At 42.8% G+C, this 72,089-nt stretch overlaps 2 protein-coding genes across 3 annotated transcripts; both read right to left on the bottom strand.

Moving 5' to 3' along the window:
- Positions 1-1,540: 1,540 nt before the first annotated feature.
- ythdf1 (YTH N6-methyladenosine RNA binding protein F1) lies at positions 1,541-17,403 on the bottom strand. Of its 2 annotated transcripts, none has more exons than XM_080445329.1 (7): positions 16,885-17,403; positions 15,051-15,078; positions 12,897-12,991; positions 9,932-11,140; positions 6,505-7,008; positions 5,456-5,500; positions 1,541-4,531 (listed from the first exon to the last, which is right to left on the bottom strand). In XM_080445329.1, the coding sequence occupies exons 1-7, from the start codon at positions 16,912-16,914 to the stop codon at positions 4,505-4,507; spliced, it is 1,938 nt and encodes a 645-aa protein (XP_080301455.1). In that variant the 5' UTR covers positions 16,915-17,403; the 3' UTR covers positions 1,541-4,504. The 2 variants fall into 2 exon arrangements, with proteins under 2 accessions (XP_080301455.1, XP_080301454.1); XM_080445328.1 differs by having other exon boundaries at positions 6,496-7,008.
- On the bottom strand, positions 17,151-57,495 carry LOC308097434 (sodium/potassium-transporting ATPase subunit beta-1-interacting protein 3-like; the record flags this gene model as incomplete). The annotated part of the gene is made up of 6 exons (XM_080445193.1): positions 57,405-57,495; positions 25,208-25,345; positions 23,730-23,810; positions 22,405-22,608; positions 21,893-21,953; positions 17,151-17,245 (listed from the first exon to the last, which is right to left on the bottom strand). The coding sequence occupies exons 1-6, from the start codon at positions 57,456-57,458 to the stop codon at positions 17,151-17,153; spliced, it is 633 nt and encodes a 210-aa protein (XP_080301319.1). The 5' UTR covers positions 57,459-57,495.
- Positions 57,496-72,089: the final 14,594 nt, after the last annotated feature.

The following is a 72,089-nucleotide window of genomic DNA, read 5'->3' on the forward strand; positions in this document are numbered from 1 at the left end:
TTTTTGTTTTGATTGTTTTGGTTATGTTTAAACTTGCATGTTAGTGCAGGTACTGGCGGTATGCGCCGAACATCAAGGATATATATATTTTTAAATGGATAGGGGGCAGGTATTAATAAGAATTTATTCTTCTTCCTGCTCCTTTTCGCTCATGGGTGTATGTGATTTAAATGAATTTTTGAAATTATGAATTGTGTGAATTGTTATACACTACCATATGCGAAACAAAATAAAATGAAATGAAATGAAACATGCACAGAATGACTACAAATGATTATGAAACTCCAATTTATTAATTGGTCATTGTAACGTACCTGGCGTATCGTATGTAATTCTACGAGCAACACAAAACACACTGCAGAGAGGATATCTCTGGGTTGGAGACCTAGATTTATGGTTCCGTTTAGAGCAGTGGTTCTCAAACCTTTTTTTCATGTCAAAGACCCCCCAAATTACAATGTATTTCTTCAATATTCTTTGAGAATAGCACATCTACAAGCTCACAAGCAAATCTGCAAGATGTGAGCTTGTAGATCTGCTATTTTCAAATTGCAGATGTACTGTATATAGGGTTAAAGTGGCTAAACTGATTTTGATTTTATATAGACCCCTTGGAATTTAGAGATTTCCTGACAGCGACTACTGTATATTGAGCCACATAGAGCCATGTTTGTGTCTGGAGAACATTCTCCCAAATGGTTTTATACATTTATGTTGAAAACACACTAAGTTGACCCTGGTAAACTTTCAAGGTCACTGACAAGAGGTCAAGAAGAACCTGAGGCCACCCTGTTTTTTTCTACTACTACTGCTACCGTTACTGCGCTACACTCTACATAATCGTCTGTCGTGTGGAAACATGTCCAAAACTGTTACTTTTCAGGATTCACATAAAAAAAAATCTGCAAAAATGGCCGATCCACAACCTGAAAACGCATCTCAACACGTTTCGAGCTTGTAGATCGACAATTTCTGCTACATTTGTGTGACATACAGTAGTATGGCGAACTAGGGCGTTAATTTATGAAAACACATGGAGGTCTCAGTGTTTAACTCTGAAGGTAAATGAACTACCATCAGTGTTAAATTAACATTCAGCACTGCCTAAGCTGAAAGTTAATTTAACTCTGAACACACTATGCAATACGGATACCAAGTCATTATGTTGAGATATAAAGTCAAATAGCAGATCTACAAGAGCATGTAGATCGGCTATTTTCAGCATGCAACCAAGTTCATCAGCCATTACGACACCATCAAATACATTTTAGTCGACTAAATCAACTGTAGATTTAGTCGACTATAATCTGATGACATTTAGTCGACTAAAACTAGACAAAAACTAAAACATTTCAGGTGACTAAAATATGACTGAATGGAACTTTATTCAAAAGACTATGACTAAAACTAAATCAAAATTTGCTGTCAAAATCAACACTGGTTGCAGCTTGTTCGGTTCTCTCAGTGGTTCTCAAACTTTTCAGGCCGCGATAAAACATGCTGGTCTAGCCCAGGTAAACAAACAAATAATAGCCACAACCAACAGATAAGTATACCTTTAATAATGACCATGATCAAATCTAAGAATGTTGATAGTGACCTTTGATACAATGCATATTTAATTCAGGGGTGGCATAAAGTTATTTCTTTCTTTTTTTTCCCTCATAAATTTTCTATACTCCGATACCATTATATAAATCTGATCTCCTCCATAATCGAACTCTAAATCCTCTCTCTTTGTCTTACACTCTTGCGCACACACGCACGCACGCACACACACGCACAGAGTACAGCAAGCAGCTCTGAAAAGAAGTCACACACACACACAGATACCATATAGACAATTCTCTGGGGCTTCATACACTTATAACAATAAATCATCAGTAACATTAATTTGAAGGTTAAACATTTGAGGCGGTCTCTGTTAGCATTGCCAGTACATTAAAGCTTAAATCTGAAGAGGGTGAAGTGAAAAGGGTTATAGCCATGAAAATATCAACATTTAAATTATGTTAAACAGGGGAAAAAAGCAACAAAAACAGAGCGTGGCTTGGTTTTTAAAAAAGCGGTACATGCTACATTAGCTCCAGAATTACATAAACAACGACCCCTGCTGGAATGGCAGGGAACTGAGAGACAAAAAAAACAGCTACTGTAAGATTTGAAAAAGAAACAAAGGAAAACAAAAGGTTTTTTTTGTTAGTTAATTAAGAAAGAACCTGAACTCAAAACAGTATTTTTGCATTTCCATCCCATAAATAAGACGCCTTGGTCTCTAGATAACATCTTTTCCCTGAAAGCTTCTTGCTGACACACGTTGAGGTAACAGTAACAGCAAATTATTTTTAAATTTCATTTTTAATGCCGTCTGTTGGAAAGAAACTGTTAAGGCTCCGCTCTGGAAAACAACAAAAATATTTAAAAAAAAACACAACCAAAAGGAAATGTCGTGTGCCTTCACCCGACCATCATCATCATCATTATCATCCTACATTTAAAAACAGCGGGCCAAGTGACACATCAGGCTGTTCAAAATAACCTTTCATATATTCATGTCTTTTTACGGTCACAACCCTCCACGCCCATCATTTCCATGCGTTACTGGAACTTTCAGCGTCCGCCGAGTTTATAAGACCCCGCCCTCGAATGGACGAAAACGGGCGTTTTTCTGTTTCTTTTCTTCTGATCATGGAAAATACGACTGGCCACGTTTTACAGATAGCAGACATTTTGTCAATGAAGTGTTGTTCACTCTTATGGATGAGTAACCAATACAAGAAGTTTTAACATGTTTTGTCCAACACAGACCACAAGGTGAACACTCACTCACTGAGGATCAGCAGCATGTTGTCAAGAGAGGGTTGAAAAAAAGAGACTTTGTGCACATTATTCTCCTTTACCTATAGTAATTAGTAAAGAATGACAAATTTGGGAGGGGTTGCAACTAGGGCTGGGCCATACGGACTCAATTAAATATCACAATATTTTTTACCAAATACTAACTTATATGTTAACCCATTAAGACCGGGAGCGCATCAGTGTCATTTTAGATTTCTTTGGCTATTCAAAAACAGCAGATCTACAAGCTCATAGTGCGGCACCGAGTGCCGCACTACGAGCTTTTACATCTGCTATTTTTGATAAATCGTGAAAATGTGTGCAAATCTTTGAATATATATATTTTTAAAGCTAGCATTTGTAAATCAAATCTTTTGGTCCCTGGAACAAAATATTTTACAAATGTTCGCTTTTAAAAAATATTCAAAAGGTTTGCAAACATTTTTAAGATTTTTCAAAAATAGCAGATCTACAACTCGTAGCGCGGCACGCTATGAGCTTGTAGATCTGCTATTTTTGAATAGCCAAAGTATAAAATGATGGCTATAGCTAAAATCGAAAATGACACAGATGCGTTCCCGGATTGGGTTAATCTGCATCAAAGTTGCAACACCCCAAGTTGACAGCCTATTCAGGAAATGGAAAAAGCCCTATCTGATTGCAATAAACGATAGACGATAAACTCACCAATATTGCATCTGTACGGATAGCTTGGGCTATCCTCTTTGTGTCTGTCAAGTATTATTCATAAAAATTAAGCAACTTTCTGTCAATAAACTCCATGCAGTGATTATTTTAGAGTTCGGAAGCACCAGTTTTCAATAACTCAACGTCCTGTTGCCTCCTGCATACTATGTGCAATTTCGAAACAGGTGGCGTATGCAGGACATGATTTACAAGGAACGCTTCCAAACTCGAAACATATAGAAAAAAGAATCGCTGCGCGGAGTTTAACGACAGCCGGTACAACTGTCAGTATTCAGGTGCAATATTGATGAGTTTATCGTCATTTCATGTGATCAGATATAATAGGACTTTTCGGTTTCATGAATGGGATGTCAATGGAAGGTGTTGCAACTTAAAGACGCTTGCGGCTAACCAAATACCTCAATATCGATACTGTAACGCCAATATAAATTTGCAAACACATTCGAAAATAGCAAAAATAGGCTTTTCTACAACCTCACTGATCACCTATTTTTGCTATAAAAACAAAAGAATGTATAAAATAAGGCCTAAGTGATTAAAACCAGGGAAAAGACGACACTTAAGTATGTCATATCACGACGACATCTAGTCTCATATCACAATATCGATATAATATCGATATATTGCCCAGTCCTAGTTTCAAATAAAGATAAATGTAAGGCAAAAAAAAAACCTAAAATAAAAACATAGGGAAAAAAATTAAACGATGAAGCAGATTTGGACCGGTGGTACTGGCTTCATCCCTGCATGATTTCCGGTCGTAGAACTGGCAACCACACGCACGGTGGCCAAAAAGTTTGAAATGGGTCAAAGTCACCAAAATTAAATAGAAAAAAAAAGAAGATTCGTTTTCAATTTCTTTATGTCCTCTTGACTTTTTGTTTTGTTTGTTAATCTAACTTTCATTATGTCCGTCCGAGCACAACTGTCGATCAGGCTTTAAGGAGCCCACAGTCTTCTACTGTTTACTTCGATTCTGGCGATCCTTCAGTGGAAAGGGGAACAAAATGAAGGCAAATTATGAAGACGTTTCAGGCTGAAGCCTCATTTATACTCCGTATCACCACAAATAGCAGACCTACAGTACAAGCAAGTCTGCTTATTATAACGTTGCTGTTAGGCAGAAACCTCTTATTTCTATATTCTAGAATAGATATTCTAACATTATAATTTTTCTTTCCGTAAATTAACGTCCTACTTGATCATACTCAATGTCACACAAAAGCATCAAAAGTAGCAGATCTGTAAGCTTCGAGCTTGTAGATTGAATCCTCAAAAGTAACAGTTTTGGACATGTGAGGTTTCCACCCGACAGAGGAGATAAGCGATGTTTTTCTGTATAGTCGCTTGTAAATGTTACAGTTTTTTGGGCTTGTTGTCTAATGTTGTTTTAAACCAGTGGTTCTCAAACATTTTCATGTCAAGGACCCCCAAATTAATATGTCCACGCTCCCCCCCCCCCCACACACACACACGTATATTGTGCCAGGGACCCCCATTCAAGAATTGTGTTGTTAAACATGTCTCAAAAACATTCCAAATATTTAAAAAGATTTTCAAGACTTTTGAAAATAGCAGAGCTGATATTTTCAAATAGCTGATGTCTATATATAGGGGTTAAAGTCAGTGGTAAAACCAAGTTTTATGCTACATTAACTTAGTTTGCTGGGGACCCCCCTAAGTGTGTGAGCATTTAGTCGCTTCTTTTGTGCTCGTTTTCGTAGACCTATCCGCTTCTTCCTCTTGCAAAATCTGGCAACACTGAGGTCTGCTATTTTCGCCGCGTGACGCCGTTGTGCGATGAAGTATGAATGGGGCTTGATTCAATGTCACCGAAATCACCAACATCACAGGAAGCAGCTTTAAACACAGCTGTTACAGAAGATCAGTCAAAAGAACCATTGATTACCTGATCAAGTCGAGATCGGCTTTGTATTGGAGCAGGTTCATAGGTCTGTTGAATAAAACACATATCATCTCATCACAAAACACATCCATTTAGGGATGAAACTATCCACCGATTTCTTGGCAATCATCTCCATTACTTGTTTTCATTGCATTTTTTATATACGTATGTATAAACTATTCAACGTGGAAAAATGGGAACAGATTTTTTGTTTTTTATAATCGATTAAATTAACCACTTAAGCCCAATTTTATACCCGTTATAAATCGGTGTTGTGCAAAATTACATATAGTTGATCTACAAGTTCACAACAAACACGCATCTCGACACGCTTGTAGATTGTAATCTGCTATTTTCAGTAGTTAACAAAATTACATTTTTGTTAACTACTGGAAAAGAAAGACAAAGATTTTATTCAAATATATTTTTTAATATAATTGATTAAATCATTTATTTCGATTAAGTGATGCACCACTAGAACAATATAATCAACTTTGATAACACAACACTATAAAACGAGTAGTAATTATCTTTGGCTCTCCAAATTCCATCTCTGGCCTAACAAATGCACTTAGTCTCCTGTCTGCATTTTGTACAGTACTGACGAAGAATCTGTCTGTTTTCTTGATACCGCTTTGAATTTTAATAAACAGATTTGTAGTGTAGTGAAGGGCGGTGTTTTTCAGCTTAGAACCACCACCAAATTGAAGCCGGTTTTACTTCATTTGAATCTTGACCATCAGGTCAATATTTGTGTCAGATCCTGTGTCTAGGTGAGACTTGACCTTTAAACCAAGGTTAAAACCTAACACATTCTAGGGTGACCATATTTTAAAAAACCCAAACTGGGACACTTAATCACTTAAAAATCACTACTTTTGACAATCTCTTTGCCAACCAAGTGGTATCATCATTTTAACTGTGGTGAAAACCGGGGACATTTGAGTGTTTTAGAGATATTTGTCGGGGACTCAGGGACACCCGGCTTGAACCCGGGACAATCCCGGTACTCCTGTTCACCACAACACATCTGTGACGATTACCTTCCTCACCACTTCCTCCTCCTCCTGCTTCTTCTCGTAGTGGGAGAAGTCGTCGAAAATGGAGGTGGTGTGTTTGTAGGTGGCGATGATCTTCAGCACCTGCTTGGCCTTCTCCATGGGAACCTCCTGGGTGTCGCGGGAGTTGGTCACCGGCTTGTTGTCGTTGTTCTCCAGGCGGATGTGACGCAACTGGCTGTTAGGCACATCCTTAACGAACAGCCAGGCCACGTCGAACTTGCCCTTCCACTTGTCCTGCGCCCAGACACCGGCGCTGGTGCCGTAGTCCACGGGCGAGCGCATCTCCGCCACGCCGCAGAAGTGGCCGCTGCCGTTGACGCTGAACAGCAGGTAGACGGGGCCCTTGGCGTTCAGGGAGCGGAAGGCCGAGTCCAGCCGCTTGTTGCCGTGCTCCGTGCTGCACCAGATGGAGTACTTGATGGAGCGGTGGATGTCGTCCTCCGAGTAGCTCTTGATGATGAACACGCGGCCGTTCTTCAGGTTCCACTCGAACTCCTTTCGGGGGGGGGGGATAGGGTGGGATGGGACCACATGGATTAAAGGTAGTGTAAGTGATATTTTTTGATCAAAACAAAACGTTGTTGTTGAAAGGTTAAAGCTCTATATTTTCTTGCTATATACATATATATATTGCTATATACAGAAAATACATATTCAGGTGGGTTGCCAATTTCAGCCAATCAGAGGAGAGTACCCTTTTATAGCTTAAATCTTTATAGTGTTTCAGTTCCAATTTTGTCTGCTCACTTCTTTGTGTTATCACCTCCAAATGTGTAAATTGGTATTCCCACCTGAAAATGTTAAAATGTTCTGTTTACTAAAGAGCTGGAGAGACAAGGAGACTCCTGTTACTGAACAAACACTCTATTGCAATGAGTACTATCAGCATACAGAGCTATTTAATCACTTAACCTACCCCTACCAAAATAAAATCTCACGACTGAAATTTTTTGTTAGGCCAAGTCCTAATCTGTGATTTGTGAAACAGTGTGAAAGCATCCAAGTTTGTTAGTTTCTAAGAGTTTGCCTCTTAGAACATGCACACATTTATCACACATTATTACACGGCTTGGTTGAGTGCTTGATTCGCTGAATTCAGCGGGTGTGTTATTTCTGAATAATGACCGATGAGCTCAATAACAGACCTCTGTCTAATCAAAGACTCAGATCACCTGGCTCATATCAACCTGCGCTGCTTGATTTGATGCTTTATCCAACATGACAGCAATGTAAACAAACACACCATGTCATTTACAGCTAAACGTTGCTCTCAAGAATGTTTTTGAAAACATTTGAAGTGAGAAATAGATGATGCAGTAACCGTCTGAAAATGTATTCTATTTGATCAGCACTTCCTTGTTATCCGAGGGGACCGTGTTGCTGCGCTGGGCGGACGGCCAGCAACACTTATGGAAGAATACCAAAACGCCTCGCCCCAAAACACAGTCGCCCGGGGCAAATCCGGTGGTATTCACCTGGCATTCACCGCTGGTCCGCGAAAATAATGGGGGCGAGCGTGTTTTTGGGGCGAGTCTTCCGGTTACCTAATGGAATACTTTCATTGCTGTAAGCAAGTAAATACTTCGTTTTGTTGTTACTTTTGGGTCAATCTATTAATTTATTTATTAAGTAGCCGTGTAATAAGCGGGATAATTGCCGGGTAGTCATTTTCACATACACATACAGTACATGGACACACACAGACCGCTTCCGTATGCACCGTTTCTCTCTAGACCGGGTATGGCACGTGGGAAAAGCTAATTATCCCAGTGCATGCCAGAGATGTTGTAATTTTTCTGGTAATTTGAATTCTCTGCGCTACAATTATTGTGATTGTATATTGTATACAAGTATGTTGTATACAATAAAAAGGCTGTCCATTGGTGCTCAAATGACAGCACACCTAGGCGTTCTCAAATGAGGGATTTGAGAACGTCCTAATCACAATATAAATATTACTAATCACAATATAAATATTACTAATCACAATATAAATATTACTAATCATAATATAATCAATCAATAATATTACTCCACTATTCAACCGTGTTGAAAAAAACAGTCAAATCCTCTGTGGATTTGACGGTGTACTAGAAGCTCCTCCCACTCTGACATCATAAGCTGTGATGTCAGGCGGTGTGTCGGTGTCACAGCGCAGCTGCGCTAGGCGGCTAGGCTAGCAGTTTGCATGGAATGTTCGCAGACGCAGTAGCTGCATTGTTTCCCAGGGAATATCTAACTTACAATGAGATTGAGCAAACCAGTAAGCTTGTGTTTCTCTATGTGAGGGTATTGACTCAGTTTTGGGAAAAGTTGTCTGGCACACAGCCATCTGAACGGGTCTGGACCATAGACTGTAAAAAGAATGGACGATGGGAACGTGACGTCACCCATTGGTTTCTACAGACCGTAAATGAAGCCGATTGTTCAGGAACGTGCATCCTCCATCTTTAATATATACAGTTGGGCACGCCGGAACTCAAACGCTATTGGTTGAGACCAGACATGTGACCAGGGAACCGTAAAACAACCCCCAAAGAATGATATTGGTTGGGTAGCTTGTCAATCAAGAGCGGGGCGGGGAATGAATGCTATTGGTTGTGTAGGTTGTCAATCAAATCATCCCACCCCTCCTGTAGCATAGCCTACTTTATCTTCAATTTTAGAATAAATGGGACCATAATTTAGCAAAACGCATATCATGATGATTGAAAGGAGACTTTAAACTAGCGACTGGAAGCATATAGTATTTATGACAATTTTTATTAAGGTAAGAAAATCTAGTCTAAAGTTCATCCAAAAACCCATCCGCTTTAATGAGAGAATATTCTTTCTGACACCTGCAGCCACCTACTGGCCATTTATATGAACTGTCTCTCTTCCGTATTGGCCTCATTGTAAATATCCAAGCCTTGCCCCTTGGTCTGGACTGACTGAGTAAACAGGGACTAGTTATCGTCTCCGTCAGACCGCATGTACTTCCAGGATAACAGAGACAACAGTCGCAAAAGGTTTGTTATTTTGAGAGAGAGTTGCCCCACAATATGAATAGCTTTTGATTTGGAACCAATGGACCCTTACGGGTTCCATTTGTACACTCTCAGAGTTACACACCCGTAAGAGGTCCATTTGGAACCCCCTCAAGGAATGATGAGGGGTCCCTGGATCACACTTTGAGACCCACTGGTGTAGCAGAGTGTTTCCAGTGAGCCAACATGCACAACATCAGCACCCTGACTCTGTTTGACCAGAATGGAACAGAGCCTTCATTAGTATCATTGGTAACACCTGTGAAGGAAGTAAGGAAGAGGCCCAATTTCTTTCCAATATGGCTGCTGTGCATAGAGAGCCTATTGTGCCAATAACCACGGTAAAGCACATCCTGGAGTGTAACAATGCTTCATTGTCCCATCCTTACCTTGGGGTTGTAGCTGTGGTTGGCTCGCAGCTTCTCCAACACGGGGTGGGAGGGGTCCATCCCTGGCCCCGCCCCCGGCGGACCGCCTCCTCCGTTCCCAACGCCCCCGCCCGCCAAGGCGGAGCCGGCGCCCTCCAGGCCGCCTCCTCCTCCTCCGTAGCCCGGGTTGCGGTTCCGCGGGGCGACCCAGCGGGTCTGGGGCGGCGGGGGGTGGGCCGAGCTGTGGTTCTGGTAGGACTGCTGCGAGTGGTGGACGGGGGGAGGGGGCGGGGCCTGCATGGCCATCTGCTGCACCAGGGACTGGGCCGACTGGTGCATGGACTGCTGGGGGGGCGGGGGCAGGCCGTGGTGGGGGGGAAGGTGGCCGTGGTGGCCGTGCATCTGCGGGGGAGGCTGGTGGGCGTGGTGGTGGTGGTGGTGGTGGTGGGGGGGCAGAGGGGGAGGGGCCACCTTGGCCACGGAGCCCTTGTTGTCCCAGGTGCCGATCTCCATGTTGTGTTTGATGGGGGGCGGCGGCAGCGCTCCGCCTGGGAGCGGCGGCATGCCGCCCCCGCCGGGCTTGCTCTTGGTCTTGATCTGCGTCGGCTTGGCGGGTTTGCTGGCGATGGCGGCCCACGACGTGGGCTTGGGCGGCGGCATCCCGATGGGCGTGCCGCCGTTGCCCGCGGCCACGGCGGCCGCCACGTTGCCGCCGCCGCCCCCGATCACCGAGCCCACGCTCTTGACCCCGGAGCCGCCGCCGCCCCCAGTCACGTCCCCGCCCAGTTTCAGTCCCAGCATGCCCTGCTCCAGGTTGTTCATGCCCGGCGCTTTGCTCAGAGTGTCGCTGTGGAAGCCCGTCTGGCCGTCGGGGACCAGGGTGCCCCCTAGGGAGCTGGGCGGGTAACTGTAGCTCCCGCCGTACGCCGAGCTCTGAGTCTGCTGGCCCTGCGAGTTGCTGGTGCCCCAGGCCGAGAACGCCGGGTTCTCGGGGAAAAAGTTAAACCTGTGGGGGTAGATGCTGCTGCCCAGGCCCCCCGGCTGGCCGAACACCGTGTCGTGCATGAAGTGGTGGTCTCCATTGCTGAGGGGGGCGTAGGGGGTCAGGTACGGCATGGGGGGGTCTCCTCCTGTAGACCAGGGAGCCTCGCTCAGAGGGTACGGGAACCCAATGGAGGGAGCGTAGTAGCTGGACAGGTACGGGTCTGTCATGGACTGATAGTTGTTATTCTGGACAGAAAAATATTAAAAAAAAGGTTGTCATCATTATAGCCAGAATGATGACACATTTTGTCATCACAGGAAGGCTGTGGACACTTCAGAAACCTGTCTACCAGCAGGGTTGCCATTTGATTGCATTTGATTGCATTTGAAAATAGCCGATCTACAAGCTCACAACGCGTCGCATCGCGACGTGTTGTGAGCTTGTAGATCTGCTATTTTCAAATAGCTGATATGTATATGTTAAAGTACTCATGTGGCCCATAGTCGCTTCTTTTGGGCTGGTTTTCCTAGACCTGGTTGCTTGTTTGTCTCACAGAATCTGGCAACACTGTCTACCAGTGACATCATCGTTAGGAGGTTTTTTTCTTCTTCAATATTATTATTATTTTATTGAAATTTTTATAAACGCGAGAACAATGGCTTCCATTATAGCATGCCAACTTTCCAGGAATAGAAAGCCTGTAGTTTCTATTAGCATGGATTCCACATCAATGATGTCACTAGTAGATGGGGTTTCTGAACTGTCCACAGTCCTCCTCTGAGACACTGAGTGAGTAGACAAAAATGGTGCCATCTTATCATGAGCATTAGTGAGGACCAGTTATATGAAGACAGGTTGAAAATGGGTGAAGTCGTCCTTTAAGATTCATTTATTTGAAATGTGTATTGGAGGAACGGCCCTTTGAGATGCAGCATCTCCTTTTCAAGGGGGTCCTTGAAAAGGGATGACATTTGGGTAGATTTGACTTTTATATAAGAACAAGCAAACGATTAATGTAAATATAAAAACACACTAACTGAATGTTTATTTCATTTAGCGACTTTTTTTTCCACATTTCTTTCTAGAAATAGCAGATATGCAAGCTCTTAACTTGGAAGTCTGGAGCCATTTTCGTATATTTTGGTCTTGGTCGGGTTTAGTCGACTAAATATCATAAGATTATAGTCGACTAAAACTACAGTTGATTTAGTCGACTAAAATGTATTTTGGCGGTGCCTTGATGGCATCGTAATGGCTGACTGTAAACTTGGTTGCATGCTGAAAATAGCCGATCTACAAGCTCACAACGCGTCGCAGCGCGACGCATTGTGAGCTTGTAGATCTGCTATTTTCAGAGCGCAACACCCGAGCGCAACCAAACATAAAATGACTTGTCTTGTAGTTCTACTGGATCTCTTCTCCACTAGTCCTTGTCTAACATTTTAGTCTAGTTTTTATTTGTTGACAAAATTGTCAATATATTTAGTCTTAGTTTTCGTCAGTGAAAAAAGGTAGTTGACCAACATTTTTCATCATAGTTTTAGTCGACGAAATCAACACTGGCTGTCGGGCATTGGACATAACATCATTATGTCCAATGCCCGACAGCCAGTGTTGATTTCGTGTTGCGCTCTGAAAATAGCAGATCTACAAGCTCACAATGCGTCGCGCTGCGACGCGTTGTGAGCTTGTAGATCGGCTATTTTCAGCATGCAACCAAGTTTACAGTCAGCCATTACGATGCCATCAAGGCACCGCCAAAATACATTTTAGTCGACTAAATCAACTGTAGTTTTAGTCGACTATAATCTTATGATATTTAGTCGACTAAAACTAGACAAAAACTAAAACATTTCAGATGACTAAAATATGACTAAAACTAAATGGAATTTTATTCAAAAGACTATGACTAAAACTAAATCAAAATTTGCTGACAAAATCAACACTGCCGACAGCAACGATTATTCTAAAACAGACCAACAGAACCCCACTGTTTCCTACCTGATTGGACTGTCCAGTGAGATAGGGCTCAAAGTCGCTGTCATGTACTGTATCCTTCTGGTGGAGGGAGCCATTCTGGACCGAAACGGGAAAGGCTGTAAGAATAAGAATAATATGAAATCATTATCAGACACGCAGGTGTGACGTAGCATAACCCATTAAGACCTGGAACGCATCTGTGTCACTTTTTGATTTGAGCTAAAAAGCATTATTTTACACTTTGGCTATTCAAAAATAGCAGATCTACAAGCTCGAGCTTGTAGATCTGCTATTTTTGAAAAATCTTAAATTTGTGCAAATCTTTGAATAGATATTTTTTTAAAGCGAAAATTTGTAACTCAAATCTTTGCTTCTGGGGGTCCCTGGAACAAAATATTTTGAGATGGGGGTCCGCAGCCAAATACATATCATTTTGGGGGTCCTTGACATGAAAACGTTTGAGAACCACTGACACAGTAGCATACGTTTTTTTCAAAAAACAGTTAGGATTTAGAAGACATTTTGTAGATCGGCCTCAGGTCTTAACCCATTAAGACCTGAGGCGATTCTTTAAAAAAAACAGTTTTTGGAAAAAAATCAAAAAAAAAAATCTTTCAGGATTTTTCAAAAATAGCAGATCTACAAGCTCATAGCGCGGCACTCGGTGCCGCGCTATGAGCTTGTATATCTGCTATTTTTGAATAGCCAAAGACATCTAAAGTGACACAGATGCGTTCCAGGTATTAATGGGTTAATGGGATAAATGACTCATGGGTGCAACATGGCTGATCTTCAAAGCATTATGTGCACTATGTGAGTTTCATCAACATGGAGTTTACATGGAACCCTGGTCTGATCAAGTATCCGTCAGAAAGAACCAAGATCTCCCGCTACAGCTGGGAGAACACTGAACATCAATATCTTTAAAAAGGTACAATCCAGGACTTATTCTAATGAATAAAAGGTTATTTTAACCCATTAAGACCGGGAACGCATCCGTGTAACCACTTTATCCATATTTTGGATATGAGCTTGTATATCTGCTATTTTTGAATAGCCCAAAGTATAAAATAATGCTTTGCTTTCCCGGTCTTAATGGCTTAACCAATCAGTACGGTAGTGTCCGTGTTGTAGCTCAGTTGGTAGAGCTACCGAAAAACGTGTTCGCGCCTTTGTCTCCTCCAGGTTGGACTACTGTCTGCAACGCACTTCTCATCGGGATCCCTAGCCTTCCAAAAGCTCCAGTATATCCAGAACAGCGCTGCTAGGGTCCTGATGAGAGTGCGTAAACACGAACACATCACACCCCCATCCTCCTCCGCTCACTCCACTGGCTTCCCGTCTCCTCCACCCGGACCGAATACAAGATATCCCTGTCAACTCATCAGTGCATCCTGTGGAAGTCACTGCCTGGGGACCTCAGGCAGGCAAACTCAGTGTCCTCTTTCAAATCTCTTCTAAAATTTGTATTGTATATTTTAACTGTTGTTATTGTGAAGCACTTTGTAACTTGTTTTTGAAAGGCGCTATATATAAATAAAGTTATTATTATTATCCACGGCAACGCTCCTTCCTACCTCAAGGAATTAAGTCTCGTCAGAACCCCTCGGCTTGCAACCTCCGCTCCGCCAACACCAAAATCCTCAAAACCGCCACGACCAAAGCTACATACCATGGGCGACCGGGCATGCCTTCTGCTCGGTTGTAGGCCTGTCACAATTGTTACGTAATCGTCTAATCACAATTATTTGCGATAATAGCAACACTTTTTGCATAATTGTTTCCATGTTGAAAAATGTTCACCCATTTTCAAATATAAAAAATAGCAGAAATAGCTGATCTACAAGCTTACAACACGTCACAAAGTGACGCGTTGTAAGCTTGTAGATCTGCTATTTCTGCTATTTTTACACATAACATTATTAAATGACAATAATTTCTATTTTCTAATTTATATTATAATTTCTTCCCTTTTTTTTGTTTTGTTTTTGGTATGACCGGCCGGGTCATAAAAAAAAAAAAAAAAGGGACCCAAGGTGGATTGAACCCCGACCTCCCACTCTCAGGCTGGACACTCTGACCACAAAGCCACTGAGCTGGTTTCTCTCTGGATTAACGTGTCTGCTGAATGCCTACATTGTTAAATGTAAATTGTGAGAAGTGTGTTTTCTTTACCTTTACTGGCATCTTGTCCTTTCGATGTCTTGGTGGTGACCCCGTTGAAGAACACGTGCGAGAAGAAGATGGAAATAATTAGTTAGTCGTGAGGCTGCTAAAGCACAAAATGTTAATAATGACAGCATCATGCATCACTGTGATGCGTTGACATTTACAGGTGATTCCATTACACAAGCGCACACGCACACGCACACACACACACACACACAAATAACCACAAAATCCCCAGTGAATGCTGCGATCCCAACTGAACAACATCGACAGAACCTAATTGTGATTATTTTATAGAATATATCAATTTATATACTATATAAATAAATTGTGATATAAAATGTGATCGTCAGTATCAATATTTCAGAACTTGGAAGTTGTTTTAAGAAAAAAAAACTGTTCTGTCACAGACAGACAGACAGACAGACAGTCATTATCTATCTGGTCTACTGAAAATGGTAAAAGATTTTGATTGAAATGCAATCAAATCTCTAAATGCAATTAATTGCAGCCTCTTTGTATTTGTTAATTAATAATTAATGCCAGTAGTAATTATTACAACATCGACTTGCTGTTTTAATACATCATGTGAGTTATTAGTCTATAAATGCCAGCTAGCCTGCCTGGCATCCTCCTCCTGGCATCTAGGGTGGCATCTATAGGGTGGCATCTATAGGGTGGCATCTATCTATGTATGCCCTGCATTTACAACTCTGCGGTACGACGGTGGTGTCGCTTGGCCAAAAGAAAGGTGTAAAAGAACAGATCTACAAGCTAACGACGTGTTGTTAGCTTGTAGATCTGTTCTTTTACACATTATCATCATCAGGGGGTGGTTTGTTGTCGTGCTCTGATTGCTCTCTTGTAGATCCGTGCCCACCTATCCGGATACAGGATAGGTGGGCACTAGGGACATCTGGGCACCTCGATGTAAAATTGGCTATTTTGTCCGAAATGTAAAAAAATTAGTAATGTAAAGTATACATGATGTGAACATGCACGGTAGATCATTATAATAATATAATAATAATAAGTAATGTAAATTATACATGATGTGAACATGCACGGTAGATCACTAAAATAATATAATAATATGTAATGTAAATTATACATGATGTGAACATGCACAGTACATCATTATAATAACAATACTAATAAGGATAATATTAATAATAATAATAGTAATGTAAAGTATACATGATGTGATCATGCACAGTACATCATTATAATAACAATAATATTAATAATAAGAATGACAATATTAGTTAATAATAATAATAGTAATGTAAAGTATACATGATGTGAACATGCAGGTACATTATAATAATAACACTAATAATAATAATAATACATAATATAAAGTATAAATAATGTGAACATGCACGGTACATCATTATCAGAATAAATGTCATCCTTCAACTTCTTGTTGATGCCCTAAAATGACTGGTTATACAGGTTTTGTAGCAATTGTAGAAATATTAGACCATAATTGTCGAATGTGTAAGCAAGTTCTAATCATGCATACCTTACTATCAGGGGGTCCCCAGCAACATGTGTTAATATAGCATCACAATAATTTGAACCACTTTAACCTTTGGCTATTTTTTTGAAAAATCTTGAAAATGTGTGCAAACCTTTGAATATATATATATATATTTCAAGCGAACATTTATAACTCAAATCTTTGCTTCTGGGGGGTCCCTGGAACAAAACATTTGAGATGAGGGGTCCGCGCGGGCCAGATACATATCATTTAGGGGGCGGGTGGTCCTTGACATGAAAAAGCAGGTAGAACCACTGATCTAAAAACATGTAAAACATGAAAAACAAACCATCTCACCTGGGGGTCAATACTAGTGGCAGACATCATTCACATCAACACAAGGCGTCGGTTGAGATCCTTCACGAGGGAGAGAAATCAGATCCACCAGACCAAACACACTGTGTGTGTGTGGTTAAAGAACGTTGTGTCTGATCGCTGCTGTTTGTTGTTTATAAGGTAATCCTGCAGCTCAGGATGATGTTTATAGTGAACGGTTCTGCTAACACCAACACTTAGCATCCAGAGGCTAGCAGAACCTGCCTTTAATAATATAAAACCTCCTCCTACAGTAGATCAACAGCCTGCCTGCTGGTTGGTTGGTTGGTTGGTTGGTGGATCTCGCCCAGGATGATCCAGTGGATCTGGTGGTGATCTAGTGCTGCAGACAGAGCAGATCCAGAGGGGTGTAGTATTATTATTGTTGTTGTTGTGTTGTTGTTGTTGTTTAGAGCCCCAGGTTGCTGGTTGAATTCTCTTCTTTCTTCATTTGGCCCAACAGTTCAGTGGCTGCTCTGCTCATCACTTCCCCCTTCGATGGCACCGACTAGCCCGTTGCCAGGTTTTGCGAGAGAAACCAGCAAAACCGCCGCAGGGTCTAGGGAAACGAGCCCCAAGAGAAGCGACTATACAAGGCCCACACCAGCACCTTTAAACCTGATATGGCTATTTTATTTTCAAATAAAAAGCTTTTTTTTAAAGTGGAAATTGTGGAATATTTTTCAAATCCATACAAATCTTGTATGGGGGTCTCTGGGGAAGGGGGGGGGGGCATGGAAATGTGTGAGAACCACTGGTTTAAACAACATTAGGAAACAAGCCAAAATAAGCAACTACACTTTAGAAGCAAGCCTAAAAAAACATAAAGCAACTCTACAGAATAATAAGCCCGAAATCACTTATAATAAGCGGACATGGCAACACTGGTGGCACCAGCATCCGGGAGACACGCACCGGACGTGACGTCGGTGACGCGAGAAGACTCCGCCTCTCGACTCTCACGCAGAAAAAGAAGTCGTTCATTTGTTCATTTCCAAAGAGATGGACAGCTGAGATGGACAGTGGTGGAAAAAGTACTCATTACTCAATTTGTTTTACTTAGGTAAAGTCCGGAATAAAATTACTTGAGTAAAAGTACACAAGTATTGGTATCAAAATGTACTTAAAGTACCAAAAGCAAATGTACTCATTATGCAGAATGTCCCATTTCACAAGTTTTGATAGCCTATGTAAAATTAAGATGTATAAAAATCGTTTGAAATTAGCAGAGCTACAAGCTCACAATGCGACGCATTGTGAGCTTTGTGAGTAGAAGTAAAAGTACTGAAAATAGGAAATATTTAAGTAAAGTAAAACATACCTCAAAGTACAGTACTTGAGTACATGTACTTAATTACTTTACACCACTGGGGATGGATCATAATGACATTAATTAAAAATAAAAGAATTCATAGAAAGCGATATGATAATTTTTTTTTAATCATACACATATAATACAATATATACATTTAAATAAATAAATATTTACATAAATTAAAAATAATAACATACTTACAATAATATACTAACATATAATACAATATGGCCTATAAATTGATATCATTATTGATTGTATAATGTTATATTAATTATATTACATTAATTAACATAAAATAATATAATATAAATATTTGATACATATAATATAATATAAAATGACATAATCCATATAAATCAATTATGATTATAATACACATAATAATACATTTAAATAAATAATATAAATAAATAATAACATACTTAACAATACAATACGGCACATACATTAACCCTTTTATATGAATTATATTACATGAATTAATGTAAAATAGTATAGCTAGTGTAATATAAGCATATAACATACTTATACTATAATTAAAAACTATATCAAAACATGTCCACAACTGATGTCTACAGAGTGGAAGATGTAAATAATAACAAATATCAGTGTTGTAGAACAGATCTGTTTATTACACAGAAACACACAGTAATGTGAATGAATGGTCCCTTTGCTCCAACTCAGACCATGTATGATTGATTCTAAACATTTTGACAAGACACAGGAATCTGTACAGTTTTTTTGTTTGTTGGAAAGAACCAGAGTTCCGATGGATCTAATGTAGTTATTATTTGGTCACAAGCCCCACTGTTCATTTGTTCAATATGTATACAACTTACAGACACACTTAACCACCAACTTTAACTTAAAAAAAATTAATAGCAAAATTAGCAGATCTACCACCTTGTAGAGCTTGTAGATCTGCTATTTTTTGTGACTTTTGGGTGACACTGTGGTATGACGAAGTAAGGCATTCATTTATGAAAAAGCAAAACAAAAAACACATAAAAAGCTGAAATCTAGAGATATGAGGTTTCTGCCCGACAGCAACGATATTCAAAACACATGGCTGTGTTTGAATCTGTTCATCTGTTGCATGCTCTCTCTCTCTCTCTCTCACACACACACACACACACACACACACACACACACACACACACACACACACACACACACACACACACACACACACACACACACACACACACACACACACACACACACACACACACACACACACACACATTTGAAATATTTATTTATGTCCACATAATGAGAAGTACAGGATGTACAAAGGACATAAACACTGCCAGTGCAGTCAGATGAAGGGAAAACAGTTAGTTACAAAGCGCATGTAAAGCAGAGCAACGTTACATACAAAACAAAAGATGGCATACTTGTCAAACACAGCGGACAACAATCATGGGTAAAGGAAGCAACGCCTCCTCCAAATTGAGCGGCTTCCTATAATAGCTGATATTGAGCAGTACCTTGCTAATTGTTTAGCCCTCCTTTTGGAGAGGCCGGCCATTTGCACACACACACACACACACACACACACACACACACACACACACACACACACACACACACACACACACACACACACACACACACACACACACACACACACACACACACACACACACACACACACACACGTATACATACATACATAACAGAGTAGATTCAGATGAGGTCATTATAAATTCTCCTGAGAACAGTGAATATATAGATAAGAGAGGAGGGCTCATGTTGTTTCATTCAGTGGTTCTCAAGAAAGTGGGGTCCTGGGGACCACCAGGGGTCCTCGAGTGGGCTCCAGGGGCGTCCCCAACCAAAATGGGGAACAGTTGAACTACTTTGAACTTTGTACTTGTACTGCAGATGTCATCTCGCAGATCGGCTATTTTCTAAACATTTAGACATTTTACAAATCTTGTTTTACGGGGGTCCCTGGCATAACATCTTTTCAGATGGGGGTCCCCTGCCCAAATACATATTAATTTGGGGGTCCTTGCCATGAAAATGTTTGAGAACCACTGTTTTTTTCCCACATATCGAACAAAGCTATTCTGCCCTGAACCCCAAAAAGCAATGGAATTGCAGTGCTGTTTGATCTGCATCCGTCACCAGTGGACTGGTCCACTCCTTCCGCTGGCTGGTTACTTGTAATCTAGAAACAACATTCAATATGAATATCATTTTGCATAGATGGATGATGTTTTGAGCTAAGCAAAAAGTGAACGTGATATGACATCAGTGGTGGAAAAAGTACTCGAAATGTTTTACTTAAGTAAAAGTATCAATACTGCAATGTAGAAGTACAAGTAAAAGACCGGAATTCAAAATTTACCTGAGTAAAAGTACAAAAGTATTGGTATCAAAATGTACTTAAAGTACCAAAAGTAAAAGTACTAAAATGTTTGAAAATAGCAGATCTACAAGCTCACAACGCGTCGCGATGCGACACGTTGTGAGCTTGTAGATCGTATATTTTCCAAATAGCCTAGGTATAAAATAGGGCTAAAGTGGTTAATGTATGTTTTATAATATAGTAATTTATATCTGCAAAGTAACTAGTAACTAAAGTTTTCAAATAATTGCAGTGGAGTAAAAGAACAATATTTGCCTCTGAGCTGTAGTGGAGTAGAAGTAAAAGTATTCACCTGTTTCCTAGGCTGTGTGTTTTCCACTTCCTGTAGATTTCATTGGATATCATTGGTCATCTGACCAGTTTCATTGGATTTCATTGGATCAAATCGACAGGATGTGGAAAACACACAGCCTAGGACACAGGTGAATAGACAATTGGAAATACTCCAGTAAAGTAAAAGTACCTCAAAATTGTACTTAAGTACAGTACTTGAGTAAATGTACTTTACACCACTGTATGAAATGCATATCAAATCAAACTGTATCTATATAGCACACTTAAAAACGACTGTAGTCGACCAAAGTGCTGTACAGGTCATATGAGGAAAGTAAGAAGGGAAGAAACAGTACCTACCAACAACCTCATGTTAGAAGAGCAACTTGGATGGATGATGAAATTCAACTGCAAAAATAAGTAAACACATAAGTGACACACAGCACTTATTAACTCATTAAGACTGGGAACGCATCTGTGTCATTTTAGATGTTTTTGAGCTATTCAAAAATAGCGGATATACAAGCTCATAGCGCGGCACCGCGCTATGAGCTTGTAACTTCTGTTACAAGTAAAAGGCCTGTGTTCAAGATGTTACTTGAGTAAAAGTAAAAAAATATTGGCATCAAAATATACTTAAAGTACCAAAAGTAAAAGTACAAGAATGTTTGAAAATAGCAGATCTACAAGCTCACAACGCGTCGCGACGATGGGACACGTTGTGAGCTTGTAGATCGGCTATTTTCAAATAGCCTATGTATAAAATAGGGCTAAATTAATGTGTGTTTTATAATATAATAATTTATATCTGCAAAGTAACTAGTAAGGATAGTATTCAAATAATTGTAGTGGAGTAAAAGTACAATATTTGTCTCTGAGATGTAGTGGAGTAGAACAGTAAAAGTATTGAAAATTGGAAATACTCCAGTAAAGTAAAAGTACCTCAAGATTGTACTTAAGTACAGTACTTGAGTACATACTTAGTAACTTTCCACCACTGGGTTTGAGTATGATATACTTACAGCTGTCGTCCTGGTCTGGGAATGTGCTGACTACATAGCAGGCGTAAACAAAGCCCAAGAGCTGTGGAAGAAATCAGCGTCAAACCTCCATCACAATAAACGCTTATTTGTGAGCATTTATTTTTAAGCCAAATGATTGACAGTTACAGTAGGAACCAAATGGACCCTGACGGGCCTGTAACTCAGAAGTTAATGTTATCAAATGGGGGTCCGTGGCCTTAATGCAAATCAAACTGGGGGTCCTTGAAATTAAAATGTTTGAGAATCACTGTTATAGTCGTAAAACATCTTCTCTTATTATGGGGGTCCCTGGCGTATGTTTTTAAATGGGGGCCCGCGGGCTAATGTGTCAATTTGGGGGTCCTTGACATGAATACGTTTGAGAACCAGTGCTTTATAGGCTACTATAGCAAATACTGTTGCTAATTATTGCTAATAATATTTAATACTCACTGATATGAGTAGCTGTACAATGCAGTGATCATATTTTAATAATAATATTTAATACTCACTGATATGAGTAGCTGTACAATGCAGTGCAGCACCTCAATGTATTGATACTCCATCCAGCAGCTGACGATAGTGATGAGCTGTGGGTTCTCCTGGCTCTGCTGCCACCCGGTGGCGTGGATGTCCTTGCTCTCGCAGCCCGGGCCGTGGTCCCTCCACCAGGAGTGATGGGAGGAGGGGACCCCCAGAGACAGGATGTCACTGTCCTAAAACCCAGGAGAAAACACTTACAATTAGAGATCTGTACCGGCAGGGCAGGCAGTGTTGATTTGGAGAGCAAATAAACAAACAAAGAGCTCGTACAAATAATTGACAACAGGTAGGCACGGCTAAGAGGAAGGGTCAGGGTAGTGTTTCCTGAAGAGGTGGGTTTTCAGCCTGTGGCGAAGATGGGCAGTGACTCTTTACAAACGCAAACTAGACAAATTCAACACCATACCAATTTCCAGTGGTGGAAAAAGTACTCAAATTTTTACTTAAGCAAAAGTATCAATACTGCAATGTAGAAATACCCTGTTACAAGTAAAAGTCCGGAATTCTAAATTTACTTGAGTAAAAGTACAAAAGTATTGGTATCAAAATGTACTTAAAGGTATAGTTCACCCCCAAAATGACTTTTTTTCTATCGATTAGTCACCCCATGGAGACTTGAATTCATGGATATGTTTTTGTTTTTGTCACATTCCTAAGCCAATAATTTGATGACTGGCAGCGGTTCCGGTAGGAGACACAAAGAGTCTCCATTGTGTCTCCTACCGGAACCGCTGCCTACTGGTCCGCTGGTCATCAAATTATTGGCTTAGGAATGTGACAAAAACAAAACAATATCCATGAATTCAAGTCTCCATGGGGTGAGTAATCGATAGAAAAAAGTAATTTTATGGGTGAACTATCCCTTTAAGGTACCAAAAGTATAAAGTACTCATTATGCACAATGTCCCATTTCACAAGTTTTCAAATGTATAAAATTCATAAAGATCTTTTGAAAATAGCAGATCTAAAAGCTTGCGATGCATTGCATCGCGACGCATTGAGAAGTAAAATACTGAAAATTGTTAATACTACAGTAAAGTAAAACAATATCTCAAAATTGTACTTAAGTACAGTAGTTGAGTAAATGCACTTAGTTACTTTACACCACTGCCAATTTCACAAAATGAATCAAAATGTCTAAGGGAGAATATTTATCAAACGGAAAACAAAGGCATTGTGTGGTGTTCCAGGGATACAAGGTGGAGCAGATAGAAGCGTTTGTACCATGGAATCATGTGAAGGTAGTAGTTTAGTCTCTCTAATTATCCGGCTCCATCATGAGCATTAGTCCTACCTTTGAAAGGTCTCCCAGGTCCAAGAAGAGACAGCTAACAAAGACATTCCACCCAACCCACAACAACGTCCACACCAGGTACTGCCAGAGAGAGAAAAAACAAAGAAAAGATTTAGTAATGAATGACAAACAAGATGCACTTTTTTTTAAACAAAAGTTATGATCTATTATTGTTTTCAAGACAACAACATTTAAGCAGAGAGTGTAAAGAATTGTCCCTTAAGGGCAATTTATGGACCCTTTTACAGGTCTGAGGTCCGAAGCATGTTCAAGTGGAACCAGATTTTGCTTCCACTTGTACACCCTTCGGAGTTAAATTATATAGGATTTTGCTATGTAAAGTTTCAGGCAAATTTTCCGTGCTGAAGAGTGGAATTGTTCAGAATCAGAATGAGCTTTGCAGTCACATCACAGATTGACAGGCGTAAACAGCTGTGTGAAATACCTTTTCATACAAAGCTCTAGTTTTAGTTTTCAGAAAAGGAATAGAAATAGAAAGAAGAGCCAGGAAAACAGATCATCACAATGTTCCTAGTTACTAGCTCCTATAGTTCAGACAGGAGATGAAGCTTCCCTCACCAACACAACATAGCGTAGTCGGTTACTGGACGGTACCAAACAGAATCACTCACCATTACAACATAGTGTAGTGGGTACTGAACAGTACAATAATGATGATGGACTCACCAGTACAACATTGATTGATTGATTGATTGATTGATTGATTGATTGAATACTTTATTAGCAGTTTGCAATAAAAGCACAGGAAATGTAAACAGTTAGAAAACAAAAACAAAATATATGTACAGTAAACAGTTCGGGCCACCTGTAAGTGCTCTTTTAGAGCGGTTTTGAAGGAGAGTAGGGATTTACACTCCTTTACGATTGTTGGTAGGGCGTTCCACATTTTTGTGGCATAGCAGGAGAACAAATTTAACCCCTTGTTTGAGACAAATCTGGGTTGAATGTGATTAGTGGAGCTCCCTCTGGTGTTGTGATTGTGGACTTGATTGACGTTTATAAAGCAGTTTGACAAGTACATGGGTGTCTTTGGGGTGTATTGTATCTTGTAGACCAGGCCCATTGCAAGATGCTGTACTCTGTCCTTTACCCTGAGCCATCCGACCCTAGCAAAGTGAGCATGGGTTAAATGAGTTGCAGATGTAAGGCCAAGCAGTAGCCTGACCAGTTTGTTTTGGGATGTCATGGAGACTTCTTTTTAAGGCCTTTGTGGTGTTGTGGTACCATGAGGTGCATGCATAGTCGAAGTAACCTTGGATGAGTGCTCCTGTTACTGACCAGTAACTCCTGTACAAAAAATGTTGATCTTTGGTTGACTTCTTTGATGACAACTACTTTAGTTGCCATTTTATCACTGGAAAGATTTGCCTCTAAAATGGAACCTATAGGTAGGTAATTAACATAACGTGGTCGGTACTGGAGGGTACCAAACAGAACCATAATAATGATGGACTCACCAGTACAACGTAGCGTGGTCGGTACTGGATGGTACCGAACAGGCCCAGGATCACCATAACGATCTGGAAGAAGTTCACCATGATTGGAGCCCACTGGTATCCCAGGAAGTCAAACACCTGCCTCTCTACCGCCGTGATCTGAAGAGAGCAACAGAAAAGGTAGTTGTAATTACACTGTAATAATAATAAAAATAATAATAGTAATAATAATAATAATAATAATAATAATAAGTGTAACAATAATAATGGTGTTCACGGCAGGTAGTGCTCAATGTTAAATGCTATGGCCCGTGAACAGACTAGGCTCGGTGTACACGTAGTCGTTCACTTCCCATAGTTGCTATGGGAAGTGAACACTTGCGACTGCCTTTCGTGAACACTTCTATGCCGACTATATTTTCTCAATGGGGGGCAGTGGAGAGCCATAGTCAGCCTAATATTAGAACTACGGGCTGTGTACATTGTGTACACCTCCCACACTATACTATGGGAAACGGCCTACTATTAGAATTATGGGCTGTGTACATTGTGTACACCTCCCATACTATGCTATGGTAAATGGCGTTTACCATCATGTGACCTCCCGGGACGCTGTTTCTCGCCAATTCCCGCCTAGTCCCGCCTAGTACAGCCTAGTCCAGCCTAGTACAGCCTAGTCCAGCCTAGTCCAGCCTATTATAACCTAGTCCAGCCTAGTCCAGCCTATTACAGCCTAGTCCAGCCTATTACAGCCTAGTCCAGCCTATTACAGCCTAGTCCAGCCTAGTCCAGCCTATTATAGCCTAGTCCAGCCTTTTACAGCCTAGTCCAGCATAGCCCAACCTAGTCCAGCCTATTACAATCTAGTACAGCCTAGTCCAGCCTAGTCCGGCCTAGTCCAGCCTAGTCCAACCTATTACAGGCTGTTCCAGCCTAGTACAGCCTAGTACAGCCTATTACAGCCTATTACAGCCTAGTCCAGCCTAGTCCCACCTATTATGGCCTAGTCCAGCCTATTAAAGCCTAGTCCAACCTATTCAAGCCTAGTCCAGCTTAGTCCCGCCTATTAAAGCCTAGTCCAGCCTATTACAGCTTAGTCCAGCCTATTACAGCCTAGTCCAGCCTAGTACAGCCTAGTACAACCTAATAGAGCGTAGTAGAGCCTAGTACAACCTAGTCTTAACTAGTCCAGTCTGTTCCATGCTAGTAGAGCCTATATTGCCCTCCCCTAGTCTGTTCCATCAAAAGGCTGGACTAGGCTAGAACTGGGTGTACTAGGCTTTACTGTACTAGACTCTACTGGTCTCTAATAGGCTGTTTTAAGCTCTAGTAGGCTTTGCTAGGCTGTACTGGGCTCTATTAGGCTATAGAAGGCAGTAATTTACTTTGGCCTACAAAGGTACATGCAAAACTATTGCTCGTGCACACACAAGCTATGGCCCGTGTACACAGTGGTTAGTCCCTATGGTCTGAGTATCTACAGGGCTGACAAGGGACTAGTAAAGCCTAATAAAGAGTATTAGAGTCTGGTACAGCCTAGTACAACCTAGTCTAGCCTAGTCCAGCCTGTTCCATGCTAGTATAGCCTATACCACCCTCCCCTAGTCTGTTCTCCCAAAAGGCTGGACTAGTCTTGGATGTACTAGGCTGTACTGTACTGTACTAGACTCTACTGGTCTCTGATAGGCTGTTTTAAGCTCTAGTAGGCTTTGCTAGGCTTTATTGGGCTCTATTAGGCTATAGAAGCCAGTACTTTACTTTGGCCTACAAAGGCTCATGCAAAACTATTGCTCGTGAACACACAAGCTATGGCCCGTGTACACAGTGGTTAGTCCCTATGGTCTGAGTATCTACAGGGCTGACAAGGGACTAGTAAAGCCTAATAGAGAGTATTAGAGTCTGGTACAGCCTAGTACACTCTAGTCTAGCCTAGTCCAGCCTGTTCCATGCTAGTATAGCCTATACCAACCTCCCCTACTCTGTTCTCCCAACAGGCTGGACTATACTAGTCTTGGGTGCACTAGGCTGTACTGTACTGTACTGTACTAGACTCTACTGGTCTCTAATAGGCTGTTTTAAGCTCTAGTAGGCTTTGCTAGGCTTTACTGGGCTCTATTAGGCTATAGAAGCCAGTACTTTACTTTGGCCTACAAAGGCTCATGCAAAACTATTGCTCGTGAACACACAAGCTATGGCCCGTGTACACAGTGGTTAGTCCCTATGGTCTGAGTATCTACAGGGCTGACAAGGGACTAGTAAAGCCTAATAGAGAGTATTAGAGTCTGGTACAGCCTAGTACAATCTAGTCTAGCCTAGTCCAGCCTGTTCCATGCTAGTATAGCCTATACCACCCTCCCATAGTCTGTTCTCCAAACAGGCTGGACTATACTAGTCTTGGGTGCACTAGGCTGTACTGTACTGTACTGTACTAGACTCTACTGGTCTCTAATAGGCTGTTTTAAGCTCTAATAGGCTTTGCTAGGCTTTACTGGGCTCTATTAGGCTATAGAAGCCAGTACTTTTCTTTGGCCTACAAAGGCTCATGCAAAACTATTGCTCGTGAACACACAAGCTATGGCCTGTGTACACAGTGGTTAGTCCCTATGGTCTGAGTATCTACAGGGCTGACAAGGGACTAGTAAAGCCTAATAGAGAGTATTAGAGTCTGGTACAGCCTAGCACAATCTAGTCTAGCCTAGTCCAGCCTGTTCCATGCTAGTATAGCCTATACCACCCTCCCCTAGTCTGCTCTCCAAACAGGCTGGACTATACTAGTCTTGGGTGCACTAGGCTGTACTGTACTGTACTGTACTAGACTCTACTGGTCTCTAATAGGCTGTTTTAAGCTCTAGTAGGCTTTGCTAGGCTTTACTGGGCTCTATTAGGCTATAGAAGCCAGTACTTTACTTTGGCCTACAAAGGCTCTTGCAAAACTATTGCTCGTGAACACACAAGCTATGGCCCGTGTACACAGTGGTTAGTCCCTATGGTCTGAGTATCTACAGGGCTGACAAGGGACTAGTAAAGCCTAATAGAGAGTATTAGAGTCTGGTACAGCCTAGTACACTCTAGTCTAGCCTAGTCCAGCCTGTTCCATGCTAGTATAGCCTATACCAACCTCCACTACTCTGTTCTCCCAACAGGCTGGACTATACTAGTCTTGTGTGCACTAGGCTGTACTGTACTGTACTGTACTAGACTCTACTGGTCTCTAATAGGCTGTTTTAAGCTCTAGTAGGCTTTTCTAGGCTTTACTGGGCTCTATTAGGCTATAGAAGGCAGTACTTTACTTTGGCCTACAAAGGTTCATGCAAAACTATTGCTCGTGAACACACAAGCTATGGCCTGTGTACACAGTGGTTAGTCCCTATGGTCTGAGTATCTACAGGGCTGACAAGGGACTAGTACAGCCTAATAGAGAGTATTAGAGTCTGGTACAGCCTAGTACAACCTAGTCTAGCCTAGTCCAGCCTGTTCCATGCTAGTCTAGACTTAGTATAGTGCTTAAAGAGTGACTTTGAGAGCTGTTTTACCGTACAATGTAAGTCAATGAGGAGCAAATTTAGAATGATCAATTTCTAATCAATGGAGCAATTATTTTTGATTTCTTGTCCACCTTTGGAGTTACATCATGGCAAGGTAACTACACAACCCAAACCTCTACCAAAGTGGTCTTGCCCTTTAAGCAGGTAGGTATTGTCAATAGTCAGAGGGAAGTGGCAGTGTGAGGCAGTGTAGTGTGTAATGTTACTTGGGGGGATATGAATGTGTGGCTGCTGCTCACCCTCCTGGTAGGACAAACTTCATTAAAGTTGGGTTCGGGTTAGTTGGCTCGCCATCATGATCCTTTTTCTTATCAAGAAAAGTAACCTGGCCAATTCAATCAGATTCATGCAGGCACAGCCAGCATGTTGTGCCAGCAGTCAGTTTGGGTGGAAATCTCAGAGTAGTGTGCACCTCACTCTGCTACTGCAGACTGTCTCTGCTTCATGCAATTATTGGCAATTGCAAGCACTGGTGTGACTGATTGATTGAGTGAGTGAGACTGAGTGTGTGTGTGACTGTGTTTGTGACTCTGTCAGTGACACACAGACAGCAGTGACACAAACCTTTTGAAAACCTTTTGAAACCTGGGTTACATCAGCCCTGTAGATACTCAGACCATTTGGATTAACCACTGTGTAAACAGGCAATAGTTTGTGTGTGCACGACCAATAGTTTCGCATGAACATTTGTAGGCCAAAGTAAAGTACTGCCTTCTATAGCCTAATAGAGCCCAGTACAGCCTAGCAAAGCCTACTAGAGCTGAAAGCAGACTATTAGAGCCCAGCAGAGACTAGTACAGTAAAGCCTAGTACACCCAGGTCTAGCCTACTCCAGCCTGTTGGGAGAACAGAATAGGGGAGGGGGTACCAGGCTATGCTAGGACTGATAAGGCTGGACTAGGATAGACTAGATTGTACTAGGCTGTACCAGACTCTAATACTCTCTATTAGGCTGTACTAGTCCCTTGTCAGCCCTGTAGATACTCAGACCATAGGGACTAACCACTGTGTACACAGGCCATAGCTTGTGTGTTCACGAGCAATAGTTTTGCATGAACCTTTGTAGGCCAAAGTAAAGTACTGCCTTCTATAGCCTAATAGAGCCCAGTAAAGCCTAGCAAAGCCTACTAGAGCTTAAAACAGCCTATTAGAGACCAGTAGAGTCTAGTACAGTACAGTACAGTACAGCCTAGTGCACACAAGACTAGTATAGTCCAGCCTGTTGGGAGAACAGAGTAGTGGAGGTTGGTATAGGCTATACTAGCATGGAACAGGCTGGACTAGGCTAGACTAGAGTGTACTAGGCTGTACCAGACTCTAATACTCTCTATTAGGCTTTACTAGTCCCTTGTCAGCCCTGTAGATACTCAGACCATAGGGACTAAACACTGTGTACACGGGCCATAGCTTGTGTGTTCACGAGCAATAGTTTTGCAAGAGCCTTTGTAGGCCAAAGTAAAGTACTGGCTTCTATAGCCTAATAGAGCCCAGTAAAGCCTAGCAAAGCCTACTAGAGCTTAAAACAGCCTATTAGAGACCAGTAGAGTCTAGTACAGTACAGTACAGTACAGCCTAGTGCACCCAAGACTAGTATAGTCCAGCCTGTTGGGAGAACAGAGTAGTGGAGGTTGGTATAGGCTATACTAGCATGGAACAGGCTGGACTAGGCTAGACTAGAGTGTACTAGGCTGTACCAGACTCTAATACTCTCTATTAGGCTTTACTAGTCCCTTGTCAGCCCTTTAGATACTCAGACCATAGGGACTAAACACTGTGTACACGGGCCATAGCTTGTGTGTTCACGAGCAATAGTTTTGCAAGAGCCTTTGTAGGCCAAAGTAAAGTACTGGCTTCTATAGCCTAATAGAGCCCAGTAAAGCCTAGCAAAGCCTACTAGAGCTTAAAACAGCCTATTAGAGACCAGTAGAGTCTAGTACAGTACAGTACAGTACAGCCTAGTGCACCCAAGACTAGTATAGTACAGCCTGTTGGGAGAACAGAGTAGTGGAGGTTGGTATAGGCTATACTAGCATGGAACAGGCTGGACTAGGCTAGACTAGAGTGTACTAGGCTGTACCAGACTCTAATACTCTCTATTAAGCTTTACTAGTCCCTTGTCAGCCCTTTAGATACTCAGACCATAGGGACTAAACACTGTGTACACGGGCCATAGCTTGTGTGTTCACGAGCAATAGTTTTGCAAGAGCCTTTGTAGGCCAAAGTAAAGTACTGGCTTCTATAGCCTAATAGAGCCCAGTAAAGCCTAGCAAAGCCTACTAGAGCTTAAAACAGCCTATTAGAGACCAGTAGAGTCTAGTACAGTACAGTACAGTACAGCCTAGTGCACCCAAGACTAGTATAGTCCAGCCTGTTGGGAGAACAGAGTAGTGGAGGTTGGTATAGGCTATACTAGCATGGAACAGGCTGGACTAGGCTAGACTAGAGTGTACTAGGCTGTACCAGACTCTAATACTCTCTATTATGCTTTACTAGTCCCTTGTCAGCCCTTTAGATACTCAGACCATAGGGACTAAACACTGTGTACACGGGCCATAGCTTGTGTGTTCACGAGCAATAGTTTTGCAAGAGCCTTTGTAGGCCAAAGTAAAGTACTGGCTTCTATAGCCTCATAGTGCCCAGTAAAGCCTAGCAAAGCCTACTAGAGCTTAAAACAGCCTATTAGAGACCAGTAGAGTCTAGTACAGTACAGTACAGTACAGCCTAGTGCACCCAAGACTAGTATAGTCCAGCCTGTTGGGAGAACAGAGTAGTGGAGGTTGGTATAGGCTATACTAGCATGGAACAGGCTGGACTAGGCTAGACTAGAGTGTACTAGGCTGTACCAGACTCTAATACTCTCTATTAGGCTTTACTAGTCCCTTGTCAGCCCTTTAGATACTCAGACCATAGGGACTAAACACTGTGTACACGGGCCATAGCTTGTGTGTTCACGAGCAATAGTTTTGCAAGAGCCTTTGTAGGCCAAAGTAAAGTACTGGCTTCTATAGCCTAATAGAGCCCAGTAAAGCCTAGCAAAGCCTACTAGAGCTTAAAACAGCCTATTAGAGACCAGTAGAGTCTAGTACAGTACAGTACAGCCTAGTGCACCCAAGACTAGTATAGTCCAGCCTGTTGGGAGAACAGAGTAGTGGAGGTTGGTATAGGCTATACTAGCATGGAACAGGCTGGACTAGGCTAGACTAGAGTGTACTAGGCTGTACCAGACTCTAATACTCTCTATTAGGCTTTACTAGTCCCTTGTCAGCCCTTTAGATACTCAGACCATAGGGACTAAACACTGTGTACACGGGCCATAGCTTGTGTGTTCACGAGCAATAGTTTTGCAAGAGCCTTTGTAGGCCAAAGTAAAGTACTGGCTTCTATAGCCTAATAGAGCCCAGTAAAGCCTAGCAAAGCCTACTAGAGCTTAAAACAGCCTATTAGAGACCAGTAGAGTCTAGTACAGTACAGTACAGTACAGCCTAGTGCACCCAAGACTAGTATAGTCCAGCCTGTTGGGAGAACAGAGTAGTGGAGGTTGGTATAGGCTATACTAGCATGGAACAGGCTGGACTAGGCTAGACTAGAGTGTACTAGGCTGTACCAGACTCTAATACTCTCTATTAGGCTTTACTAGTCCCTTGTCAGCCCTTTAGATACTCAGACCATAGGGACTAAACACTGTGTACACGGGCCATAGCTTGTGTGTTCACGAGCAATAGTTTTGCAAGAGCTTTGTAGGCCAAAGTAAAGTACTGGCTTCTATAGCCTAATAGAGCCCAGTAAAGCCTAGCAAAGCCTACTAGAGCTTAAAACAGCCTATTAGAGACCAGTAGAGTCTAGTACAGTACAGTACAGTACAGCCTAGTGCACCCAAGACTAGTATAGTCCAGCCTGTTGGGAGAACAGAGTAGTGGAGGTTGGTATAGGCTATACTAGCATGGAACAGGCTGGACTAGGCTAGACTAGAGTGTACTAGGCTGTACCAGACTCTAATACTCTCTATTAGGCTTTACTAGTCCCTTGTCAGCCCTTTAGATACTCAGACCATAGGGACTAAACACTGTGTACACGGGCCATAGCTTGTGTGTTCACGAGCAATAGTTTTGCAAGAGCCTTTGTAGGCCAAAGTAAAGTACTGCCTTCTATAGCCTAATAGAGCCCAGTAAAGCCTAGCAAAGCCTACTAGAGCTTAAAACAGCCTATTAGAGACCAGTAGAGTCTAGTACAGTACAGTACAGTACAGTACAGCCTAGTGCACCCAAGACTAATATAGTCCAGCCTGTTGGGAGAACAGAGTAGTGGAGGTTGGTATAGGCTATACTAGCATGGAACAGGCTGGACTAGGCTAGACTAGAGTGTACTAGGCTCTACCAGACTCTAATACTCTCTATTAGGCTTTACTAGTCCCTTGTCAGCCCTTTAGATACTCAGACCATAGGGACTAAACACTGTGTACACGGGCCATAGCTTGTGTGTTCACGAGCAATAGTTTTGCAAGAGCCTTTGTAGGCCAAAGTAAAGTACTGGCTTCTATAGCCTAATAGAGCCCAGTAAAGCCTAGCAAAGCCTACTAGAGCTTAAAACAGCCTATTAGAGACCAGTAGAGTCTAGTACAGTACAGTACAGTACAGCCTAGTGCACCCAAGACTAGTATAGTCCAGCCTGTTGGGAGAACAGAGTAGTGGAGGTTGGTATAGGCTATACTAGCATGGAACAGGATGGACTAGGCTAGACTAGAGTGTACTAGGCTGTACCAGACTCTAATACTCTCTATTAGGCTTTACTAGTCCCTTGTCAGCCCTTTAGATACTCAGACCATAGGGACTAAACACTGTGTACACGGGCCATAGCTTGTGTGTTCACGAGCAATAGTTTTGCAAGAGCCTTTGTAGGCCAAAGTAAAGTACTGCCTTCTATAGCCTAATAGAGCCCAGTAAAGCCTAGCAAAGCCTACTAGAGCTTAAAACAGCCTATTAGAGACCAGTAGAGTCTAGTACAGTACAGTACAGTACAGCCTAGTGCACCCAAGACTAATATAGTCCAGCCTGTTGGGAGAACAGAGTAGTGGAGGTTGGTATAGGCTATACTAGCATGGAACAGGCTGGACTAGGCTAGACTAGAGTGTACTAGGCTCTACCAGACTCTAATACTCTCTATTAGGCTTTACTAGTCCCTTGTCAGCCCTTTAGATACTCAGACCATAGGGACTAAACACTGTGTACACGGGCCATAGCTTGTGTGTTCACGAGCAATAGTTTTGCAAGAGCCTTTGTAGGCCAAAGTAAAGTACTGCCTTCTATAGCCTAATAGAGCCCAGTAAAGCCTAGCAAAGCCTACTAGAGCTTAAAACAGCCTATTAGAGACCAGTAGAGTCTAGTACAGTACAGTACAGTACAGCCTAGTGCACCCAAGACTAGTATAGTCCAGCCTGTTGGGAGAACAGAGTAGTGGAGGTTGGTATAGGCTATACTAGCATGGAACAGGCTGGACTAGGCTAGACTAGAGTGTACTAGGCTGTACCAGACTCTAATACTCTCTATTAGGCTTTACTAGTCCCTTGTCAGCCCTTTAGATACTCAGACCATAGGGACTAAACACTGTGTACACGGGCCATAGCTTGTGTGTTCACGAGCAATAGTTTTGCAAGAGCCTTTGTAGGCCAAAGTAAAGTACTGCCTTCTATAGCCTAATAGAGCCCAGTAAAGCCTAGCAAAGCCTACTAGAGCTTAAAACAGCCTATTAGAGACCAGTAGAGTCTAGTACAGTACAGTACAGTACAGCCTAGTGCACCCAAGACTAGTATAGTCCAGCCTGTTGGGAGAACAGAGTAGTGGAGGTTGGTATAGGCTATACTAGCATGGAACAGGCTGGACTAGGCTAGACTAGAGTGTACTAGGCTGTACCAGACTCTAATACTCTCTATTAGGCTTTACTAGTCCCTTGTCAGCCCTTTAGATACTCAGACCATAGGGACTAAACACTGTGTACACGGGCCATAGCTTGTGTGTTCACGAGCAATAGTTTTGCAAGAGCCTTTGTAGGCCAAAGTAAAGTACTGGCTTCTATAGCCTAATAGAGCCCAGTAAAGCCTAGCAAAGCCTACTAGAGCTTAAAACAGCCTATTAGAGACCAGTAGAGTCTAGTACAGTACAGTACAGTACAGCCTAGTGCACCCAAGACTAGTATAGTCCAGCCTGTTGGGAGAACAGAGTAGTGGAGGTTGGTATAGGCTATACTAGCATGGAACAGGTTGGACTAGGCTAGACTAGAGTGTACTAGGCTGTACCAGACTCTAATACTCTCTATTAGGCTTTACTAGTCCCTTGTCAGCCCTTTAGATACTCAGACCATAGGGACTAAACACTGTGTACACGGGCCATAGCTTGTGTGTTCACGAGCAATAGTTTTGCAAGAGCCTTTGTAGGCCAAAGTAAAGTACTGCCTTCTATAGCCTAATAGAGCCCAGTAAAGCCTAGCAAAGCCTACTAGAGCTTAAAACAGCCTATTAGAGACCAGTAGAGTCTAGTACAGTACAGTACAGTACAGTACAGCCTAGTGCACCCAAGACTAATATAGTCCAGCCTGTTGGGAGAACAGAGTAGTGGAGGTTGGTATAGGCTATACTAGCATGGAACAGGCTGGACTAGGCTAGACTAGAGTGTACTAGGCTCTACCAGACTCTAATACTCTCTATTAGGCTTTACTAGTCCCTTGTCAGCCCTTTAGATACTCAGACCATAGGGACTAAACACTGTGTACACGGGCCATAGCTTGTGTGTTCACGAGCAATAGTTTTGCAAGAGCCTTTGTAGGCCAAAGTAAAGTACTGCCTTCTATAGCCTAATAGAGCCCAGTAAAGCCTAGCAAAGCCTACTAGAGCTTAAAACAGCCTATTAGAGACCAGTAGAGTCTAGTACAGTACAGTACAGTACAGCCTAGTGCACCCAAGACTAGTATAGTCCAGCCTGTTGGGAGAACAGAGTAGTGGAGGTTGGTATAGGCTATACTAGCATGGAACAGGCTGGACTAGGCTAGACTAGAGTGTACTAGGCTCTACCAGACTCTAATACTCTCTATTAGGCTTTACTAGTCCCTTGTCAGCCCTTTAGATACTCAGACCATAGGGACTAAACACTGTGTACACGGGCCATAGCTTGTGTGTTCACGAGCAATAGTTTTGCAAGAGCCTTTGTAGGCCAAAGTAAAGTACTGGCTTCTATAGCCTAATAGAGCCCAGTAAAGCCTAGCAAAGCCTACTAGAGCTTAAAACAGCCTATTAGAGACCAGTAGAGTCTAGTACAGTACAGTACAGTACAGCCTAGTGCACCCAAGACTAGTATAGTCCAGCCTGTTGGGAGAACAGAGTAGTGGAGGTTGGTATAGGCTATACTAGCATGGAACAGGCTGGACTAGGCTAGACTAGAGTGTACTAGGCTGTACCAGACTCTAATACTCTCTATTAGGCTTTACTAGTCCCTTGTCAGCCCTTTAGATACTCAGACCATAGGGACTAAACACTGTGTACACGGGCCATAGCTTGTGTGTTCACGAGCAATAGTTTTGCAAGAGCCTTTGTAGGCCAAAGTAAAGTACTGGCTTCTATAGCCTAATAGAGCCCAGTAAAGCCTAGCAAAGCCTACTAGAGCTTAAAACAGCCTATTAGAGACCAGTAGAGTCTAGTACAGTACAGTACAGTACAGCCTAGTGCACCCAAGACTAGTATAGTCCAGCCTGTTGGGAGAACAGAGTAGTGGAGGTTGGTATAGGCTATACTAGCATGGAACAGGCTGGACTAGGCTAGACTAGAGTGTACTAGGCTGTACCAGACTCTAATACTCTCTATTAGGCTTTACTAGTCCCTTGTCAGCCCTTTAGATACTCAGACCATAGGGACTAAACACTGTGTACACGGGCCATAGCTTGTGTGTTCACGAGCAATAGTTTTGCAAGAGCCTTTGTAGGCCAAAGTAAAGTACTGGCTTCTATAGCCTAATAGAGCCCAGTAAAGCCTAGCAAAGCCTACTAGAGCTTAAAACAGCCTATTAGAGACCAGTAGAGTCTAGTACAGTACAGTACAGTACAGCCTAGTGCACCCAAGACTAGTATAGTCCAGCCTGTTGGGAGAACAGAGTAGTGGAGGTTGGTATAGGCTATACTAGCATGGAACAGGCTGGACTAGGCTAGACTAGAGTGTACTAGGCTGTACCAGACTCTAATACTCTCTATTAGGCTTTACTAGTCCCTTGTCAGCCCTTTAGATACTCAGACCATAGGGACTAAACACTGTGTACACGGGCCATAGCTTGTGTGTTCACGAGCAATAGTTTTGCAAGAGCCTTTGTAGGCCAAAGTAAAGTACTGCCTTCTATAGCCTAATAGAGCCCAGTAAAGCCTAGCAAAGCCTACTAGAGCTTAAAACAGCCTATTAGAGACCAGTAGAGTCTAGTACAGTACAGTACAGTACAGCCTAGTGCACCCAAGACTAATATAGTCCAGCCTGTTGGGAGAACAGAGTAGTGGAGGTTGGTATAGGCTATACTAGCATGGAACAGGCTGGACTAGGCTAGACTAGAGTGTACTAGGCTCTACCAGACTCTAATACTCTCTATTAGGCTTTACTAGTCCCTTGTCAGCCCTTTAGATACTCAGACCATAGGGACTAAACACTGTGTACACGGGCCATAGCTTGTGTGTTCACGAGCAATAGTTTTGCAAGAGCCTTTGTAGGCCAAAGTAAAGTACTGCCTTCTATAGCCTAATAGAGCCCAGTAAAGCCTAGCAAAGCCTACTAGAGCTTAAAACAGCCTATTAGAGACCAGTAGAGTCTAGTACAGTACAGTACAGTACAGCCTAGTGCACCCAAGACTAGTATAGTCCAGCCTGTTGGGAGAACAGAGTAGTGGAGGTTGGTATAGGCTATACTAGCATGGAACAGGCTGGACTAGGCTAGACTAGAGTGTACTAGGCTGTACCAGACTCTAATACTCTCTATTAGGCTTTACTAGTCCCTTGTCAGCCCTTTAGATACTCAGACCATAGGGACTAAACACTGTGTACACGGGCCATAGCTTGTGTGTTCACGAGCAATAGTTTTGCAAGAGCCTTTGTAGGCCAAAGTAAAGTACTGCCTTCTATAGCCTAATAGAGCCCAGTAAAGCCTAGCAAAGCCTACTAGAGCTTAAAACAGCCTATTAGAGACCAGTAGAGTCTAGTACAGTACAGTACAGTACAGCCTAGTGCACCCAAGACTAGTATAGTCCAGCCTGTTGGGAGAACAGAGTAGTGGAGGTTGGTATAGGCTATACTAGCATGGAACAGGCTGGACTAGGCTAGACTAGAGTGTACTAGGCTCTACCAGACTCTAATACTCTCTATTAGGCTTTACTAGTCCCTTGTCAGCCCTTTAGATACTCAGACCATAGGGACTAAACACTGTGTACACGGGCCATAGCTTGTGTGTTCACGAGCAATAGTTTTGCAAGAGCCTTTGTAGGCCAAAGTAAAGTACTGGCTTCTATAGCCTAATAGAGCCCAGTAAAGCCTAGCAAAGCCTACTAGAGCTTAAAACAGCCTATTAGAGACCAGTAGAGTCTAGTACAGTACAGTACAGTACAGTACAGTACAGTACAGTACAGTACAGTACAGTACAGTACAGTACAGTACAGTACAGCCTAGTGCACCCAAGACTAGTATAGTCCAGCCTTTTGGGAGAACAGAGTAGGGGAGGTTGGTATAGGCTATACTAGCATGGAACAGGCTGGACTAGGCTAGACTAGAGTGTACTAGGCTGTACCAGACTCTAATACTCTCTATTAGGCTTTACTAGTCCCTTGTCAGCCCTTTAGATACTCAGACCATAGGGACTAAACACTGTGTACACGGGCCATAGCTTGTGTGTTCACGAGCAATAGTTTTGCAAGAGCCTTTGTAGGCCAAAGTAAAGTACTGCCTTCTATAGCCTAATAGAGCCCAGTAAAGCCTAGCAAAGCCTACTAGAGCTTAAAACAGCCTATTAGAGACCAGTAGAGTCTAGTACAGTACAGTACAGTACAGCCTAGTGCACCCAAGACTAGTATAGTCCAGCCTGTTGGGAGAACAGAGTAGTGGAGGTTGGTATAGGCTATACTAGCATGGAACAGGCTGGACTAGGCTAGACTAGAGTGTACTAGGCTCTACCAGACTCTAATACTCTCTATTAGGCTTTACTAGTCCCTTGTCAGCCCTTTAGATACTCAGACCATAGGGACTAAACACTGTGTACACGGGCCATAGCTTGTGTGTTCACGAGCAATAGTTTTGCAAGAGCCTTTGTAGGCCAAAGTAAAGTACTGGCTTCTATAGCCTAATAGAGCCCAGTAAAGCCTAGCAAAGCCTACTAGAGCTTAAAACAGCCTATTAGAGACCAGTAGAGTCTAGTACAGTACAGTACAGTACAGCCTAGTGCACCCAAGACTAGTATAGTCCAGCCTGTTGGGAGAACAGAGTAGTGGAGGTTGGTATAGGCTATACTAGCATGGAACAGGTTGGACTAGGCTAGACTAGAGTGTACTAGGCTGTACCAGACTCTAATACTCTCTATTAGGCTTTACTAGTCCCTTGTCAGCCCTTTAGATACTCAGACCATAGGGACTAAACACTGTGTACACGGGCCATAGCTTGTGTGTTCACGAGCAATAGTTTTGCAAGAGCCTTTGTAGGCCAAAGTAAAGTACTGCCTTCTATAGCCTAATAGAGCCCAGTAAAGCCTAGCAAAGCCTACTAGAGCTTAAAACAGCCTATTAGAGACCAGTAGAGTCTAGTACATTACAGTACAGTACAGTACAGTACAGTACAGTACAGTACAGTACAGTACAGTACAGTACAGTACAGTACAGTACAGTACAGTACAGTACAGCCTAGTGCACCCAAGACTAGTATAGTCCAGCCTTTTGGGAGAACAGAGTAGGGGAGGTTGGTATAGGCTATACTAGCATGGAACAGGCTGGACTAGGCTAGACTAGAGTGTACTAGGCTGTACCAGACTCTAATACTCTCTATTAGGCTTTACTAGTCCCTTGTCAGCCCTTTAGATACTCAGACCATAGGGACTAAACACTGTGTACACGGGCCATAGCTTGTGTGTTCACGAGCAATAGTTTTGCAAGAGCCTTTGTAGGCCAAAGTAAAGTACTGGCTTCTATAGCCTAATAGAGCCCAGTAAAGCCTAGCAAAGCCTACTAGAGCTTAAAACAGCCTATTAGAGACCAGTAGAGTCTAGTACAGTACAGTACAGTACAGCCTAGTGCACCCAAGACTAGTATAGTCCAGCCTGTTGGGAGAACAGAGTAGTGGAGGTTGGTATAGGCTATACTAGCATGGAACAGGCTGGACTAGGCTAGACTAGAGTGTACTAGGCTGTACCAGACTCTAATACTCTCTATTAGGCTTTACTAGTCCCTTGTCAGCCCTTTAGATACTCAGACCATAGGGACTAAACACTGTGTACACGGGCCATAGCTTGTGTGTTCACGAGCAATAGTTTTGCAAGAGCCTTTGTAGGCCAAAGTAAAGTACTGGCTTCTATAGCCTAATAGAGCCCAGTAAAGCCTAGCAAAGCCTACTAGAGCTTAAAACAGCCTATTAGAGACCAGTAGAGTCTAGTACAGTACAGTACAGTACAGCCTAGTGCACCCAAGACTAGTATAGTCCAGCCTGTTGGGAGAACAGAGTAGTGGAGGTTGGTATAGGCTATACTAGCATGGAACAGGCTGGACTAGGCTAGACTAGAGTGTACTAGGCTGTACCAGACTCTAATACTCTCTAGTAGGCTTTACTAGTCCCTTGTCAGCCCTTTAGATACTCAGACCATAGGGACTAAACACTGTGTACACGGGCCATAGCTTGTGTGTTCACGAGCAATAGTTTTGCAAGAGCCTTTGTAGACCAAAGTAAAGTACTGCCTTCTATAGCCTAATAGAGCCCAGTAAAGCCTAGCAAAGCCTACTAGAGCTTAAAACAGCCTATTAGAGACCAGTAGAGTCTAGTACAGTACAGTACAGTACAGTACAGTACAGTACAGTACAGTACAGTACAGTACAGTACAGCCTAGTGCACCCAAGACTAGTATAGTCCAGCCTTTTGAGAGAACAGAGTAGGGGAGGTTGGTATAGGCTATACTAGCATGGAACAGGCTGGACTAGGCTAGACTAGAGTGTACTAGGCTGTACCAGACTCTAATACTCTCTATTAGGCTTTACTAGTCCCTTGTCAGCCCTTTAGATACTCAGACCATAGGGACTAAACACTGTGTACACGGGCCATAGCTTGTGTGTTCACGAGCAATAGTTTTTCAAGAGCCTTTGTAGGCCAAAGTAAAGTACTGGCTTCTATAGCCTAATAGAGCCCAGTAAAGCCTAGCAAAGCCTACTAGAGCTTAAAACAGCCTATTAGAGACCAGTAGAGTCTAGTACAGTACAGTACAGTACAGCCTAGTGCACCCAAGACTAGTATAGTCCAGCCTGTTGGGAGAACAGAGTAGTGGAGGTTGGTATAGGCTATACTAGCATGGAACAGGCTGGACTAGGCTAGACTAGAGTGTACTAGGCTGTACCAGACTCTAATACTCTCTATTAGGCTTTACTAGTCCCTTGTCAGCCCTTTAGATACTCAGACCATAGGGACTAAACACTGTGTACACGGGCCATAGCTTGTGTGTTCACGAGCAATAGTTTTGCAAGAGCCTTTGTAGGCCAAAGTAAAGTACTGCCTTCTATAGCCTAATAGAGCCCAGTAAAGCCTAGCAAAGCCTACTAGAGCTTAAAACAGCCTATTAGAGACCAGTAGAGTCTAGTACAGTACAGTACAGTACAGCCTAGTGCACCCAAGACTAGTATAGTCCAGCCTGTTGGGAGAACAGAGTAGGGGAGGTTGGTATAGGCTATACTAGCATGGAACAGGCTGGACTAGGCTAGACTAGAGTGTACTAGGCTGTACCAGACTCTAATACTCTCTATTAGGCTTTACTAGTCCCTTGTCAGCCCTTTAGATACTCAGACCATAGGGAATAAACACTGTGTACACGGGCCATAGCTTGTGTGTTCACGAGCAATAGTTTTGCAAGAGCCTTTGTAGGCCAAAGTAAAGTACTGGCTTCTATAGCCTAATAGAGCCCAGTAAAGCCTAGCAAAGCCTACTAGAGCTTAAAACAGCCTATTAGAGACCAGTAGAGTCTAGTACAGTACAGTACAGTACAGCCTAGTGCACCCAAGACTAGTATAGTCCAGCCTGTTGGGAGAACAGAGTAGGGGAGGTTGGTATAGGCTATACTAGCATGGAACAGGCTGGACTAGGCTAGACTAGAGTGTACTAGGCTGTACCAGACTCTAATACTCTCTATTAGGCTTTACTAGTCCCTTGTCAGCCCTTTAGATACTCAGACCATAGGGAATAAACACTGTGTACACGGGCCATAGCTTGTGTGTTCACGAGCAATAGTTTTGCAAGAGCCTTTGTAGGCCAAAGTAAAGTACTGGCTTCTATAGCCTAATAGAGCCCAGTAAAGCCTAGCAAAGCCTACTAGAGCTTAAAACAGCCTATTAGAGACCAGTAGAGTCTAGTACAGTACAGTACAGTACAGCCTAGTGCACCAAGACTAGTATAGTCCAGCCTGTTGGGAGAACAGAGTAGGGCAGGTTGGTATAGGCTATACTAGCATGGAACAGGCTGGACTAGGCTAGACTAGAGTGTACTAGGCTGTACCAGACTCTAATACTCTCTATTAGGCTTTACTAGTCCCTTGTCAGCCCTTTAGATACTCAGACCATAGGGACTAAACACTGTGTACACGGGCCATAGCTTGTGTGTTCACGAGCAATAGTTTTGCAAGAGCCTTTGTAGGCCAAAGTAAAGTACTGCCTTCTATAGCCTAATAGAGCCCAGTAAAGCCTAGCAAAGCCTACTAGAGCTTAAAACAGCCTATTAGAGACCAGTAGAGTCTAGTACAGTACAGTACAGTACAGCCTAGTGCACCCAAGACTAGTATAGTCCAGCCTGTTGGGAGAACAGAGTAGTGGAGGTTGGTATAGGCTATACTAGCATGGAACAGGCTGGACTAGGCTAGACTAGAGTGTACTAGGCTGTACCAGACTCTAATACTCTCTAGTAGGCTTTACTAGTCCCTTGTCAGCCCTTTAGATACTCAGACGATAGGGACTAAACACTGTGTACACGGGCCATAGCTTGTGTGTTCACGAGCAATAGTTTTGCAAGAGCCTTTGTAGACCAAAGTAAAGTACTGCCTTCTATAGCCTAATAGAGCCCAGTAAAGCCTAGCAAAGCCTACTAGAGCTTAAAACAGCCTATTAGAGACCAGTAGAGTCTAGTACAGTACAGTACAGTACAGTACAGTACAGTACAGTACAGCCTAGTGCACCCAAGACTAGTATAGTCCAGCCTTTTGGGAGAACAGAGTAGGGGAGGTTGGTATAGGCTATACTAGCATGGAACAGGCTGGACTAGGCTAGACTAGAGTGTACTAGGCTGTACCAGACTCTAATACTCTCTATTAGGCTTTACTAGTCCCTTGTCAGCCCTTTAGATACTCAGACCATAGGGACTAAACACTGTGTACACGGGCCATAGCTTGTGTGTTCACGAGCAATAGTTTTGCAAGAGCCTTTGTAGGCCAAAGTAAAGTACTGGCTTCTATAGCCTAATAGAGCCCAGTAAAGCCTAGCAAAGCCTACTAGAGCTTAAAACAGCCTATTAGAGACCAGTAGAGTCTAGTACAGTACAGTACAGTACAGCCTAGTGCACCCAAGACTAGTATAGTCCAGCCTGTTGGGAGAATAGAGTAGTGGAGGTTGGTATAGGCTATACTAGCATGGAACAGGCTGGACTAGGCTAGACTAGAGTGTACTAGGCTGTACCAGACTCTAATACTCTCTATTAGGCTTTACTAGTCCCTTGTCAGCCCTTTAGATACTCAGACCATAGGGACTAAACACTGTGTACACGGGCCATAGCTTGTGTGTTCACGAGCAATAGTTTTGCAAGAGCCTTTGTAGGCCAAAGTAAAGTACTGCCTTCTATAGCCTAATAGAGCCCAGTAAAGCCTAGCAAAGCCTACTAGAGCTGAAAACAGCCTATTAGAGACCAGTAGAGTCTAGTACAGTACAATACAGTACAGCCTAGTGCACCCAAGACTAGTATAGTCCAGCCTGTTGGGAGAACAGAGTAGGGGAGGTTGGTATAGGCTATACTAGCATGGAACAGGCTGGACTAGGCTAGACTAGAGTGTACTAGGCTGTACCAGACTCTAATACTCTCTATTAGGCTTTACTAGTCCCTTGTCAGCCCTTTAGATACTCAGACCATAGGGAATAAACACTGTGTACACGGGCCATAGCTTGTGTGTTCACGAGCAATAGTTTTGCAAGAGCCTTTGTAGGCCAAAGTAAAGTACTGGCTTCTATAGCCTAATAGAGCCCAGTAAAGCCTAGCAAAGCCTACTAGAGCTTAAAACAGCCTATTAGAGACCAGTAGAGTCTAGTACAGTACAGTACAGTACAGCCTAGTGCACCCAAGACTAGTATAGTCCAGCCTGTTGGGAGAACAGAGTAGTGGAGGTTGGTATAGGCTATACTAGCATGGAACAGGCTGGACTAGGCTAGACTAGAGTGTACTAGGCTGTACCAGACTCTAATACTCTCTATTAGGCTTTACTAGTCCCTTGTCAGCCCTTTAGATACTCAGACCATAGGGACTAAACACTGTGTACACGGGCCATAGCTTGTGTGTTCACGAGCAATAGTTTTGCAAGAGCCTTTGTAGGCCAAAGTAAAGTACTGCCTTCTATAGCCTAATAGAGCCCAGTAAAGCCTAGCAAAGCCTACTAGAGCTTAAAACAGCCTATTAGAGACCAGTAGAGTCTAGTACAGTACAGTACAGTACAGCCTAGTGCACCCAAGACTAGTATAGTCCAGCCTGTTGGGAGAACAGAGTAGGGGAGGTTGGTATAGGCTATACTAGCATGGAACAGGCTGGACTAGGCTAGACTAGAGTGTACTAGGCTGTACCAGACTCTAATACTCTCTATTAGGCTTTACTAGTCCCTTGTCAGCCCTTTAGATACTCAGACCATAGGGAATAAACACTGTGTACACGGGCCATAGCTTGTGTGTTCACGAGCAATAGTTTTGCAAGAGCCTTTGTAGGCCAATGTAAAGTACTGGCTTCTATAGCCTAATAGAGCCCAGTAAAGCCTAGCAAAGCCTACTAGAGCTTAAAACAGCCTATTAGAGACCAGTAGAGTCTAGTACAGTACAGTACAGTACAGCCTAGTGCACCCAAGACTAGTATAGTCCAGCCTGTTGGGAGAACAGAGTAGTGGAGGTTGGTATAGGCTATACTAGCATGGAACAGGCTGGACTAGGCTAGACTAGAGTGTACTAGGCTGTACCAGACTCTAATACTCTCTATTAGGCTTTACTAGTCCCTTGTCAGCCCTTTAGATACTCAGACCATAGGGACTAAACACTGTGTACACGGGCCATAGCTTGTGTGTTCACGAGCAATAGTTTTGCAAGAGCCTTTGTAGGCCAAAGTAAAGTACTGGCTTCTATAGCCTAATAGAGCCCAGTAAAGCCTAGCAAAGCCTACTAGAGCTTAAAACAGCCTATTAGAGACCAGTAGAGTCTAGTACAGTACAGTACAGTACAGCCTAGTGCACCCAAGACTAGTATAGTCCAGCCTGTTGGGAGAACAGAGTAGTGGAGGTTGGTATAGGCTATACTAGCATGGAACAGGCTGGACTAGGCTAGACTAGAGTGTACTAGGCTGTACCAGACTCTAATACTCTCTATTAGGCTTTACTAGTCCCTTGTCAGCCCTTTAGATACTCAGACCATAGGGACTAAACACTGTGTACACGGGCCATAGCTTGTGTGTTCACGAGCAATAGTTTTGCAAGAGCCTTTTATAGGCCAAAGTAAAGTACTGCCTTCTATAGCCTAATAGAGCCCAGTAAAGCCTAGCAAAGCCTACTAGAGCTTAAAACAGCCTATTAGAGATCAGTAGAGTCTAGTACAGTACAGTACAGTACAGCCTAGTGCACCCAAGACTAGTATAGTCCAGCCTGTTGGGAGAACAGCGTAGGGGAGGTTGGTATAGGCTATACTAGCATGGAACAGGCTGGACTAGGCTAGACTAGAGTGTACTAGGCTGTACCAGACTCTAATACTCTCTATTAGGCTTTACTAGTCCCTTGTCAGCCCTTTAGATACTCAGACCATAGGGACTAAACACTGTGTACACGGGCCATAGCTTGTGTGTTCACGAGCAATAGTTTTGCAAGAGCCTTTGTAGGCCAAAGTAAAGTACTGGCTTCTATAGCCTAATAGAGCTCAGTAAAGCCTAGCAAAGCCTACTAGAGCTTAAAACAGCCTATTAGAGACCAGTAGAGTCTAGTACAGTACAGTACAGCCTAGTGCACCCAAGACTAGTATAGTCCAGCCTGTTGGGAGAACAGAGTAGTGGAGGTTGGTATAGGCTATACTAGCATGGAACAGGCTGGACTAGGCTAGACTAGAGTGTACTAGGCTGTACCAGACTCTAATACTCTCTAATAGGCTTTACTAGTCCCTTGTCAGCCCTTTAGATACTCAGACCATAGGGACTAAACACTGTGTACACGGGCAATAGCTTGTGTGTTCACGAGCAATAGTTTTGCAAGAGCCTTTGTAGGCCAAAGTAAAGTACTGGCTTCTATAGCCTAATAGAGCCCAGTAAAGCCTAGCAAAGCCTACTAGAGCTTAAAACAGCCTATTAGAGACCAGTAGAGTCTAGTACAGTACAGTACAGTACAGCCTAGTGCACCCAAGACTAGTATAGTCCAGCCTGTTGGGAGAACAGAGTAGTGGAGGTTGGTATAGGCTATACTAGCATGGAACAGGCTGGACTAGGCTAGACTAGAGTGTACTAGGCTGTACCAGACTCTAATACTCTCTATTAGGCTTTACTAGTCCCTTGTCAGCCCTATAGATACTCAGACCATAGGGACTAAACACTGTGTACACGGGCCATAGCTTGTGTGTTCACGAGCAATAGTTTTGCAAGAGCCTTTGTAGGCCAAAGTAAAGTACTGGCTTCTATAGCCTAATAGAGCCCAGTAAAGCCTAGCAAAGCCTACTAGAGCTTAAAACAGCCTATTAGAGACCAGTAGAGTCTAGTACAGTACAGTACAGTACAGCCTAGTGCACCCAAGACTAGTATAGTCCAGCCTGTTGGGAGAACAGAGTAGTGGAGGTTGGTATAGGCTATACTAGCATGGAACAGGCTGGACTAGGCTAGACTAGAGTGTACTAGGCTGTACCAGACTCTAATACTCTCTATTAGGCTTTACTAGTCCCTTGTCAGCCCTTTAGATACTCAGACCATAGGGACTAAACACTGTGTACACGGGCCATAGCTTGTGTGTTCACGAGCAATAGTTTTGCAAGAGCCTTTGTAGGCCAAAGTAAAGTACTGGCTTCTATAGCCTAATAGAGCCCAGTAAAGCCTAGCAAAGCCTACTAGAGCTTAAAACAGCCTATTAGAGACCAGTAGAGTCTAGTACAGTACAGTACAGTACAGCCTAGTGCACCCAAGACTAGTATGGTCCAGCCTGTTGGGAGAACAGAGTAGGGGAGGTTGGTATAGGCTATACTAGCATGGAACAGGCTGGACTAGGCTAGACTAGAGTGTACTAGGCTGTACCAGACTCTAATACTCTCTATTAGGCTTTACTAGTCCCTTGTCAGCCCTTTAGATACTCAGACCATAGGGACTAAACACTGTGTACACGGGCCATAGCTTGTGTGTTCATGAGCAATAGTTTTGCAAGAGCCTTTGTAGGCCAAAGTAAAGTACTGCCTTCTATAGCCTAATAGAGCCCAGTAAAGCCTAGCAAAGCCTACTAGAGCTTAAAACAGCCTATTAGAGACCAGTAGAGTCTAGAACAGTACATTACAGTACAGCCTAGTGCACCCAAGACTAGTATAGTCCAGCCTGTTGGGAGAATAGAGTAGTGGAGGTTGGTATAGGCTATACTAGCATGGAACAGGCTGGACTAGGCTAGACTAGAGTGTACTAGGCTGTACCAGACTCTAATACTCTCTATTAGGCTTTACTAGTCCCTTGTCAGCCCTTTAGATACTCAGACCATAGGGACTAAACACTGTGTACACGGGCCATAGCTTGTGTGTTCACGAGCAATAGTTTTGCAAGAGCCTTTGTAGGCCAAAGTAAAGTACTGGCTTCTATAGCCTAATAGAGCCCAGTAAAGCCTAGCAAAGCCTACTAGAGCTTAAAACAGCCTATTAGAGACCAGTAGAGTCTAGTACAGTACAGTACAGTACAGCCTAGTGCACCCAAGACTAGTATAGTCCAGCCTGTTGGGAGAACAGAGTAGTGGAGGTTGGTATAGGCTATACTAGCATGGAACAGGCTGGACTAGGCTAGACTAGAGTGTACTAGGCTGTACCAGACTCTAATACTCTCTATTAGGCTTTACTAGTCCCTTGTCAGCCCTTTAGATACTCAGACCATAGGGACTAAACACTGTGTACACGGGCCATAGCTTGTGTGTTCACGAGCAATAGTTTTGCAAGAGCCTTTGTAGGCCAAAGTAAAGTACTGGCTTCTATAGCCTAATATAGCCCAGTAAAGCCTAGCAAAGCCTACTAGAGCTTAAAACAGCCTATTAGAGACCAGTAGAGTCTAGTACAGTACAGTACAGTACAGCCTAGTGCACCCAAGACTAGTATAGTCCAGCCTGTTGGGAGAACAGAGTAGTGGAGGTTGGTATAGGCTATACTAGCATGGAACAGGCTGGACTAGGCTAGACTAGAGTGTACTAGGCTGTACCAGACTCTAATACTCTCTATTAGGCTTTACTAGTCCCTTGTCAGCCCTTTAGATACTCAGACCATAGGGACTAAACACTGTGTACACGGGCCATAGCTTGTGTGTTCACGAGCAATAGTTTTGCAAGAGCCTTTGTAGGCCAAAGTAAAGTACTGCCTTCTATAGCCTAATAGAGCCCAGTAAAGCCTAGCAAAGCCTACTAGAGCTTAAAACAGCCTATTAGAGACCAGTAGAGTCTAGTACAGTACAGTACAGTACAGCCTAGTGCACCCAAGACTAGTATAGTCCAGCCTGTTGGGAGAACAGAGTAGTGGAGGTTGGTATAGGCTATACTAGCATGGAACAGGCTGGACTAGGCTAGACTAGAGTGTACTAGGCTGTACCAGACTCTAATACTCTCTATTAGGCTTTACTAGTCCCTTGTCAGCCCTTTAGATACTCAGACCATAGGGACTAAACACTGTGTACACGGGCCATAGCTTGTGTGTTCACGAGCAATAGTTTTGCAAGAGCCTTTGTAGGCCAAAGTAAAGTACTGGCTTCTATAGCCTAATAGAGCCCAGTAAAGCCTAGCAAAGCCTACTAGAGCTTAAAACAGCCTATTAGAGACCAGTAGAGTCTAGTACAGTACAGTACAGTACAGCCTAGTGCACCCAAGACTAGTATAGTCCAGCCTGTTGGGAGAACAGAGTAGTGGAGGTTGGTATAGGCTATACTAGCATGGAACAGGCTGGACTAGGCTAGACTAGAGTGTACTAGGCTGTACCAGACTCTAATACTCTCTATTAGGCTTTACTAGTCCCTTGTCAGCCCTTTAGATACTCAGACCATAGGGACTAAACACTGTGTACACGGGCCATAGCTTGTGTGTTCACGAGCAATAGTTTTGCAAGAGCCTTTGTAGGCCAAAGTAAAGTACTGGCTTCTATAGCCTAATAGAGCCCAGTAAAGCCTAGCAAAGCCTACTAGAGCTTAAAACAGCCTATTAGAGACCAGTAGAGTCTAGTACAGTACAGTACAGTACAGCCTAGTGCACCCAAGACTAGTATAGTCCAGCCTGTTGGGAGAACAGAGTAGTGGAGGTTGGTGTAGGCTATACTAGCATGGAACAGGCTGGACTAGGCTAGACTAGAGTGTACTAGGCTGTACCAGACTCTAATACTCTCTATTAGGCTTTACTAGTCCCTTGTCAGCCCTTTAGATACTCAGACCATAGGGACTAAACACTGTGTACACGGGCCATAGCTTGTGTGTTCACGAGCAATAGTTTTGCAAGAGCCTTTGTAGGCCAAAGTAAAGTACTGGCTTCTATAGCCTAATAGAGCCCAGTAAAGCCTAGCAAAGCCTACTAGAGCTTACAACAGCCTATTAGAGACCAGTAGAGTCTAGTACAGTACAGTACAGTACAGCCTAGTGCACCCAAGACTAGTATAGTCCAGCCTGTTGGGAGAACAGAGTAGTGGAGGTTGGTATAGGCTATACTAGCATGGAACAGGCTGGACTAGGCTAGACTAGAGTGTACTAGGCTGTACCAGACTCTAATACTCTCTATTAGGCTTTACTAGTCCCTTGTCAGCCCTTTAGATACTCAGACCATAGGGACTAAACACTGTGTACACGGGCCATAGCTTGTGTGTTCACGAGCAATAGTTTTGCAAGAGCCTTTGTAGGCCAAAGTAAAGTACTGCCTTCTATAGCCTAATAGAGCCCAGTAAAGCCTAGCAAAGCCTACTAGAGCTTAAAACAGCCTATTAGAGACCAGTAGAGTCTAGTACAGTACAGTACAGTACAGCCTAGTGCACCCAAGACTAGTATAGTCCAGCCTGTTGGGAGAACAGAGTAGTGGAGGTTGGTATAGGCTATACTAGCATGGAACAGGCTGGACTAGGCTAGACTAGAGTGTACTAGGCTGTACCAGACTCTAATACTCTCTATTAGGCTTTACTAGTCCCTTGTCAGCCCTTTAGATACTCAGACCATAGGGACTAAACACTGTGTACACGGGCCATAGCTTGTGTGTTCACGAGCAATAGTTTTGCAAGAGCCTTTGTAGGCCAAAGTAAAGTACTGCCTTCTATAGCCTAATAGAGCCCAGTAAAGCCTAGCAAAGCCTACTAGAGCTTAAAACAGCCTATTAGAGACCAGTAGAGTCTAGTACAGTACAGTACAGTACAGTACAGTACAGCCTAGTGCACCCAAGACTAGTATAGTCCAGCCTGTTGGGAGAACAGAGTAGTGGAGGTTGGTATAGGCTATACTAGCATGGAACAGGCTGGACTAGGCTAGACTAGAGTGTACTAGGCTGTACCAGACTCTAATACTCTCTATTAGGCTTTACTAGTCCCTTGTCAGCCCTTTAGATACTCAGACCATAGGGACTAAACACTGTGTACACGGGCCATAGCTTGTGTGTTCACGAGCAATAGTTTTGCAAGAGCCTTTGTAGGCCAAAGTAAAGTACTGCCTTCTATAGCCTAATAGATTCCAGTAAAGCCTAGCAAAGCCTACTAGAGCTTAAAACAGCCTATTAGAGACCAGTAGAGTCTAGTACAGTACAGTACAGTACAGCCTAGTGCACCCAAGACTAGTATAGTCCAGCCTGTTGGGAGAAATGAGTAGGGGAGGTTGGTATAGGCTATACTAGCATGGAACAGGCTGGACTAGGCTAGACTAGAGTGTACTAGGCTGTACCAGACTCTAATACTCTCTATTAGGCTTTACTAGTCCCTTGTCAGCCCTTTAGATACTCAGACCATAGGGACTAAACACTGTGTACACGGGCCATAGCTTGTGTGTTCACGGGCAATAGTTTTGCAAGAGCCTTTGTAGGCCAAAGTAAAGTACTGGCTTCTATAGCCTAATAGAGCCCAGTAAAGCCTAGCAAAGCCTACTAGAGCTTAAAACAGCCTATTAGAGACCAGTAGAGTCTAGTACAGTACAGTACAGTACAGCCTAGTGCACCCAAGACTAGTATAGTCCAGCATGTTGGGAGAACAGAGTAGTGGAGGTTGGTATAGGCTATACTAGCATGGAACAGGCTGGACTAGGCTAGACTAGAGTGTACTAGGCTGTACCAGACTCTAATACTCTCTATTAGGCTTTACTAGTCCCTTGTCAGCCCTTTAGATACTCAGACCATAGGGACTAAACACTGTGTACACGGGCCATAGCTTGTGTGTTCACGAGCAATAGTTTTGCAAGAGCCTTTGTAGGCCAAAGTAAAGTACTGGCTTCTATAGCCTAATAGAGCCCAGTAAAGCCTAGCAAAGCCTACTAGAGCTTAAAACAGCCTATTAGAGACCAGTAGAGTCTAGTACAGTACAGTACAGTACAGCCTAGTGCACCCAAGACTAGTATAGTCCAGCCTGTTGGGAGAACAGAGTAGTGGAGGTTGGTATAGGCTATACTAGCATGGAACAGGCTGGACTAGGCTAGACTAGAGTGTACTAGGCTGTACCAGACTCTAATACTCTCTATTAGGCTTTACTAGTCCCTTGTCAGCCCTTTAGATACTCAGACCATAGGGACTAAACACTGTGTACACGGGCCATAGCTTGTGTGTTCACGAGCAATAGTTTTGCAAGAGCCTTTGTAGGCCAAAGTAAAGTACTGGCTTCTATAGCCTAATAGAGCCCAGTAAAGCCTAGCAAAGCCTACTAGAGCTTAAAACAGCCTATTAGAGACCAGTAGAGTCTAGTACAGTACAGTACAGTACAGCCTAGTGCACCCAAGACTAGTATAGTCCAGCCTGTTGGGAGAACAGAGTAGTGGAGGTTGGTATAGGCTATACTAGCATGGAACAGGCTGGACTAGGCTAGACTAGAGTGTACTAGGCTGTACCAGACTCTAATACTCTCTAAGGCTTTACTAGTCCCTTGTCAGCCCTTTAGATACTCAGACCATAGGGACTAAACACTGTGTACACGGGCCATAGCTTGTGTGTTCACGAGCAATAGTTTTGCAAGAGCCCTTGTAGGCCAAAGTAAAGTACTGCCTTCTATAGCCTAATAGAGCCCAGTAAAGCCTAGCAAAGCCTACTAGAGCTTAAAACAGCCTATTAGAGACCAGTAGAGTCTAGTACAGTACAGTACAGTACAGCCTAGTGCACCCAAGACTAGTATAGTCCAGCCTGTTGGGAGAACAGAGTAGTGGAGGTTGGTATAGGCTATACTAGCATGGAACAGGCTGGACTAGGCTAGACTAGAGTGTACTAGGCTGTACCAGACTCTAATACTCTCTATTAGGCTTTACTAGTCCCTTGTCAGCCCTTTAGATACTCAGACCATAGGGACTAAACACTGTGTACACGGGCCATAGCTTGTGTGTTCACGAGCAATAGTTTTGCAAGAGCCTTTGTAGGCCAAAGTAAAGTACTGCCTTCTATAGCCTAATAGATTCCAGTAAAGCCTAGCAAAGCCTACTAGAGCTTAAAACAGCCTATTAGAGACCAGTAGAGTCTAGTACAGTACAGTACAGTACAGCCTAGTGCACCCAAGACTAGTATAGTCCAGCCTGTTGGGAGAAATGAGTAGGGGAGGTTGGTATAGGCTATACTAGCATGGAACAGGCTGGACTAGGCTAGACTAGAGTGTACTAGGCTGTACCAGACTCTAATACTCTCTATTAGGCTTTACTAGTCCCTTGTCAGCCCTTTAGATACTCAGACCATAGGGACTAAACACTGTGTACACGGGCCATAGCTTGTGTGTTCACGGGCAATAGTTTTGCAAGAGCCTTTGTAGGCCAAAGTAAAGTACTGGCTTCTATAGCCTAATAGAGCCCAGTAAAGCCTAGCAAAGCCTACTAGAGCTTAAAACAGCCTATTAGAGACCAGTAGAGTCTAGTACAGTACAGTACAGTACAGCCTAGTGCACCCAAGACTAGTATAGTCCAGCATGTTGGGAGAACAGAGTAGTGGAGGTTGGTATAGGCTATACTAGCATGGAACAGGCTGGACTAGGCTAGACTAGAGTGTACTAGGCTGTACCAGACTCTAATACTCTCTATTAGGCTTTACTAGTCCCTTGTCAGCCCTTTAGATACTCAGACCATAGGGACTAAACACTGTGTACACGGGCCATAGCTTGTGTGTTCACGAGCAATAGTTTTGCAAGAGCCTTTGTAGGCCAAAGTAAAGTACTGGCTTCTATAGCCTAATAGAGCCCAGTAAAGCCTAGCAAAGCCTACTAGAGCTTAAAACAGCCTATTAGAGACCAGTAGAGTCTAGTACAGTACAGTACAGTACAGCCTAGTGCACCCAAGACTAGTATAGTCCAGCCTGTTGGGAGAACAGAGTAGTGGAGGTTGGTATAGGCTATACTAGCATGGAACAGGCTGGACTAGGCTAGACTAGAGTGTACTAGGCTGTACCAGACTCTAATACTCTCTATTAGGCTTTACTAGTCCCTTGTCAGCCCTTTAGATACTCAGACCATAGGGACTAAACACTGTGTACACGGGCCATAGCTTGTGTGTTCACGAGCAATAGTTTTGCAAGAGCCTTTGTAGGCCAAAGTAAAGTACTGGCTTCTATAGCCTAATAGAGCCCAGTAAAGCCTAGCAAAGCCTACTAGAGCTTAAAACAGCCTATTAGAGACCAGTAGAGTCTAGTACAGTACAGTACAGTACAGCCTAGTGCACCCAAGACTAGTATAGTCCAGCCTGTTGGGAGAACAGAGTAGTGGAGGTTGGTATAGGCTATACTAGCATGGAACAGGCTGGACTAGGCTAGACTAGAGTGTACTAGGCTGTACCAGACTCTAATACTCTCTAAGGCTTTACTAGTCCCTTGTCAGCCCTTTAGATACTCAGACCATAGGGACTAAACACTGTGTACACGGGCCATAGCTTGTGTGTTCACGAGCAATAGTTTTGCAAGAGCCCTTGTAGGCCAAAGTAAAGTACTGCCTTCTATAGCCTAATAGAGCCCAGTAAAGCCTAGCAAAGCCTACTAGAGCTTAAAACAGCCTATTAGAGACCAGTAGAGTCTAGTACAGTACAGTACAGTACAGCCTAGTGCACCCAAGACTAGTATAGTCCAGCCTGTTGGGAGAACAGAGTAGTGGAGGTTGGTATAGGCTATACTAGCATGGAACAGGCTGGACTAGGCTAGACTAGAGTGTACTAGGCTGTACCAGACTCTAATACTCTCTATTAGGCTTTACTAGTCCCTTGTCAGCCCTTTAGATACTCAGACCATAGGGACTAAACACTGTGTACACGGGCCATAGCTTGTGTGTTCACGAGCAATAGTTTTGCAAGAGCCTTTGTAGGCCAAAGTAAAGTACTGCCTTCTATAGCCTAATAGAGCCCAGTAAAGCCTAGCAAAGCCTACTAGAGCTTAAAACAGCCTATTAGAGACCAGTAGAGTCTAGTACAGTACAGTACAGTACAGTACAGCCTAGTGCACCCAAGACTAGTATAGTCCAGCCTGTTGGGAGAACAGAGTAGTGGAGGTTGGTATAGGCTATACTAGCATGGAACAGGCTGGACTAGGCTAGACTAGAGTGTACTAGGCTGTACCAGACTCTAATACTCTCTATTAGGCTTTACTAGTCCCTTGTCAGCCCTGTAGATACTCAGACCATAGGGACTAACCACTGTGTACACGGGCCATAGCTTGTGTGTTCACGAGCAATAGTTTTGCATGAGCCTTTGTAGGCCACAGTAAAGTACTGCCTTCTATAGCAGGGTTATAATAGGCTGGACTAGGCTGGACTAGGCTGGACTAGGCTGTAATAGGCTGGACTAGGCTGTACTAGGCGGGACTAGGCGGGAATTGGCGAGAAACAGCGTCCCGGGAGGTCACATGATGGTAAACGCCATTTACCATAGCATAGTATGGGAGGTGTACACAATGTACACAGCCCATAGTTCTAATAGTAGGCCGTTTCCCATAGAACAGTGTGGGAGGTGTACACAGTTCACTTCTAATAGTTTTGGCTCATATTCTGCCACCCTGCCACCCCCCCTGTGGAATTATGCTTGAACTGCAAGATAGGACCCTAAAACGTAAACAAAGGGAAAAACATCCGTGTGGGTAAAGACCGATGGGCGAACAAGTGGTGTTCACGCGCAGAGGGGGGCCCAGAGGACATGTAGAGTCCGCCCCCTGAATTTTCACGCCCCCACAGGCCGCAGAGTGGGGCCTGGAAATTTGGACTGTTCACCGGCCATAGCCGCTATGGCCGGTGAACACAAAAACCTATAAGGGTAATAATAATAATAATAATAATAATAATAATAATAATAATAATAATAATACTTATTTATATAGCCAATCAATGAAAACAGTTGGCCAGATCATGTAGCCTGGCTAGGTTATGACTTTTACAGGGGCCAGTTTTGAATTGCAGCCTCCTACAGGTATTTTTTTTAGTGCAGTAGGGTTTTACACTCCTTTACAACTTTTGGTAGGGCATTCCACATTTTTGTTGCATAGCAGGAGAATTCAGGAGTTAAACCCCTTGTTTGTGCCAAATCTGGGTTTGACGTGATCAGTGGAGCTGCCTCTGGTGCCTCTGGTGTTGTGATTGGGACCCCCCCAGATCACAGTAATGTGACAATTTAACGACTTTTAAGACCTTTTTAATACCTAAAAGGAAAAAGAAAATAAATGAAAAATGACCATTAGAATTACGGCGTTGTGAGCTTGTAGATCGGCTATTTTCACGATGTTTATCTGTGGAACTGAGTAAAACTAAATGTAATGCTTCAACTCCTACATTCCAAGTGCTTGTCAGGGTGGGGGGTCCCCAGTTCAAATATGATTATTTTGGGGGGTCGCGGCCTGAAAAGGTTGAGAACCACTGCTTTAGTAAACAGAAAGTACATTTTCAGGTCGGGACTCGGGATGCCAATTTTATCCAATCAGCAGAGCGAACTGATACACAAGTGACATTGGAAGTGATGACACAAAGAAGTGAGCAGACAAAATATTGTAAGTCATAGTAAAACTATCAAATTGAATGGCTTCTCTCTCCTGATTGGATGAAATTGGCAACCTATACCTGAAAATGTATTTTGTGTTTCTTAAAGAGATGGAGAGACAGGGAGACTCCTGTTACTGAACCAGCGCTCTATCAGAATATAGATCTTCAACAAAAACGTTTTTGTTTTAACCAAAGAATATCAGTGACACTAACATGAACAAATAGATTGTTGTTCATAATATGACCAACACAGAGCAACACATATTATGTGTTGTCATGGGAACAGAGAGTCATGGGGGACAAAGGGGGTCAAGGCGGGGGGGGTGGCAGGGTGGGACAGAGGACAGAGTAGCTGATGATGAAGCCCCCCCCCCCACGCCCCCAGGGTAGAAGAATGGAGGGGGAGGGGGAGGAGGGGGACTCTTTCATGTTCTAGCTTTGACTACAAACGTCTTTGAAAACAAAGTCAGACTCTGCTGACTTTGTTTTTTTAAACTCCATTCTACGCTGGGGAGGGGAGACTAGATACCACATTCATAATATAACCTTTCCAGTTCTCAAAATGAGTGTTGTGAATAAATAAATAAATACATAAATAAATAAATATGCTGCTGGCTACTGATGGAAAATAAGACGATGAAACTAACAAAAATTAGCCTAATTTCTTAACGTAGCCTATCACTTTAATCACGTTTTTTGTTTAACGGAAAATAATAATAATATGTTTTTCGCTATGTTTTTAGCAAATGTCGAAGAAAAAAAAACTAGTCGCCTCAAGTTTTATTATTTTTCTTGTACATTTGCAGATGTTTGTTTATAGGCTGCAAGATGAAAGATAATCAGATCAAAGCATCTCACCAGCTGCAGAGTACAGAGGAAGATGAGCGAGCATCGTCCCGTACAGCAACCCATCTTTTCTCTGTCAGCCTGGTCCTGTTCTTCTTCTTGTTGTTGTGTTCTGGTCTGGTAACCGTCCACTGATGCTGTGTGTGTGTGTGATTCTAAACACACTGAATGAACATCACATTAACACTGAGAGGCTGAGGCTGAAGTGAAGACCTATAGCTGCTTCCATTGCAGGACGTGCGGACCAGGGACTGTGTGTGTGGGGACGGGACGCACAGCGGTCGCACTTTGCAGGATGAATTTAAAAGGAAAACACTTCACACACAGTAAACACACGACGTCTCTCTCCTGTGTGCATATATGGAGGAGGAGGAGGAAGGGAGGAGGAGGAGGATGCACGTCTCCTGGTGCCCTGATTTGCCAATAGAATACAACCACCCTAAGGAGAACTACACTACTACTAACCATTGAGTGTCCCGAGTAGACCTCTAGACCTACTGCTTTATATGTGCAGTGCATTGCACTGCTTATATAAACAGAGTTGCTGCCTTTATATGCATAGTAAATCTGAGGCTTTTTTTTGTATACGCTACTATTTAAATAGTTTTGTGAAAAAAAGGCTGCTATTTGTCCCAAAATGACTGCAAAAGATGTACATTTTGCAGTCACTTTGGGACTGCGGTTGGCAACCCCCCTGGAATCTAAACAGCACCACAGTACCGACCGTTTACACTGTCTGAAAGGATCGGGCTCTCTAAATGTTATGAGAGTCAGGCCAACTGCTGTGATAAAATAACGTTTTTAAAAAGTCGGTGCATGGAATAACGTTACTAGGCCTAAGTATTAAAGGATCTCTTCAGTCTTCACAGATATGAGTAAGGCTGGGAACGAGGCTAAAGTAAGGTGTAAGTCATGGTGTAAAGTCAATGGATTTGGAATGTAGCAGCATTTTTTAAGATCAACCTAAGACCAAAACCTAGAGCGTTCATGTCATATGCAATCACGCCAGCAGAGAAGCAATGAAGACTGCCGTGATAGTAGCCCTGAAACATGACTGTCAGTCGCGCTACTTGTTCCTGTTTTTTTTAATGTATACATTTACAACCCGTGCATGTACATAAACGTTCAGATTTCAAATATAAAGTGCTGACCCCACGGCCACGGATGTAGCAAGTTAAAACGCCCGGGATAAGTACCCGTATCTTCCGTATTGTTCAATAAAAATCATTTTACTCCTATTGGCGGCCATTCTTCATAGCGTAATAATGTATCAGAGTGCAGTACACCTCCCAACCGATAGGGTTGCGTCACTTGCGTGGTTGAAAGCATGGAGAAAACGCAGAGAAAATGGCCACCAATCGGATTAAAATGCTTTTTATTGAACAATACGGAAGATACAGGTACTTAAACCCAGTCGTTTTAACTTTTAACATCCATGCCCATGGGGTCAGCACTTTATATTTGAAATTTGAACGTTTATGTAGATGTACGGGTTGTAAATGTAGACATTTCAAAAACCAGGAACAAGTAGCGCCATGATGAACCATGGCAACCGTGATAGGGGCTTTGGTGCTCCTGCTGTACTGCTCCAAAGGCGCCACTAGGTGGCAGCACAGCACGGTAACTGGAAGAGTGGGCCCCTCAATGTTAAATTGGCTACCCCCCATGTAAAATAAATCAATAAAGAAGGAAAGAAAGAAATAATTTAGGAAATGGTCTGAAGTCATGTAAAGTATACATGATTTGAACATACTTGAATATTTTACATTTAAGGACTTATATCTCTATAATTAGGCCAACTACAAATTGCTAAAACCTGTGGATATCCAGTCATTCGTTATCAAAATATTCTTATAGTACCAAAGTAAAGTAAAAGGGCAATTTAATTTATTTTTATTTTTTAAAAGCCAAAGTATAGGATTTAATCTGCAAAGCAAACAGTAACTAAAGTTTTCAAATAATTGAATCAGAGTAAATATTACAATATTACAATATTTGCGTGTGTGTGTGTGTGTGTGTGTGTGTGTGTGTGTGTGTGTGTGTGTGTGTGTCAGAGGTTTGACTGACAGTTTGAGAATCCAATGTTAGGAGTTTTAGTCAGAAGCACTTTTTAATACGTTTCATTGGTTGAATATTTGTGTGTATGTGTGAGCTGTCTGCCCTCGAGGTTTTACCAACTCTGTCAGTATACCTACAACTGACCACTTAAAGGAGTAATTCACCCAAAAAATGCTATCAACACACCCCATGAACTCATGAAGCCTTGAATTCATGGAGATTCTTTTGTTTTTGTCACATTCCTGAGCCAATAATTTGATGACCGGTGGAGTGTCCGGTAGGAGACTCAAATAGTCTCCTTTGAGTCTCCTACCGGACACTCATCAAATTATTGGCTTAGGAATGCGACCAAAAATAAATCCATGAATTCAAGGCTTCATGGGGTGAGTAATCGATAGAAAAGTTATTTTTTGGGTGAACTATCCCTTGAATGTATAAGCAAAAACTGAAACTACACTAGCAGGCCTATAGAGCCCTGGGGGACTCTACATACGGGGTAAAAGTGGTGAAAAAACAACTCATTATTGATATTCAATATCCATAAAAGCTCTGCTATTGATTTATTAAATGTCCAGAGAGAAGTGCTGATCACTGAGATTGATCATTTGACCCAGATATGGAACCATACTGCCCTGGGACCAGCCCTTAATAACACAATGTCTGCAGATTAATAATGTTGATATTCGGCACTCTTGGACATAATGGTCAATAAACCGTGCTATTAGTGGCTTCAAAACTGCCGGTCTTTCCCACAGAAAGACCACGTAGCTGTCAGATTATAGCCTATTATTCAAGATTAATGAAGAGGACATTATCTTTGTGTGTCCTTCAGATAATAATAATTAATTGACAGTAATTCAAATAAATCATTCATATATGTGTGTGACTGTGTGTGTGTGTGTGTGTGTGTGTGTGTGTGTGTGTGTGTGTGTGTGTGTGTGTGTGTGTGTGTGTGTGTGTGAAATTAACACAGAGGTCCCCTCATGATTTTGGGGGGGGTCCCCAGATGTGAAGTGACAATGTAAGTACTTTTGAGACTTTTTTAATACCTCAAAAAAAGAAAGAAAGAAGAGAAAAAGACCATTACTGCATCAAAAGTAATCAGCCATACTATAAAAACTGGTCAAACATTGGCCAAATTGTCAAATAAGTTGTGAGGCATCGTGAGCTTGTAGATCTGCTATTTTCACAATATTTATCTGTGGAACTGAGTCAAACTAAATGTAATGCCTCGACAATTACATTCCAAGTGCTTATCAGGGTGTAAGTACTTTTGAGACTTTTTTAATACCTCAAAAAAAGAAAGAAAGAAGAGAAAAAGACCATTACTGCATCAAAAGTAATCAGCCATACTATAAAAACTGGTCAAACATTGGCCAAATTATCAAATAAGTTGTGAGGCATCGTGAGCTTGTAGATCTGCTATTTTCACAATATTTATCTGTGGAACTGAGTCAAACTAAATGTAATGCCTCGACAATTACATTCCAAGTGCTTATCAGGGTGGAGGGTCTGCAGTTCAAATCATTTTAGTGGGGGGTCAAGGCCTGAAAAGGTTAAGAACCACTGGCCTAATGCATATCAAACTGGGGGTCCTTATTATTAAAATTGTTGAGAAACAATGAGCTACAACCAATTCTACACTGTCAGATCTGGAGTATAAAAATGGACCCATAACTGGTTCACACTCTCCCAGAGTTAAAGGAACACTGGATTTCATGCATATAGAAGAGAAACAAAATACTAAGTTCAAAATGGTCCTGTGTAATTATTGATATAAAATTCAATTCATATAAAGATCAACCTATTTAACACACACACATAGGCCTAGTGGAACACATAATGTTCTTCACAAAGTGATGTGCTCTGCTGTTTAAAAACATACTGATTGTGATGATATTTTAGTTTTGTGGTTTCATAACAATATGGACAGATTTTTACGGGGCCAGAGCTCAGCTCTGGACCTGTTTTAATGTTCCCCTCTTTTTTCTTCTGCCACTTTTGGCAGTTCTGGCTGAACCGTGCATACGCTTTTTACGAAACTTGGCCATATGGTAGATGGTCATGAAAAACTATCAAGAAATAATTCTCACAATCTTTCGTCAAAAGGTGGCGCTATAGCAAAATGCCAACTTTGAACAGGTACAACTCATGCCCTGTTTAACCTACAGCCATGAAACTTCAATATACATATGCGTCTACTCATGATCAACAACTTTCACACTCTGACTTTTGACCTCTGACCTTTAGATCTCCCACCATTTTGAATTATATGAAAAACAGTTAAAACCTATCTCCTCCTGGGATTTTTGAGTAATCTGCACGAAACGTTTTACACATGAACTTTGGACCTATGCCGACAAACAAGCAGCAAAGATTTTCCATAAGTGAAAAAATGAAGCTTTAATGAGCCAATGAATATTGCAGTTTTATGACAATTATTCATCTGCCCCTAACACATACATGCAGACTCACATTTCTTTGAAACTTTGCGGTAATGTTGAGGGTCATTCCAAATATCACTGAAACCAATCTTACTCCAATTGGTCAAAGGGGGGCGCTATAGCGATTTTTTGAAAATGCAAACTTTAAACAGGCAAAAGTCATGCCTCGTTTGGCCGACAGCCATTAAACCTGCTTACACATGTGCCTTGACTCATGAGGAACACATGTATCACGTTGACCAGTAAGCTCCGCCCTTAGATTGTCCGCAATTTTGAGCAGTTTGAAAAACACTTAAACCCAGGATTTTTCAGCTATTTGCGTGAAACTGTATCATCTGACTGATCTCCTTTTTCACAGGTTCTTGTCTGTTGGTCCAATGGCTTCTCCCTTAAACGTGTGCCTCACAACCTGAAGGTTACCAGTTCAAGCCTCACTTGACGCAGACTCATGTAAGTTGAATTGCAAAAACATGACTATATCAATGAATACATGTGCAAACGATAAAGATAACATGAAATGCTTATTTGAGAGTATGTTTTTTCAATGTATGACGTACTTCATTGTGAAAATAGCCGATCTACAATCTCACAACTTTTCAGATAGCAACGTTTTGTGAGCTTGTAGATCGGCTGCTTTCACTGGTTTCGGTTTCGAGGAGACATACAATTTCTCTATTGGTAAATGGTTTGTGAACGAGTGATCTTAGTGTTAGTGAAACAAGGGCTTGGTTCATGACAGAAGGCAAAAGTTTATGATCTTCAACAGACAACTTCAGCCTGGATGAAGCTATAGCACTACAGGTAGTGTCTCAGCCTGTGAGTCTGAAGGTTGAGAGTTTGATTCCTGTCCATGGCAATAGGTTGAGCTGTCTGTTTCTCTCAGTCTGTCTGGCTCTGGTAGGTGGGTCATTCCACTTTACAATTGCATCGCACAAAACATGACTGCATCAAATAATGCATGTGCAATTTTTTAAGATAACATGAAATGCTTATTTGAGAGTATGTTTTTACAATGTGTGACATACTTCATTGTGAAAATAGCCGATCTACAATCAAACAACATCTTGTAGATCGGCTACTTTCACTAGTTCGTTCTAAGGAGACAAAAAAAATCTTTATTGCTAAATGGTTTGTGAACCAGTGATCTAGAGTAGTTCGGGACACAGAGGCTTGGTTCATAATGGACGGAAATAATTATAGATGTCAACAGATACTGTCAGGGAGGCCATATATCTAGCTCAATGAGAAGGGAGGCAGCCTGTGAATCCGTAGGTCACTAGTTCGATCCCTGTCCCCAACAATGTATTGAGGTGATCATGATTTGGCTTTCACATAGTGTTTCTTGAGGATAGACTTAGGCGTTGTTTTACTGAGGTTAGTGTTAGTGAGGGTTTAAAATGCTCATTTGTTAATTTTATGGTATAAGTCTAATTATAATACTACAATTCATTTGTGTCGTCTAGATGAAATACAAAAATATTTTCATGTGAAATCAACTGGTTGCATTGCATCCATGTTGATAAAAGGTAGTACTTTAGTCAATTAGAACACTACAATCTAATATTTAATTCAGACAATGTGAAACCACATGTTGCTTTTCACTTGGTACAGTAAGTAGCTTAACAAGTTCATGACCCAGTTCAAGTCCTGGGTAATGTGGAATAGAAATCTCAATGCCTACTCAGGCATTGTGTTGTGTGGATTAGAAACACATGATTGAAGAAATGTTTCCATTCTCTTTATAGTTGCCACAATTCACTCTCTATTGTTTTCTCTTTCTCTCTCTCTCTTTCTGGTGATTTATATTGCATTTGGTGTGACAGTGGTGTAAGTGGAGCTTAAATCTACAATATAGACACAATCAAAGAGAGGGTTTGAGGTCAAAGATACACTTTATTTAATACAAACATTAAGAGATTGTATTAATGTTCCCCTCTTTTTTCTTCTGCCACTTTTCGCAGTTCTGGCTGAACCGTGCATACGCTTTTTACGAAACTTGGCCATATGGTAGATGGTCATGAAAAACTATCAAGAAATAATTCTCACAATCTTTCGTCAAAAGGTGGCGCTATAGCAAAATGCCAACTTTGAACAGGTACAACTCATGCCCTGTTTGACCTACAGCCATGAAACTTGGATACACATATGCGTCTCCTCATGCTGAACAACTTTTGACATCTGACCTTTAGATCTCCCACCATTTTGAATTATATGAAAAACAGTTAAAACCTATCTCCTCCTGGGATTTTTGAGCAATCTGCACGAAACTGTTTACACATGAACTTTGGACCTATGCCGACAAAACGATGCAGCGGATTTTCCATAAGTGAAAAAATGAAGCTTTAATGAGCCAATGAATATTGCAGTTTTATGACAATTATTCATCTGCCCCTAACACATACATGCAGACTCACATTTCTTTGAAACTTTGCGGTAATGTTGAGGGTCATTCCAAATATCACTGAAACCAATCTTACTCCAATTGGTCAAAGGGGGTCGCTATATATTTTTTAAATGCAAACTTTAAACAGGCAAAAGTCATGCCTCGTTTGGCCGACAGCCATTAAACCTGCTTACACATGTGCCTTGACTCATGAGGAACACATGTATCACGTTGACCAGTAAGCTCCGCCCTTAGATTGTCCGCAATTTTGAGCAGTTTGAAAAACACTTAAACCCAGGATTTTTCTGCTATTTGCGTGAAACTGTATCATCTCTGTGTGATCTCTGTCTTCACAGGTTTTGTCTGTTGGTCCAATGGCTTCCCGCTTAAATGAATGCCTCACAACCCCAAAATTGCCGGTTCAAGCCTCACTTGATGCAGACTCATTTAAGTTGAATTGCAAAAAACATGACTGTATCAATGAATACATGTGCAAATGCTAAAGATAACCTGAAATGCTTATTTGAGAGTACGTTTTTTCAATGTATGACGTACTTCATTGTAAAAGTAGCTGATCTACAATCTCACAACTTTTCAGATACCAACGTTTTGTGAGCTTGTAGATCAGCCGCTTTCACTGGTTTCGGTTTCGAGGAGACATTCAATTTCTCTATTGGTAAATGGTTTGTGAACGAGTGATCTTAGTGTTAGTGAAACAGGGGCTTGGTTCATGACAGAAGGCAAGAGTTTATCGTCTTCAACAGACAAGATCAGCCTGCACAAAGCTATAGCACTATAGGTAGCGTTGCAGCCTGTCAGTCTGAAGGTTGAGAGTTCGAGTCCTATTAAGGGCAATAGGATGAGATGTCGAATCAATCCATTCTGTTTTCATCTCTCTCTCTCTCTTCAATCTATTCCGTTTCCATGTCTCTCTCTCTTCAATCTATTCCGTTTCCATGTCTCTCTTGCTCTCTCCCTCTCTCTTCAATCTATTCCGTTTGCATGGCTCTCTTGCTCTCTCCCTCTCTCTTCAATCTATTCCGTTTCCATGGCTCTCTTGCTCTCTCCCTCTCTCTTCAATCTATTCCGTTTCCATGGCTCTCTTGCTCTCTCCCTCTCTCTTCAATCTATTCCGTTTCCATGGCTCTCTTGCTCTCTCCCTCTCTCTTCAATCTATTCCGTTTCCATGGCTCTCTTGCTCTCTCCCTCTCTCTTCAATCTATTCCGTCTCTCTCTCTCTCTCTCTCTCTCTCTCTCTCTCTCTCTCTCTCTCTCTCTCTCTCTCTCTCTCTCTCTCTCTCTCTCTCTCTCTCTCTCTCTCTCTCTCTCTCTCTCTCTCTCCATTCTTAGACTTACGCGTCTCCTCGGAACAGAAACCAGTGAAAATAGCCGATCTACAATCTCACAACCTTTCAGATAGCAACATTTTGTGAGCTTGTAGATCGGCTATTTTCAATGGTTTCTATTCCGAGGAGACATACAATTTCTCTATCGGTAGATGGTTAGGGAACCAGTGATCTAGAGTAGTTAGCGAAACAAAGGCCTGGTCCGTCAGGGACGGAAAGACTTATATATATCAACAGACACTACCAGGACTATCATATCTCTAGCTCAATGAGAAGAAAGGCAGCCTATGAGTCCGGAGGTCACCGGTTCGATCCCTGTCCCCGACGATGTGTTGAGGCGATCATGATGATCTCTCTCTCTCTCTCTTCAGTTTCCATCTCTCTCTCTCTCCAGTTTCCATGTCTGTCTCTCTCTCTTCAATCTATTCAGTTTCCATCTCTCTCTCTCTCTCTCTCCAGTTTCCATGTCTCTCTCTCTCTCTCTCCATCTTCAGTCTCCATGTATCTCTCTCTCTCTCTCTCTCTTTCACTGGCCCCGTGTTATCGCTGCTTGCAGCTATATTTGTTATTGAAACTGCAGTAGAATGATTTAGTAAAATGTGTCTGACATGAACCAACACATCAGGAGGATAATGTTGAGCTGTAAACTTATACATCAGCATGTCCCCACCATTCATTCTTTCATTACGGGGCCAGAGCTCAGCTCTGGACCTGTTTTATTATTGTACGTATTCTTCTGTTTCCGCCACTTTTCGCAGTTCTGGGTGAACCGTGCTGTCGCTTTTTACGAAACTCGGCCATATGGTAGATGGTCATGAAAAACTATCAAGAAATAAATCTCACAATCTTTCGTCAAAAGGTGGCGCTATAGCACTCAATTGAAAATGCCAACTTTGAACAGGTACAACTCATGCCCTGTTTGACCTACAGCCATAAAACTTCAATACACACATGCGTCTACTCATGATGAACAACTTTAACCCTCTGACTTTTGACCTCTGACCTTTTATCTCCTCCTGGGATTTTTGAGTAATCTGCACGAAACGTTTTACACATGAACTTTGGACCTTTGCCGACAAACAAGCAGCGAGGATTTTCCATAAGTGAAAAAATGAAGCTTTAATGAGCCAATGAATATTGCAGTTTTATGACAATTATTCATCTGCCCCTAACACATACATGCAGACTCACATTTCTTTGAAACTTTGCGGTAATGTTGAGGGTCATTCCAAATATTACTGAAACCAATCTTACTCCAATTGGTCAAAGGGGGGCGCTATAGCGATTTTTTGAAAGTGCAAACTTTAAACAGGCAAAAGTCATGCCTCGTTTGGCCGACAGCCATTAAACCTGCTTACACATGTGCCTTGACTCATGAGGAACACATGTATCACGTTGACCAGTAAGCTCCCCCCTTAGATTGTCCGCAATTTTGAGCAGTGTTGAACACTTAAACCCAGGATTTTTCAGCTATTTGCCTGAAACTGTATCATCTGTGTGATCTCGTTTTTCACAAGTTCTTGTCTGTTGGTCCAATGGCTTCTCCCTTAAACGTGTGCCTCACAACCTGAAGGTTGCCAGTTCAAGCCTCACTTGATGCGGACTTCATTAAAGTTGCATTGCACACAACATGATTGTGTCAATTAATACATGTGCAATTGTTAAACTTAACCTGAAATACTTATTTGAGAGGGTATGTTTTTGCAATGTATGACATACTTCATTCTGAAAATAGCCGATCTACAATCTCAAAACTTTTCAGATAGCAACGTGTTTCTGAGTTTGTAGATCGGCTGCTTTCACTGGTTCACTTTTATCTTCAACAGACAACCTCAGCCTGGACAAAGCTATAGCACTATAGGTAATGTTGCAGCACGTCAATCCGAAGGTTGAGGGTTAGATTCCTGTTAATGGCAATAGGTTGACACGTCCAATCAATCCATTCTGCTTCCATCCTTCTCTCTCTTCAATCTATTGTTTCCATGTCTCTCTCTCTTCAATCTATTCCGTTTCCATGTCTCTCTCTCCGCCCTTAGATTGTTCGCAATTTTGAGCAGTTTGAAAAACACTTAAACCCAGGATTTTTCAGTTATTTGCGTGAAATGGTATCATCTGTCTGACCTCCGTTTTCACTGGATTAGGTCTGTTGGTCCAATGGCTTCCCGCTTAAGTGAATATTTCATAACATCAAGGTTGCCGGTTCAAGCCTCACTTGGTGGAGACTTCATTTAAAGTGCATTGCAAACAACAAGACTCTATTAATGAATACATATGCAATTGATAAAGATAACATTAAATGCTTATCTGAGAAGGTATGTTTTTGCAATGTATGACATACTTCATTCTGAAAATAGCCGATCTACAATCTCAAAACTTTTCAGATAGCAACCTGTTTCTGAGCTTGTAGATCGGCTGCTTTCACTGGTTCAGTTTTATCTTCAACAGACAACCTCAGCCTGGTCAAAGCTATAGCACTATAGGTAGTGTTGCAGCCTGTCAATCCGAAGGTTGAGGGTTCGATTCCTGTTAATGGCAATAGGTTGAGATGTCCAATCAATCCATTCTGCTTCCATCTCTCTCTCTCTCATCAATCTATTATGTTTCCGTGTCTCTCTCTCTTCAATCTATTCCGTTTCCATGTCTCTCTCTCTATCTCTCTTCAATCTATTCCGTTTCCATGGCTCTCTCGCTCTCTCTCTCTCTCTCTTCAATCTATTCCGTTTCCATGTCTCTCTCTTTCTCTTCAATCTATTCTCTCTCTCTCTCTCTCTCTCTCTCTCTCTCTCTCTCTCTCTCTCTCTCTCTCTCTCTCTCTCTCTCTCTCTCTCTCTCTCTCTCTCTCTCTCTCATTCACCAGGTCAGGTCTGTTGTTCCAATGGTTTCTCGCTTAAGTGTGTGCCTTAAAATCTCAAGGTTGCCAGTTCAAGCCTCACTTGATGCAGACTTCATTTAAGTTGCATTGCACACAACATGATTGTTGCGAACGCGGAAGGAGGCCTCCGACCAAGTGGAGCTTACTATATCACCGTGCTTGGGTTGTGTGTGTGTGTGTCTGTCCCTTATTTATGGTCTTTCTGTGTGTGTTCACGCTCTCATTGGCTCGCGCCCCCATGTGACTCGAAACTCTGTGCTGAAATGCCAGCAGCTGCACTGCCTGTATACAGCCGGCAGAGTGCGGCAGAGTGCACTACTACAGTGTGGTTGAAATATAGCAGCCTCAGTCAATCTGCGTTCGCTTCCAGCGTTCGCGCGTCTTACTTGTGTCAATTAATGCAAGTGCAATTGTTAAAGATAACCTGAAATGCTTATTTGAGAGTATGTCTTTTCAATGTATGACATACTTCATTCTGAAAATAGCCGATCTACAATCTCAAAACTTTTCAGATAGCAACGTGTTTCTGAGCTTGTAGATCGGCTGCTTTCACTGGTTCAATTTTATCTTCAACAGACAACCTCAGCCTGGACAAAGCTATAGCACTATAGGTAGTGTTGCAGCCTGTCAATCCGAAGGTTGAGGGATCGATTCCTGTTAATGGCAATAGGTTGAGACGTCCAATCAATCCATTCTGCTTCCATCTTTCTCTCTCTTCAATCTATTATGTTTCCATGTCTCTGTCTCTTCAATCTATTCCTTTTCCATGTCTCTCTCTCCGCCCTTAGATTGTCCGCAATTTTGAGCAGTTTGAAAAACACTTAAACCCAGGATTTTTCAGTTATTTGCGTGAAATGGTATCATCTGTTTGACCTCTGTTTTCACTGGATCAGGTCTGTTGGTCCAATGGCTTCCCGCTTAAGTGAATGTTTCACAACAGCAAGGTTGCCGGTTCAAGCCTCACTTGGTGGAGACTTCATTTAAAGTACATTGCAAACAACAAGACTGTATTAATGAATACATATGCAATTGATAAAGATAACATGAAATGCGTATTTGAGAAGGTATGTTATTGCAATGTATGACATACTTCATTCTGAAAATAGCCGATCTACAATCTCAAAACTTTTCAGATAGCAACGTGTTTCTGAGCTTGTAGATCGACTGCTTTCACTGGTTCACTTTTATCTTCAACAGACAACCTTAGCCTGGACAAAGCTATAGCACTATAGGTAGTGTTGCAGCCTGTCAACCCGAAGGTTGAGGGTTCGATTCCTGTTAATGGCAATAGGTTGAGATGTCCAATCAATCCATTCTGCTTCCATCTCTCTCTCTTCAATCTATTATGTTTCCATGTCTCTCTCTCTCTTCAATCTATTTTGTTTCCATGTCTCTCTCTCTCTCTCTCTCTCTCTCTCTCTCTCTTCAATCTATTCCGTTTCCATGTCTCCCTCTTCAATCTATTCCGTTTCCATGTCTCTCTCTCTCTCTCTCTTTTGAGGGGTGGCCATAGCTGAGTGGTTAGTGAGCCAGCCTAGGGAGCCAGAGGCTCTAGTTATCCTTATCTCTTCAATCTATTCCGTTTCCATGTCTCTCTCTCTCTCTCTCTCTCTCTCCGATCTACAATCTCACAACTTTTCAGATAGCAACGTATTTCTGAGCTTGTAGGTCGGCTGCTTTCACTGGTTCACTTTTATCTTCAACAGACAACCTCAATCTGTACAAAGCTATAGCACTATAGGTAGTGTTGCAGCCTGTCAATCCAGAGGTTGAGGGTTCGATTCCTGTTAATGGCAATAGGTTGAGATGTCCATTCAATCCGTTCTGCTTCCATCTCTCTCTCTCTTCAGTCTATTATGTTTCCATGTCTCTCTCTCTCTCTTCAATCTATTCCGTTTCCATGTCACCCTCCTGCTGCTTGACGAAGGCAGTCGCACCCTCTCCTCTCTCCTCCCATCCTATCCCCACAACTTTCCAGCCTCTCTCCACTGCACGAGCGAACAGTCTCGGGATAAAACATGGATTACATTATTAACTGGTCGTTAAACGCAATTGACAAAATTTTCTCAACCCGGCAATCTGGCCCAGATGAGCCGATCTGTCCAGACGGCACCTATCTGAGTGGATACATGGGTGATTCTGACTTCAAATGGAGGGTTCTGTGTTTTGAAGTGCTGCAAATTGAGGATGCGGAAGATGTTTATATCTTCGCAGTAACGATAACAGGTTTCTTGCTAATTGGAGCGGGCATTACACTTGTGTATCGAAAAAATGGCAAGATGAGAGCTGCCCGGGACGGTGCGGAGGCGGGTAGAGCGCTGGCTACTCTGACGGGTATGGCCACTGAGCTAAGACGCGAGATGGACAACATCACCGAGTGGATCCCGAAACTGGACGCAAAGTTGGGCAACATCACTGAAATGAGGCACGAGGTGGACAACAACAACGAAAGGGTCCGTGGTTTGGACACGAAGCTAGACAAGATCATGGCACGTGTGGAGGTCGAAGCCAGAGGTGCCGCTGAGCGAGCCGGTGTTCTTCGCGCCGACATAACCGCGCTGCAAGGCTATTTGACCATGATCAGAGCGGGCATGGACAGACTGGAAGGCCCACATTTGGATAAATAGTAGATAAATTGTCTGCTTTGGATTTCTAGGATCGATTTGGACCCCCCCAAGCCAAAAACCTGGACTTTTTCACCCAGCGAAATGCAGAGGAGTAGATGCCCACCCCCCCCCTCCCCCCTCCCCAGAACCGTACCCATACCAAGAACCCACCCCCCCTCCACCAGCCCCCCCTCATGGACACCTGGTGTTATGACTTTGGTTCGGAAGCCATTCAAGGACGTCTCACGCAGCCTTAATTCGCTGCTATCGCATAACAACAACATGCGATAAGCTCTGCCATCAGCTAGAGACTGCTCTGAAATGGGTGAAAGCCCAAGGACATGTCACAGAGTTCCACATACACACACACACACACACACACACACATGTCTGCACTACATGCCTTCGCACCCCCCCCCCCCCCTGCTCCTATCTCGTCCTGCTCCCCTCCCCACTCCACCCTGTTGTTTTTTGCTCCTTGGACGCTCTGCTCCCTTCTGGGAGCAGAGCGTGCGAGCAGTGTTTTTTTTTGCCTGTGTACCCCATTCTATCCCACCCCCGCTCTCCGTCCAAAACTCTTCTTAAGAGGGATCGTTTAGCGCCATGGTGGTATATGGTTATGTTTGTTGTTCATGTTTCATTGAGAGGCAACGAAGTTGCCGCCTTGTATCATGTCATCGTTCGTGCCAGTCCACTGTTTACGGCTGCTGTGGTGTTGTTTTTTATTAAGCTGCACTAAATGAATTTCACCCACTTTTTTACTTTGTAAACCTGTGATGTGACAATAAAACTGATTCTGATTCTGATTCTGATCTGATTCTGATGTCTCTCTCGCTCTCTCTCTCGTCAATCTATTCCGTTTCCATGTCTCTCTCTCTCTTCAATCTATTCCTTTTCCAAGTCTCTCTCTCTCTTTCTCTTCAATCTATTCAGTTTATCTCTCTCTCTCTTTCTCTTCAATCTATTCCTTTTCTCTCTCTCTCTCTCT

The sequence above is a fragment of the Gymnoscopelus braueri genome (genome assembly GCF_963280865.1).
Source record: "Gymnoscopelus braueri genome assembly, chromosome: 12".
NCBI lineage: Eukaryota > Metazoa > Chordata > Actinopteri > Myctophiformes > Myctophidae > Gymnoscopelus > Gymnoscopelus braueri.

Bases quoted from the DNA above. Each gene is read 5' to 3' on its own strand.
- ythdf1 (XM_080445328.1), bottom strand. From the start codon at position 16,914: ATGATGTCTGCCACTAGTATTGACCCCCAG. The intron at 15,079-16,884 runs GTGAGATGGTTT...GTCACCACCAAG, and splicing joins CCACTAGTATTGACCCCCAG to ACATCGAAAGGACAAGATGC. The intron at 11,141-12,896 runs GTAGGAAACAGT...TTTTCTGTCCAG, and splicing joins TCACTGGACAGTCCAATCAG to AATAACAACTATCAGTCCAT.